This window comes from Medicago truncatula, chromosome 3 (genome assembly GCF_003473485.1).
Source record: "Medicago truncatula cultivar Jemalong A17 chromosome 3, MtrunA17r5.0-ANR, whole genome shotgun sequence".
NCBI lineage: Eukaryota > Viridiplantae > Streptophyta > Magnoliopsida > Fabales > Fabaceae > Medicago > Medicago truncatula.
This window is the reverse complement of record NC_053044.1, coordinates 18,467,235-18,539,323: the sequence shown is the minus strand read 5'-3', so window position 1 is coordinate 18,539,323 and position 72,089 is coordinate 18,467,235. Positions and strand designations below refer to the sequence as shown.

Sequence of the window (72,089 nt, the reverse complement as noted above, 5' to 3'; positions counted from 1 at the left end):
CACATACACCATTAATTAAATGAAGCTAGTCAATTTTACTTATATTTAGAAACGGAGGAAGTATTGGAAATGCGGAAAATCGACCCCATTATAATATATAATAGGTGTTATGCATAAAGTTTCATTCCGCATCTTATATAAACTATTCACAACCCATAATTCAAAGTAATTTATATTCTTTTAGAGATAACCAGGATAATAATATATTGAAAACAATAGGAAAGAATGCAAAGCTCTAAGTTATGTATCATTAATTGAGTTAATTGGTATGAAACCAAAAAAAAAAATTGAGTTAATTGGTATGCGTGTTATATATGCTCATTTAAATAATGTATGGTCAAAAATAGGACTATAGATAATGGGTTGTCGGAAACAGCTCATTCATGAACTACGGTGAACCTCTATAAAAAAAAGTCTATGGTGGGCCTGAGCTTGAAAGGACTAAAATGAGTGGTGGTGGGTCTTGGTCTGCATGGTTGCATGTGAATGGTATTCACAGCATTAACAATTCCCATGTTAGACAGTTTCTTTTGTTGGCCATTATTGTTGTACTCTTTGATTATCAAGTTGAATTTGGACATTGCTTTCTTTTGCTAGTGATTGTACCATGTAAATACGACTCTTGGAATTTAAAATGAGGGTGGACTTGATTTAAAAGATTCTTTGGACTAGAAAGAACTTACATCGTCCCCGTGAGCATAACTCAGTTGACAGGGACATACACTGTTATATATAGCGGTCAGAGTTCGAACCCCGGACACCCCACTTATTTACCTTGAAAAAAGGTAAATTCTATTTTTTTTTATCAAGCAAAGAAATACTATAAAAGACCTGGAGAGGGCCAGAACTCTTAACAACAAAAGTGCTTACATCAAAACAAAAAGAAGGTGCAAAACATTATATCACAGAGATCTATAACAAGGAAGGCTTGTGCAAATTCTGAATGAAATAAACTAACAATGAAACTGCTAAAAGAAGAACAACAGAGAAATGGCAGAAGCTACTAGCTTAACACCCAGGTTCACAGAGATTTGAACCAACTATTCGGTATATGGCAAGGCAGCTTTGGAGGCACCCTTTTGAGCACGGGTCCTCATTCCGGCTGAGTTGAACCTAGTAGGCTTCACTTTGTTCACCTGCTTCTTTTGCTTTTTATCTGCCTTAGTGCTCTCTGACAGACTTGGATAGTGCTGCTCAAAGGTTGATGTGATGGCTTCATCATTGTCCTCTTCCTCAACTTCAGCCCCCCAGAATTTGGAGATAATTTGCACACTCTTAAGGGCTGCAGTAGAATGGAGAGGGTTTGGAGGCATGAACCAAATTTTGGTTTGAAGGGAGCTTGTCACTTGTCAAACTATCATAGTAGGTAGTTACAGGCTGTGGCATAGATGGATGAGAGGTGGTGTTGTCAAGAGTAACTTTGACACTAGCATCAATAGCTGCAATATGAGCACAATCACCTGGCTCTACAGGAAACCTCAGAACAGAACTGCTAGGCAAAGCCAAAGGGGCGAGAACTGGAGAATTAGCCCAACGTAAGAGAGTAACCGGATCCGCAACCTTTGAGGGCCTTTCTTCAATAGAAGTATGTGCCTTGTCACGAGAAAAAGACACTACCTCAACAACCTCTAAGAGAGGATGAGGGAAGGGACTCTAAGTGTAATGGTTGTTGTGTAGTATTGACTAAGGCATCCTTATTGGGCATATTAGATTGCTGAATAGGTTTCTTCTGTTGATTTTTTGGAGCAGCATGATGTTGTATATTGTTAATGCGGTTGCAAAGCTGAATAGAGTGACCTAACAACTTACAGTTATAACAAAATGAAGGCTTACGCTCATACTCCACAGCTACCGGGAAGACAAAACCTTCCCTCTCAACCACCACCGAATCAAACAGCTTACTGGACATATCCACATCCATGAGAATACGCACATAGTGCCCAAAAAGACGGGATCGTATGGCTTCATCTATAGTGAGGGGGTACCAATACCTGATGCGATTTCAAATAGTGTGGTCTTCCTCCAATATTCTTGAGGGAGATTTATGAGCCTTACCCACAACTGCGCGTGTGACTGAATCTGGTTTTGAGGATCAAAGTCTTTAGACCAGCAGAAGAATCTTAATATTCCTGGCTTTAACTGAACAACACCGAATGCCCATACCTTCTTCATCTCTTCAATGGAGTGGAAGTTGAATTTGAAGTAACCTCTGCCAAGCGGAGTGATGGACCAAGGCTTCAGATGTGGCCAAAACCCTTCCAACTTCTGCTTAAGAGCCTTTGATGAAAGAGGGGGATCGCCCTTCTGCAGTGTGACACGGCCATGGAGGTTGCGAAGACATTCCGAGAGCTCTGCTTCATATTCACGCTGATTGATTCTAATGCGAACGGTGTCACCGATGATGACGTTAGGCGGAGGCGAAGGCAAGAAATCTTCCCCAGAAGCAGACACAGCTTGAGCAAACGACTTTGGACCCGACGACGCCGTCTCCGGCGAAGAGAGAAAAGGCGAAGTACAAATCGGTGTAGCCATAGAACTTACAAAAAAAAAAAAACAACTTACTTCAGAATTATAGGTGTACATTTGATGAACCAGACAAATAATTGTAACATATTTTTTGGTTCAAATTAGCAATGTTACAAAAAATAAGCCCAAATAGAATTGTGGAGAAAAATCATAAAACTTGTGAAACTCTAGACAAAAATCCCATATTTGGAATAGGAGGACTAAAATACACTTTCAGTTAACATAGTGAGATAAACATTGTATCTAAGCAATCCACTTGAGTTAGCCTGATAGTATTGGCTTGAGATCTGGAAGTGTGTTTCTCCTCAAGTCTCAGGTTCGATTTTGCCCGATGTCAAGGTAGCTAATTTAGCTTCTTCTTAAAAAAGTATCTAAGCCTAATTTTTGTGTGGATTTAAATGTGATTGGAGGAATTATGTGTTGTGACCTTTGTTTGGTAGTGTAATGTTGATACTTAATCTGAAGTGAATGTTCAAAGTTCAATGGAAATCATCAAAATATCTTTGCTCTTTCTTGTGAATAGTTTGTTGTTTGTCTATAGAAATAGAAACATGCATTATATAAATTTTCAAATGAATGCCAAGTTTTTTCTCCCTTACTCTTTTCTTAATGTTCTTCCTTTCTTCATTCTTTAGAGGTTGAGGAATTGGCCTTTAATTGCACCTTTACCATCTTATGGAAGAGGAAGGGAGCTCCCAGGAGGAAGGTATATAAGTTTTATCCACGGCGATGGAGTTCGCGATGTAATCATCACAGGTAGGTACATATAAATTATTACTCACTTGATTTTCTAGTTCATATCACACCAGTAAGTGTGGTTCTAAGTTACAGATGCAGTCACATGTGAGGAAATGTGGCCGACGCGGTCGCAATAGTGGTTGTGAAACTGTTGTCCAGACCTCCAAAACCTTAATTTTACGGCGGGAATTTAGAACTATGCCTAATAGCATATAAAAAAATTAGTACTTAATACCCAACTATACTAAAATGAATCTAAAATGTTTATTGGGTGTAACCAAAACAAGAAAATTGCATGCTGAAAAAGATCTATACTATATAGCCATAATTGATTCAATGTTCTGTTTTCATTTTTTTATTATTCACTTTTAATTATAGAATGACACTTTATTATTAAGTTAATTCTTTCCATAATTTGTTTAGGAAAAATTAAAACCTAATCTCTCTCCTCCTTCACTCTTATTTTCATAGGTGAGAATGGAACAATTGATGGGCAAGGAGATGTATGGTGGAACATGTGGAGGCAGAGAACTCTTCAATTTACAAGACCAAACCTTGTTGAATTTTTGAATTCAAGAAATATTATTATTTCAAATGTTATTTTCAAGAATTCTCCCTTCTGGAATATACATCCAGTTTACTGCAGGTAAAAATTTGATGCATGAATCAAAAATTTTGACATCATTTTCTTGATAAAAAAAAAACAAAAATGCATCATAGGGATATAGGTCTTTTCCTAAAATGTAATTCAAAACATTTTTCCTTCATTGCAGCAATGTTGTTGTTCGATATGTCACGATTTTGGCTCCTCGCGACTCTCCTAACACTGATGGAATTGACCCAGGTAAATACCGATAGAACTTTCTTCCTTAAATCTAGCTCAAAACTTATTAATGTTGATTCCAAAACTTAGATAAATGATCTTTATATTGGCTCCTTGGTTTACTATATAGATTACGTTCTGTTTGGCTTGACTTATTTTTAACTTATTGTCTCCTTAAAAGAAGAAGTTAGGACAAACAATATTTTTAAGAAAATTTTAATTAAAAAATGTGATTATCTTTTATAAGAAACTCTTCAGAAAGTAGTTAAGAGTTGTTTTCCAAATAAAGTTAACATTTGTAATCAATCATCTGTAAAATATAATTCATTTATGCAGATTCAAGTTCAAATGTCTGCATAGAGGACTCATACATATCAACAGGAGATGATCTTGTGGCTGTGAAGAGTGGATGGGATGCATACGGTATTTCATACGGCCGTCCTAGCAATGACATCACTATCAGACGTATAACCGGATCGTCTCCATTTGCCGGCATTGCCGTAGGCAGTGAAACATCAGGCGGAGTACAGAATGTACTCGCCGAGCACATCAACCTCTTCAACATGGGAGTTGGTATCCACATTAAGACAAACATTGGAAGAGGAGGACTTATCAAGAATATAACAGTGTCTAATGTGTATATAGAAAATTCAAGGCAAGGAATAAAAATTGCTGGTGATGTAGGTGACCATCCAGATGAAAATTTTAACCCTAATGCTCTACCAGTTGTGAAGGGGATTACAATTAAGAGTGTTTGGGGTGTGAAGGTATTGCAAGCTGGTTTGATACATGGTTTGAGAAATTCACCTTTTACTGAGATTTGTTTCTATGATATCAACCTTCATGGTGAGACAGGATCAGGTAGATCTCCACCTTGGAAGTGCTCTGATGTTTTTGGATTTTCAAAGCAGGTTAGTCCTTGGCCATGTTCTCAGCTGAGCAGCCAAGAGCCTGGGTCTTGTACCAATTATTCATGAGCTATGTGTAGCACTGACACTTCAGATTGAAGGCGTGTAAGAGAGTTCGACACCAACATAATACTGACACTTCAACACTTGTGTTGCATACAATCTGTTCTATATTTTCAATCATTAACGATTTCTTCGTGCCGGTGTCCTGTCGTGTTCGGTGTCTGTATCAGCGCTTCATGCTCCTGAGTCCTGAAATTACCGTTTTTACTCTCTTCAAGTGTTTGTATTGTCTAGTGTCAAGAACAAAAATATTTGTATTGTAATAACTAATAATTAAGTGCTTATTTTATTTATTTATTTATTTATTATAATCAATGCCAATGAATCACCTCCTTAGCCTTGTACATGTTGAAGGTCATGTGATGAATACATGCATCAATTATGAGACTCAAATGGTTGATTTAGATTCTTTTAAAAAACATTCAAATCTTAGTTTAATCAAAATGACTATTCAATTGTAAATCTTGTCAAAATTTTACAAACCATAAATATAGTTTCTTAATCAGTAGTCCAAGCTTCAATCTACTAAATTGGTCAATTGTAATTATGTCTTGCTTCTAAAATGTAAACTTCTCTAACAGTATATTGTACTGAAATTTGGTTTCACTGGGTTCTTTCTTTCCACTCCAAGGTTGATATGAATCGGATTGCTCGGTGTTCTTTGGGTTTAGTTTGTTTTTTCAAACGGTATTAATATGCACTCTAATTATTTTGCAGTAATTGAAAACGGCCTTTACAATCAACTTTGCATTAAAATGTTTCCTGAAATATCTTATGTTGTTCATAGCATTGTGGTGGACATCATGATTGAATCTGTAAGCAACATGTTTGACAGTTATACAAATTGGGAGTGTCTTAAAAGAAATCATAAATTTTGTGTTGTCTTAGCTTTTGATCTAACTCCTTATATGAAAAACTGCATCTCAAAAGTCATTGCTGCATCCGACACTAATAATTACCCGAAGGAAGTGTTTTGAATACATTGGAGCCCAGGGATAGAACTGAAAATAGGGCACCGTAATGGTTAAGTGAAGGGAATAGCGCGGCCGAGGTTCCTGAGTCTTTTATTTATAAGTTATGTTCCAAAACATGTCTTATCTCAGAGGGTCATCTCCAACCATTCCTAGGTTAGCCCGTAGATAAATGTGTGAATTTTGTATCTGTTCCGATTGACTTACTTGAGTTTATTTACCGACATGAACACTTGTGAGATGGGGCAACCTAATGATACCTTTTGACTTTTGAGTATAGAAATCATGGATTCTTAATTTTTAACATTTCAAAACCGGAGGTTTTAGAAGATAGTAATGTATTCATGTGCATGAAACTTGATATGTGTCGGTGACACATTGTACAAGTAAACGGTTGCAAGAATTCACTCTACCTTAACCTGCTCTGTGCATTGGAGGTGTGCAGCAAGTGGAGTTGCGTTGGACAGTTCAAAAACGAAGACTCTTCAACTACATCGGGTTTGTCTCTTGCATATTCGCTCATACTCTCACATGCATACACTGACTTGATGTTGTATGACCATTATTGTCAATTAAAATGAAACTGCAATCTCTTTTCCTTTCATCAACATCACCTTTCGGCCGACATTGTCCAATTGCCTGAATGCAGGATTCTGCTGCTGAAAGTTGGGAATCCTGGCTCTATATTTTGCTATTAGATGCGTGGATCTTGTGTCGAATCTCAATGTGACGAGTGACCTAACTTTTGAGAAGTGATAATTGTACTCGATTGTCATTTTGTAAAAGGCGAGGATGGTGCTCAAATGACACATTATTTGTGATGTACCAACTTGTGAGAGGCGATGATGGTACCCACCTACTGTGAAAAAGAGTTCAGGATGGACATACGTGTACTTGACTTTATTTATACGTTACATTCATTTGAGAAAAACAAACAGACGAGCACGACGTCTGCGATCTACACCCTAGTTATTGACAGTTAATATAAATAACTTACATATAAAATTATATCCTCAAGTGTTATAAGAATTTTAAATGTAGTAATACAAGAACATTGAGAGGTTTCAAAATACAAGATAATATATGATTTTATAGTCCAGTGACCCATAATTTTATTTATTGACATCCATGTTCACTAGATGAATAAGATCTTGATTTTGATTAGTGATGCAGTTACATCTGCCATACTAATCCTTGCTTCTGGTGAATCTGCACAACATCTCAATGCTAAATCCAAAACAGATGATACATGTGATACAATTTCATGAGTTTCATTCCCTTGTTGTGAGACTAAATTGTAATCCACAACTTCCATAACTGAATTAGGCATTGACTCACTAATCCATGTTTTTAAGGTTAATTCTTGTACAAACATTTCATTTGTTGGCTTCTTTCCTGTGAAGATTTCCATTAGCATTACTCCATAACTGTACACATCTCCTTTAATAGAAATGACTCCCTTAGATCCATACTCTGTATACATAAAAAAAAAAAAATTGGTCAAGTAGCTGGTGGCTGGAGCTCACACATTTTAAACGTGGAAAAGTGGGGTGTCTGAGGTTTGAATCCCGGCCCCTGTATACAATATGCAATGTCCCTACCAACTGAGCTAAGCTCACAGGACCTGTATACATCAACATTAATCACTAAATATTAAAGATTTGATTTCAAACATAATTAAAATGACCAAATTTTTAGAAAGGAGTTAGTAATCACATTTTCTTTCTTGCTAAGTGTGTGTGTGTATTTTACAAGTAGTTTATTCTCTTCTAGAATATGTAAATCACTATTATTTTTTCAAGTAAGTTTATCAAACTAAACTCATATTCATTTGATCTAATATGACATAGAAGAGAATAAATTTAGTACCTGGTGCAACATAGCCAAGAGTAGCTAAAGTCTCAGTATGGATTTTAGAATGTCCTTCATCCAAGAGCTTAGAAATTCCAAAATCACTGACATGTGCAACCATATTTTCATCTAGTAACACATTACTAGGCTTCAAATCACAATGAACCACTGGTATTGAAGAACCATGATGGAGATACTCCAATGCAGATGCAACATCTATCATTATATTCAACCTTTGCAAGAAATCTAAACAATAGTTATCCGAGTATAACCATTTTTCAACACTTCCATTTGACATAAACTCCATCACCAATGACTTGAAATCTTTATTTGAACAACTTGTAATAACCTCAACAAGATTTCGATGTCGAAGAATGCGCATTGCATTGCATTCTGCGTCAAAACTTCTTGATGTTGCTTCCATATTCAAGTCAAGTACTTTAATTGCTACCATCTTCCCGGTAGAAAGCATTCCCTGATACACAGAGCCGAAGCCCCCCTTTCCAAGTAAGTTACTCTCGCTAAATCCATTAGTTGCTTGCACAAGTTCATAATATGAAATCCTTCTTGGAACCCCTAAATCAGTTGATAAACCCATTTCAAGTGGATTTTCAACTTTTTTCTTTTTATGCATTAGAAGAATTATGCATAGGACAACCAAAATGGCTATCACAATTATAGGCAATAAGATTTTGATTAATAACATCTTTTTCATTGACTTTTTCCTACTTTGTTTATCACATGGAGGCACTTCTAACCTAGCACTTCCACAAAGTGCTTCATTATGCATGAAAGATTGAGCTGTAAATTTGTTGAAAGGTCCTCCATCAGGAATCTCTCCTTGCAATCTATTGTATGACAAATTCATGTACTTAAGATAAGAAAGTGACACTAAGGATTCTGGAATCACACCAGTTATAAAATTTTGAGACAAGTCCAAGAAATTGAGGCTTAACATTTCACCAATTGAAGTTGGGATAGTCCCTATCAATTTGTTAGATTCCAAGGAGAGAATTTCTAAAGTTTTCAAGAAACTGATGGTTGTAGGAATATTGCTTGAAAATTGATTTCTTGATAAATCTAATATTACAATAGCTCTCAAATTCTTGATCTCAAGTGGAAGATTTCCGGTTAAATCATTGGAAGATAAGTACACCTCTAGAATATCTTTGAGATTCCAAAAGGAGGAAGGTATCTCTGAGGTTAACCTATTAGATCCTATGTACAACTTTCTAAGAGAACTCATATTTCCCAAGCATGTTGGTAACACTCCGAAAAGCTTATTGCTTGTTAAGGACAACTCACCTAAACTCCTAAGTTCGCAAACCTCGTTAATGATGGATCCTTGCAGTCCATTATGGTCAAGTTTCAAAGACTGAAGCTTATGTAAACCTTTAATTGTAGTAGGGATTAGTCCATTTAGATCATTGTTCCTCAGAGATAAGCGAATCAGGTTGCTCATATTTCCGATTTCTAGTGGAATATTTCCACTAATTCCACAAGAATTTGCCCAAAAGTTTTCTACAGATAAGTTTCCAATGGACTTGGGAAGATTTGATGGTAAACTATTCTCTGATACTTCAAGATGTGTAAGATATGTGCAACTTGTCAGTGAAGTGAGGAAATTGAATTCAAGAGAATCATCTGTTAATGTCAAATTAGGATTGCCACCTATAATGAGTGATTTGAGGAATCTTAAATTTCCAAAAGTGTTGGGTATAATTCCACTAAATTTATTCCAACTCAAATCAATTATGAAGAGGTTTGAAGCATTGGATATACTATTTGGAATTTTCCCAACAAATTTGTTTTTGTACATGTGCAGCTCTTGTAGATTAGGAAGGCCAAGTCCCATATTGGGTGGAAGCATGCCTGAGAGAGAATTTAGCTCAAGATGCAAATGTTCCAATGTTGAAATGTTGAAGAGTTTAGAAGGAACATGTCCACTCAAGCTGTTATTTCCCATTTGTAGAACCTGAATTTGATTGAGATTGCCAATCTCCATAGGTATCAAACCTATAAGAACACATCATGAGAAACAACAAATAAACAAACCCACAGGTATATGATTAAGCAACATGAAATGCTTAAGCATAATATTAGGCTTAATTAATAAGGAAAAAGTATATCCCAAACACAACCATGTTTGGATTGAGGGTTTAGGAGAGGAAGGGATGATAAGACTCACTTTTATTTTTTAAGTTACGAACAATGTAAAATGTCTTTTTAAAATAAATTAAGTGTTTTTGAAGTATTATATGATCATTTATCATGTTGTTATTCAATTTTTTAAAATTTTTTTTATATATTTGTAAATTAAAAAAGAAATGTAAGCCCTCCCCTTCCTTCCCCACTAAACCCTCTTTCCAAACACACCCTTAGGCTTTGTTTACGAGTTTGCAAGGGAGCGGAAGGGAAGGCTTTAAGGGATGGAAAATATGGGGGAAATGGAGAAATCTTTCAAAATTTAAAATAGTAGTGTTTTAGAGAATGATAAAGTAATAGGCTTAATAGTATTTTTGGCCCCCTAAGTATCAGAAAGTTGCGATTTTGACCCCCTAACAAATTAAAATACAATCCAGCCCCCTAAGTACTGCTCCTTTTGCAGTTTTGGCCTCCGAGATCAATTTTGACCAAGTCAATCCTGACGTGGCCGCCACGTGTGTAATTTTTTTTAATTATAAAATAAAAATAATAATTACACACGTGACGGCCACGTCAGCAATGACTTGGTCAAAATTGGTTTAGGGGGCCAAAACTACAAAAGGGGCAGTAGATAGAGGGCTGAATTATATTTTATTTTGTTAGAGGGTCAAAATCACAACTTCCTGATACTTAGGGGGTCAAAACTGTTATTAAGTCAAAGTAATGCATATGATTACTATATTTTTTATTTTAAAAATAATATAACAACATAGATTAAATTTGAAGAATTCATATAAAATCTTCAATCAAACCCCTCCAATACAATTTTTTTGTTTCCCAAACGAGGAGGATTTGGTATTATGAAGAAAAATTAACCCTCAAAGTCCTCTCACTAGTACAAAAAACACTTATTAACTCAGGGATTTTAAGTGGGCAGTTATTAACCCCCTCCCATTTTCTTCTATTTCTTTCACTTGCTCATTCCTTTTTTCTCAAGCATTCTTTTCCCTTTCCCTGTAAACTCGCAATCAAAGCCTAAGGAGTGCATATACACTTTCTTAAACCCATTTTTGCTATAAAATGAAATTCAAATCAGACCTATTAAGTTATAGTGTTTTTGTTTGCTTGATAAAAAAAATTAAAAACAGTAGGTTCCATATAAATTTTCTTCAACTCAGTACCTCAAAAGAAATTATTAAGTAAGTCCCATAAATATATAATTATTAAATGGGATCTGCGAAATATGAAGAAAGGATGTTTCCATAATCACCATTCTCCATAAGCACTCATAAATTATACTCCATAATGAGAGTGCCTATTTAATATAGTACTAAATAGGTGAAACATCGACCATTGTTTATAATCAAAATAATATAGAAAATATAGAAAACAATTTATTGAGAAAAGTCAGCCATATTGGAACAAAATGTGTTTAACATTACCACCTTTAAGTTTTGATGATAATAAGGTATTAAAAATGTCAATGGGATATGCTAGTATTTGTTCAAGTGAGCGGGACCATAAACAAAAAGTTACAAGTCTTTACTTCAAGTATTGGTCCTGGAAGAACAAATGAGAGCACTGCAATTTGCAAAAAGGAAGCATGTGTTGCAAGATTCAAGACGGAGTCTAAAGACAAAGAGCGTCTAAAGACTATAAGAAGTTGTCTACCAGAAGCTGATGTCATCAGAGAGTCTGAAGAACCATCAGAAGTTAAAATTGATCAGAGTTTGAAGACTGGAAGCTAAAGTTTGTTAAAAGTTGTTATTCTGAATGGATATGATTGCAGAAGGAATGGAAGCCTGCAACAACAGCTATTTCAGAGGAATTAAAAGGCATTGGATGCTTATCCACTGAATAGCGCAGGAAAAAAACATAGTACAATTGTACAACCACTACCTCCATTACTCCACTCCTCTTGTCTGCAGTAGTACAAGACAACAGTTGTGACTACGCTGGTTATTATATATTCAAGGAATGAATTTGAAATTGTTCCCTCTTAGGACAATGACCAAATCAAGCAACAGATCATTGGTGATTATCAAGCTTCAACAACGACTCTTTTGATGTGCTGGCAATCAAACAACGTCTCTTTCACGCCTCTATATAAAAGAGTGAAGACTTAAAGATTGTAAGAGACTCACAACAATTTTACCGGTGCCAAAACTCTGCTGAATTTTTTTTCACATCAAGTTCACTTAGAATTTCTTAACAACTTTCATATCTTAGAAATTCTAGAGTATTAAAGAGTTTGTATATGATTTGTATTGTGAACACCACTGATTGTATATCAAGTGTTCAAATCTCAAACATTTTCTGTGTAATTGTGTCTCTTTAGAAGTCTCTTGTTTTTGTGCTTCAACATAGGAAGTCTCTTGCGTTTGTGCTTGAGCATAGGAGACCTATTGCTTTTGTGCTTGAGTAGTTTGAAGTCTCTTGCTTTGGTGCTTGAGCAATTGTAATCAGATATTTATTTTAGTGAACTCTCCTTAGAAGTGAAATGGGGACAAGACTACTTCCGGATTATGGAAGGAACCTGTATAATTGTTTTGTGTCTTTCTATCCTCTCTCTCTCTCTCTCTCTCTCTCTCTCTCTCTCTCTCTCTCTCTCTCTCTCTCTCTCTCTCTCTCTCTATTATCCGCTGCATAAGACTCTAAACATTGTTCAAGATTCTGAACTCTGTGACATTCTAAACACTGGACTTAGTTTTATAAAGAAGAAAAAGTTAAAACAATTCAACCCCCTTCTTGTGTTTTTCTCACCTTCAGTAGGTATCAAGAGCCTTGGTTTTGTTGTCTTAGCACTTAACAGTGTAACATGTAAAGATCTGAGAAAAACATGTCATCTAGTGAAGTTTTCAGTTATGGTAGCAATGTTGTTCCATATGACTATGGTACTTCTGATGATAAGAAATCTGGCTCCAGCAAAGCTCCACGGTTTAATGGAGATCCTGAAACTTTCTCTTGGTGGAAAACAAAATGTATAGTTTCATTATGGGTCGATATGATGAGCTTTGGGATGTTCTTGAAGATGGTGTTGGTGACCTGGCCTTAGATGAAGAAAGAGCTGCTATTGATAGAAAGAAACACACTACTGCTCAGAAGAAGCTTTACAAGAAACATCACAAGATCATAGGAATTCTTGTTGCTCTTTTGCATCATGTAACAGCCCGATTTTCGTTAGATTTATTTTTAATTATTTTTATTGTGTGTTTATTTGTGCTTGTGTGTGATTAATCATCATTGAGTGCATTTTCATGGGTTTTCGTGTTAGAAGGGTTAGTCATTTTGGACTCAAGGGTATTTTGGTCATTTTAGGTGTAAGAGTAAATTAGTAAATTTTGATGAGAATTATTTTTAGGGTTTGGTGAGAACCGTTATTTTACTAAGTTACTAGAGTAGTAATCAGTATTTTACCGTTAAGTGACCGTTGGTAGTATTTTACCGTTAATAGTAGTTTACAGTTGTAAGTGTAGAAACATTTTAGATTTAAGTTGGAGTGGGTTAAGTCCACTAAGCTTTAGGGTTAGGCCCATTAAGGGGACATCTTATATAAACCTTGTCTTAGAGGAAATTTCCTTCACACTTTCATTTACATAAATATTTTGAGAGAGGTGGAGAGAGAAAGTGGGAGCAAAGAGGAAAAGGGTTAGAGAGAAGAGGAGCTTGAAGATTCAAGAGTTGGAGAGGACCTAGAAGCTAAAGTGAAGCTTGAGCTAGGGAATTGATCTAACTAAGGTAAGGGGGTTAGAATTCATCATAATCATTTTTAGTGTAAATTTTCAATTGTTGTATGAACAAGTGTTTAATTGAGTAATTGATTAATTGTTCATAATTGTTTGAATTCGTGCTCCAATTACGATGATATGTTTGAATGCAAGAAGTTGTTGATAATTGAATTGTTGTTAGTAAAATTTCATGTTCAAAGTATGAGAAAGTGGTATATGTTAGAATATGCTCAATTTGTGAAATTATGCTATGTTGTTGTTGAATTGTGATAAGATTCATGTTCAATTGATGTTATTGTTGCTAAGTGATGTTGTGGATGATAATTCATGGCTTGGGTGTGCATAATTCATGAATTATTGGTGATAAATGAGTATATGAATAGAATATTTCATCCTTATCCACTGAATAGCGCAGGAAAAAACATAGTACAATTGTACAACCACTACCTCCACTACTCCACTCATCATGGCTGCAGCAGTACAAGACAACAGTTATGACTACTTTGGTTATTCCATATTCAAGGAATGAATTTGAAATTATTCCCTCTTAGGACAATGACCAAATCAAGTAACAGATCATTGGTGATTATCAAGTTTCAACAACGACTCTTTGATGTGCTGGCAATCAAACAACGTCTCTTTCACGCCTCTATATAAAAGAGTGAAGACTTGAAGATTGTAAGAGACTCACAACAATTTTACAAAGTGCCAAAACTCTGCTGAAATTTTTTTCACATCAAGTTCACTTAGAATTTCTTAACAACTTTCATATCTTAGAAATTCTAGAGGCTTAAAGAGTCTGTATCTGATTTGTATTGTGAACACCACTGATTTTATATCAAGTGTTCAAACCTCAAACATTTTTTGTGTAATTGTGTTTGTTTAGAAGTCTCTTGCTTTTGTGCTTAAGCATAGGAACTCTCTTGTGTTTGTGCTTGAGTATAGGAAACCTCTTGCTTTTGTGCTTGAGTAGTTTGAAGTATCTTGCTTTGTGTCTTACTCTTCTCCCTCCCTCCCTCTCTCTCTCTCTCTCTCTATTATCCGCTGCATAAGACTCTGAACTTTGTTCAAGATTCTGAACACTGGACTTAATTTTAAAAAGAAGAAAAAACTAACAAAATTCAACCCCCCACCCCCCCTCTTGTGTTTATCTCACCTTCAAGCCCCTTAAATAGATCTCAATTATTTCCAATGAAATAATCTTTACAATTAACCTCGAAAGATATTTATGGCTTAAAAAAAATTAGAAAACAATAAACTATCATTTTCTGTCTTCTCCAGTGTTTTATTGGAGTCAACATAGGACTTGATAGATATATCATATGATTCATATCTATGTATTTAAAACTATATCCTAAGTTATATAAATAAACAATATCTGATAATTTGTGCATGTTAGTTTTGCATTAGGCTTTTTAAATAAAAATAAAAATATAAAATTGTTGAAGAGCTGGTTGATGTTTCCCACCTCCATTGTCCAGGTAATTGGCGAGACATTTGGCGCCTTAAGATCCCCCCGAAGGTTAAACACTTAGTTTGGCGTATGTGTAGGGGATGTTTGCCTACTAGAGAGTGTCTTGTCCGAAGAATTGTGTTAGCTGTAGTTATGAGTATGAGGATCTCAACCACCATCTATTCGAGTGCCCGTTTTCTATTCAAGTTTGGATGTCAGCTGGTATGTGGCAGGATGTGCAAAATGCGGCCATGAATTCGGACTCTGCTGTCAACACAGTTTTCTATTTACTCCAAAACTCGTCTATGGATATTCAACAACGTTTTGCTGCTATTTGTTGGAGTTTACAGAAGCATCAGAATCTCAAAATTTGGGAAGAGGTAACGGAGAATAGAATGCAAGTTGTTGATAGAGCTCGACAGTCAGTGGATGATTGGTAGGAGGCCAATGTTTCGAGGCCAACTGACCTGCAGCAGATAGGCAATCAGCAGCTGCATTCTGCTGCGTCTGTGCAGCAGTCTGCTCAACATTCTGTCGTGTCTGTGTAGCTGGCTGTGCAGCAGTAAAGCCCTCTTATAGGACCTGCTATCCCGCAGTGGCAGCCTCCAAGTAATGGCAGGTTCAAATGCAACGTAGACGCGGCTTTTTCAGACAGGTATAGGGGTTTGTGTTCGAGATGACGCAGGAACCTTTATGCTGGCTAAGGTGCAACAGTTTGATCATATTTATCCAGTCACAATAGGTGAAGCATTGGGCCTTTATCATGCTATCCACTGGATGAAAGATATCTGTTTGATAACATCGATTTTGAGCTTGATTCCAAAATCACGAGAGATGCATTCCATTCCCGCAAGACGGATGTTTCAGAATTTGGTAGTATTATTGATGCGTGTCGAGATTTGTTCTCCACATCTTTTACAAACTCTAGGGTCGAGTTTATCCGGCAACAAGCGAATGCGGCAGCTCATGCCTTAGCAAGAGAAGCCACTTCCTTAGCTAGTCCCCATATTTATTATGAAATCCCTCTTTGTATTGAAACTATTATTATTAATGAAATGCTATAAGCATCTTTTATTCAAAAAAAATAAAAATTGTGGCCTGTATACCTGTAAAAAAGTTTTGTTGTAGACCTAACATTAGTAGTGATGTGCAATTGCCAATTGATCTTGGAATGCTTCCTCCAAAATGATTAAACATTATAGTAAATATTTGAAGTTGAGGAAGTTGTTGACACATCTCTGGTGGGAGGTTTCCATTTAAATTGTTTTTGTCAAAGTTGATATCTCTCAAAGAAGTGATATTGAAGAGGGAGAATGGAATTTCACCTGCGTACATGTAAGTATGTAAAACAAAAATATAAAAGAATTATTTATCAATGCAATATTGGGTCCTAAAAACAATGATTTTTCATTTTTCTGTCTTAATTTTCCAAGTCTTCGACTTCTTTGTTGATGCTTTTCATTTCCTTCACGCGTCTTCAATCTTTAATTTTTTCCACTAGTCTATGTCTTCTTGTATTTGTAAACTTATGAACTCTAAAATCCTTTGCTCATATTTTAATTTAGAATAAATCATCTCTGAACGACATTCTTCTCTCCGATTTAGTCTTGAACTATGGAAATTTACTATGCAGTTAATAAACTATTATTAATCCATGAGCCAACATTTACTCTCTTGTCTTTAAGAGATTTGAAGGATTAATAATAGTTAAAAGACTACTTAATATATTATTATAATTAAGGAACTAAATTAAATAGAAGGTGATAGTTTGAAGACCAAATTGATGGTTTATTCTTTAATTTATATAGCAGTATACTTCTCTACTAATGATTCAAAGGTGAACGCTTAACGTTTTCAAAAAATAATGTATCTTTCTCTCTTAATGTGTATGACCCTTTTGTCTCAATTTGCTATATATACCCCCTTATATACAAATATTTCTATATACACCCTCCCTATAAAAATTTAGTTTTTCCTAATAATGTGCCAAAAAAAATATTATCGAATAAATTTGTGATTTTTTTTTTTGGACCCTTTGTTTCTAATAATGTGTCTTGCTAATATTAAATATATTGGTCATATTTATTATCCAAGAAATTGAGAATTTTATAACAAAACAAATAATATTTTAGTTGAAAATAAGTCAACTAGAGAAATTAATCTTAATGTTGTCTTTAAAATGTTGCAAAAAATTAAATTATATCATTATGCTAAATCATGTGAGACGAATTTAGGATCATGTGGCCCACTCATATTTTTTTGTTCTTTTTTGGTAGTAAAAAGCGGGGGGAAAACGATAAGAAGGCCTAATAAAATCACAACAATGAACTAAAAAAAATTATGATGTATTATGTATGGGGCCCTTTTCTCATATTATGCCTAAGGCCTGTAAAACTAGGAACGACCCTGATGATAAAGTGGGTTAAATATGATTTTAATCCCTACCAAATTACAAGTTTTTAAGTTTAATCCATACAAAAAATTAATTCACTTTTGGTCCTTATTTGTATCAATTTTTTGTAATTTTTTTTAAAATAGGGACTATTCTTACAAACTACAATATTATGGAGGACTAAAATTACAATTAAAATTTGGGTTAATGATGCTTTACCCCCCTATAATATAGGTCATTTTTTGTTTTCCCCCCTGTAAATTTTTATTTTATTTACCCCCCTGTAAAATTTTTTTTTTTTTTGGAATAACCCCCTAATAGGGCATAAAAAAACGAAAAATTCTGCACAAAAAAAAAATAAAGTTGTTTTTTTATGACCTATTAGGGGGGTATTCAAAAAAAAAAAAATTTCCAGGGGGTAAAAAAAAAAAATATTTTACAGGGGGGAAAACCAAAAATGACCTATATATTACAGGGGGTAAAGCACCATTAACCCTTAAAATTTTATAGGGACTAAACTTGAAAAATCGTGATTTTGGGGACTAAAAACATATTTAACCCTTATAAAGATCTATCTTTAGACATCATATTAGATAAATTCTCACATTTCACGATCTTTACGCAATCTAAAACATTTTTTCTTGTCAATGAATATTTTTCTCCTTTGATTTTTTGTTATTTAATTAAATATTTGTTTTTAATGTTTTTCTTTATTGCTTTTTGGGCTCATTGTTTTTTTAAACCTTCGATTTTAGTGAGGAATGGGGTTCGGGTAATCATGAATTCGGTCGAGAAGTAAGTAAAGTGTAACAAAAAATTGTGAATTACTCTAACACATAATTGAAATTATGTTTTCCTAAATAAATCGTCATTGATGAAGCTCATTAACCACATGAGCTCAATTATTTGTTTGGTTTATATATATATATATATTTCTTTTCTTGGTCGTACTTTAACTATACAAATTTTTTTTGACACAAAACCAATGATTGAGATTGATATTGTTGTGAATCATTTATTTAACCATATAACTCGTTGAACTGCACAATTGTTGATTTATCTTTAATAATGGTTGATCATGATAGAAAAAAAAAAAAAAAAAAACTGATAATGAATATATGTTTAATTATTATAATTTTTTATTATTTATTTTGATGAGAAAAAGTTTAAATGAGTCTGGCTTAATAGGCTTAGGGCAGACCTATCATCACATTGAATCCACAACTTTGCAGAACAATCAATTTCTTATCAATTAAGTCAATTTTTTTAACTAATTATTATATTATTTTTGACGCAGTACCTTGATCTCTCAATATACATTCTATTTAAAAATAATGTCTCTCAGATTACTGGATGCATTAATTATATTATTTAAATAAAATACATCTAATTAAATTTACTGCTTTTTGGTGCCATTTTTAATTAAAACAGTAATTCTGGAATATCAACATATAAAATAATATGTTAAGGTAACTAAAAGTAGTAATTTTTTATTGAAAACCAACAATTGTTGATTAAAAGCTACATATTTAATATAAAAAACACAAGTTTCAAGTTAAAGTTACTACTTTAAACTTCTTAACATGTGCAAATTTGCACACGATAGAAAAACCCTTTTTTAAATACATGTGAAAGTGAAGTTGAAAATTTTGGAGCATACAACTTTAAAGAAACAATAAATAATGGAGAAAAGTATCTTACCCTCCAAGTTGTTGCTAGGAAGATACAAATACCGAAGCTTGGTCAAGTTTCCAATCTCAGATGGAATACGTCCTTTATCAAAATTATTGAAGGATAGCTCTAAATCTTCCAACTCTTTGCAATAACGCCAAATATTTGGAATTTTACCAGAAAAATCATTATGATAAAGATAGAGTAATTTAAGATTTGGAAACCCTTGACAAATATTTGATGGAAGAATACCAGTCAGGTTATTAAAACCAAGTGCCAAATATTGCAAAGATGAGCTGTTGAACATTAATGTTGATTTTATGTTGCCGAAGAGTAGATTAAATTGAAGGTTCAACATTGTCAAGTGTGTAAGATCACCAATTCCTTTTGGAATTTCACCTTTTGTTCAACATAGACAGATGAAAGACATTTATCATGATTTTTTTTTTTAATAGCAAATATTATTCTCAACGAGGAAATGTAAGGAACATTTAACTCGCGGTAAAAAGGGAAACATACAATCAAGGTGTCGCATATATACAAAACACCTAGGCACCCCATAAATCCCAAAAGAAGGGATACCTGTCTTGAGGCCGACATATACATGCGAAGGAACCGCGTGCATGCATGATTCATATGTTACTAAATATCATGTAATGCATGATTAATCAAATGTCCCCGTGAGCATAGCTCAGTTGGCAGGGACATGCATTGTTATATGCAGGGGCCGAGGTTCGAACCGCGGACACCCCAAAAGAAGGTGAATTATAGCCACTAGGCTACCTGACCAAAAAATAATCAATAATCCTATTTATATTTTATGTGTTTCTTTTCATCCTTATATTCTAAAAAATCACACTTTCTGCCTACTTTGTAAAGAAATACACCTCTAGATATAGCACAATTTTTTTACATATGTATATATGTAAACGCTAAAGTTATGTTTCTTTCTTGAGGAAATATCTAAAGTCATGTTGGGAGTTGAGGAAAGTTTTATCAAATAATTTTATAGTAAGTGAGATAGATTAATTCTTGTATATGATGTTAGGTTAGTGTGGTAAGAATTTAACCTTAAATGATGATCGTAAAATGGTGATTAATTTTTTTGGTGGTGATCGAGGTTTGAACCCCTAACCTTGCATATATTATGCATTTGTTCCTACCAACTGAGTTAAGCTAACGAAATGCTGCCCTAGAGTATCATATATTCATATGCATACGTGTAAAACCTAAATTAACAAGCAAAGTTAGTCAAACTCAGCTATATATTCACATGCATGTAATTAAGATGTTGTGTAATGGTGTGAGTATAAATACCTGATAAGGAGTTTCTAGCTAAATGGATTTCTTCAAGTGTAGACATGTTGGAAATTGTTGTTGGTATGAATCCTTTGATGAGATTTGATCTTAAATCTAGGTACTCTAACATTGACAAGTTGGAGATTGAGGAATTTCTCCAACAAAATCATTGTAGCTCAAGTCTAATCTCTTCAGTCTCTGCAGATGAAGTAACTCTTGTGGAAACTCACCATGGAAACTATTGCCTTGTAGGTCAAGAATAACAAGGAAAGAGAGATTTCCCAATTGAGAGGAAATTGTACCTTCAACCGGTGGTGAAGTTAGCATGAAATTTACAAGAGGTCAAATATAAAGGATAAAACTATTATTAAATTAATTTTTAAACTTAAGTATTAAGCCAAACAAATTCAATAGTTTTTACATATATAAAATATAGAATAAATCAACAAGAAAGAAATATATTTAGGAAAATTGATATCAATGAGGCTTCAACAAATAAATTTTGTCAATAATATTTGACATAATAAACTGACTAACAATCGTTTTATCAAATCTTTAAAAAAAAAAAAATCTATCTTTCAATGTTCCTCTAAAAAAAACATTTTTTCAATGTGAAAATTAAAAAATTTGCAAGAAATTCACTGTTGATTTTGTTTTTGAATTTTGTCTCGACAATTTTCATTAGTGAAAATCTTTCTTTTAAGTTGTTGTAAAGACTGAAATTGTCAAAGAAAACAAATAATAAATCAAAGGTTAAATATATTTTTAGTCCTTATAAAATTTTCAGACATTGTTTTACATCCCCATATAAAATTGTACTTGTTAGCCTCTACAAAATTATCTTGCTCAACATATTTTTTTTGAGGGGATCGTGCTAACATATTTAGTCTCAATTATTAAATCAATATATTTTTGAATGACTTTTTGCATGTATGTTTAGAACATTATAAAATATATATATATATATATATATATATATATATATATATATATATATATATATATATATTTTATATTTATATGCACAAAAAATTTATTTGATCAGAAAAAAAATGCTAAGCTACCATATTCATAAACAAGGCTACGCCCTACCTTCAAGTCCCATATTACTAAGATTCAATGCCTTTACTCTTCCATGATGCTCATCACAAGTGACACCAACCCAATTACATGATGAGAAAGAAGTAGAAGAGGAGATTGACCAATTATTACTAAGCTTGTGATAAGGGTCTAAGGTAATAGAGGATTTGAATGCAAGAAGTGAAAATTCATCTATGGTGATGTTTTTGTTAGTACTCATAGCTAAGCAAGTGAAGAAGTAATAATGCAGTGAGACATAGAGAACATAGAGACAAGAGTAAGAACATAGTCTTGCCATTTTTGATACGATGTATCACGAGGATATAATATTTATAGGCTTATGTCTTTTTCTTCAAAATTAAAAAATACTTTTTCTAGAACCCGAAAAATAAAAAAAATTCTCATATTTACTACAGGAGTCAAGAAGATTTCACTTTTTAATTATGGGGTGTTTCCGCGTTATTGTAGAAGAAAACTAAGTCAAATGAGGCTGCTATTGTAAATATGTTATGGTTTGACTACACATTGCTTGCATATTCAAGACAATTTTTGTTTGTGCCGACTAGACTAGTTTTACATGTATTATGTATAGAGAAGTGAGAAATTCGAGGTTCAAACCCCAACTTCTATACATAATATTTCTAGTAATTACTAATTGAGGTATGTTTATAGGACTATTCAAGATAAATTTTAATCCTTAAAAAAAAAAAATACTCTCAAATATATTTTGCGTTTGTGACAAATTGCTCCTTTAATTATCTTTTTGTAATAAATTGTTCATTTGAGTCATAAAATGTTTATAATGTTGCCTTTTTCCATCAAGCTTCGTTAATTAACAAGTGCTTAAATGGCTGTTTTATTGCTATTGTGACAAGTTTTTGTTGGTTGAGAAAAATATATTGTGGCAAGTTCAAAGCAATATGTATTTTCTAATTAATTTTTACTAAAAATAAAAAAATAAAATAAAGTTATTTATCTTCTACAACACCTTCATCTCAATATTCGTCAACCTTAATGCATTAATCCAAAAAATTCAGAAAATGAAGGAAATAACTTCAGTACGTCAAGCACAGATCTATATCTGAGAATTACCAAAAAATAAAGGATTAATAGTGTTTTTCACCCTTGTAATATATGTCATTTCTGGTTTTCGCTTCTATAAAATTTTCAGTTTGATTTGCACCCTCGTAAAATTTTTATTTTTCGGAAAACACCCCTAATAGGCCATTCAAAAACCAAAATTTCTTGAAAAAAAAATTCTGAAAACGGCCTATTAGGGATTTTTTCCAGAAAAAAAATAAAATTACGAGGGTGCAAATCAAACAGAAAATTTTATAGGGGCGAAAAACACTACTAACCCAAAAATAAATAAAAACTTCTACTCAAACACAACTAACATAAATCAATAAGGATATGTGTGGAATGATGAAACAAATGTTGGGTAATCAAGTGTGAGTGATTATGTCCCACATCGATTTGGAATGGAGGAAACAAAGAATATATAAGAGAGGGAACCCATAAACTCATTGCCTTAAGGTTTTAGGTAAGAGTGTCGTGTTTAAGTCTCTTATGGTCCTGAAAGAACATTTGGCCCATTGCCCCTCACGGGGTTCCCCTGAATACCTAACAGTGGTATCAGAGCTTCGGTTCCGTAAGAAAAAAAATGTGATATTGTGAAAGTGCTGAAGAAGGGTTGTACTGTGCAGTTGTTGTCTTATTCAAGCACAATGAAGTGGAAAGTACGCTGCTATGTCTTATTTAAGCACAATGAAGTGGAAAGTACGAATTGTGCTGATACAATCAGGATTACACAAGGCGCTTAAATGTGGAATGTTTGTGCATTTAAAGAGTGTCTCCCTTGTTTTGGGAGATGATGGTGATCTTATCTAGAAGATAAAGTGTCTCCTTATGGTATTTTCGATATACCATACAAAAGGACAAGTTATTGCTAGCGGAATCAGAACAACACACGGGCATTAGTTGGCATTGATGCAAGGTGTGTGACGAGTTATGTCGATGGCTGAAGAACTTCCTGAAAGCCAACATGGGAGTAATGTCTCCCTTGTTTTTGGAGATGATGGTGATCTTATCTAAAAGATAAAGTGCTCCTTATGGTATTTCCGCTATACCATGCAAAAGGACAAGTTATTGCTAGAGGATTGAGAACAACACAGGGGCATTGATTGGCATTGATGCAAGGTGTGTGGTGAGCAATGTCGTTGGCTGAAGAACTTCCTGAAAACCAACATGGGAGTAAAGACTCTGAGGCAAGTGCTGGCAATGTCTCCTTTGTTTTGGGAGATGATGGTGATCTTATCTAGAAAATAAAGTACCGTGCAAAAGGACAAGTTATTGCTAGCGGATTCAAAACAACACACGGGCATTAGTTGACATTGATGCAAGGTGTGTGGTGAGCTATGTCGATGGCTGAAGAAATTCCTGAAAGCCAACATGGGAGTTGCACAATAATCTTTCAGCAAGGTTTCGACGTGAAGAAATTATTGGAATGGTTCAGTTTCAAATGAAGTATACTCTTTATGGTGGAGTATGATTTTTGGTATAGACAATGGAAGCGGAATATGAAACTCCTACAATCAAGGTGGAGATTGTTGGGTTTGATTGTTAAGTTTCTTGAATAAAGAAGGGGGTTAAAAATATTAGTTACTGAAGAGGGAACACATAAACTCATTGCCTTAAGGTTTTGAGCAAGAGTGTGGTGTTTAAGTCTCTTAAGGTCGTGGATATTTAGCACATTGCCGCTCCCAGCGCTCCCCGGACTCTCCAAAAAGTGGTATCAAAGTCGTGGTTAGGCTCGGTGGGGAGCAAGATCCTAGTGTGGATCATGCTAGTGATGTGGGTGATTCACACTTGAGGAGGAGAATGTTAGGGTAATCAAGTGTGAGTGATTATGTCCCATGTCGATTAGGAATAGAGGAAACAAAGGATATACTACCTCCGTCCCTTATTATAGGACCCTTTTAGAAAACAAATTTGTCTCTTTTTTATAAGACCCTTTTGATATTTTCAAGTGCATTAATTATTTCTTTACAAAATTACCCCTATTTACTCTACATATTTTTTTGAAAAGCAATAAATTCTTTTTTGTGGGAAAACAAATTAGTAGTAACTGTCATTCATGCACCATTCTTTGAAGCTGCCTTTATAATAAGAAAATTTCTTTTTTGACATAGAAAACGTCCTAATGACACAAGAAAATTACCCAAAAGCCCCCAACAGTAGTTAACTGATGTTCTACAAAGCGGCGACAGTTAACTACTGTTGGACTCAGCGGTAGTTAACTACCGCTGAAAAATTGTCTTTCTTTACACATGCGCACTTATTTGTTTCTGCCACCAACTAACACTTTTTAATTAATTTATTATTATTAATGTTCTCTATTCTCTCTCATCCCTCCCCCAACAAACCTCTGCCTTTATAATAAATTAATTAAAAAGTGTTAATTGGTGCCAGAAACAAACAAATGGGTATGTGTAAAGAAAGACAATTTTCCAGCGGCAGAAACAAACAAATGTCGCCGCTTTGCAGAACGGTAGTTAATTACCGCTGAGGACTTTTGGGTAATTTTCTTGTGTCATTAGAACGTTTTCTATGTCAAAAAAACAATTTTCTTATAATAATGCACCATTCTCTATGTGTTTATATACTCTTGTTTCATGCTCCTTGTTCTTAAAAACATGGCGTCAGAAATTTGAAAATAATTCCTAAAAATTTTAAGTTTGGAGCTTCAAAATTGATATTTTACAAAAAAAAAAAAAAAAAAAAAGAGTGATTCCAAATTTTTGTGGAAAAAAAAAATGGAATGGTTGTTCACGTTTCATTTTTTTTGTGCCATGACTTTTCCAAGTCTACATTCAAGCTTCCTTTCAATTATAGCTACAATGATAAATCAATTAGGTGCATTATTCAATTATTATAGGAAAATAATGAATTGCGATTTCAATTATTAGAAGGGCAAACATGAAAAGGAATATCATTTGTCAACAAATTTAACACAATAATCTACTTTCTTAAAACCGTGTTTTTTCTAAAAGGATCATATAATAAGGGACGGATGTAGTATATGAGAGGAATCCATAAACTCATTGCCTTAAGATTTTGGATAAGAGTGTGATGTTTAAGTCTCTTATAGTTCTGAACGTTTGGCCCATTATTGCTCCCGAAGTTCCCTAGACTACCCAATAACAAATGGATCAGAGCACAAATGGAACATAATGAGCGGAATGGAACCAATAAAAGTTTCATTCTATTTGTTATTTAACTATATAAAGAGTGGACAGAATGAAATGTGTTATCACTTTTTTATTTCATTTTCGCCCTTGTTCAAAAAACATGATGGTTTCGAATTAAAAAAATTAGCCGTAAAAAATATTTTTTTTAAAAGATTAAAATTTAATAGCTTGTATAAACTATTCTGCGTCTTTTCAATTGTTATTCTTACTCACTAATGGTTCGTATAGGTAATTTTGTGAATGGATTATGGCCATTGTCCACTTAGGTATCTATGAAATATGCCTATTGTTTATCACTTGAATTGGCAGTGTAATCACGTTGACAGAGTACAGTAGTAATCATTCTAGTTCAGAGTTTGGAGGGCTTGGAAAATCTTTGGGCATTCATTTTGCACAGTGAATTAAGATTTCTTTGAAACAAAAAAGTGAGACACAACCTAGTGCATATAGAAGAAAAATAGAACTGACTAAGTCAAGACTAGAGTTGAGACGTTGCCCACTGAGAGAGGGGAATGCAAAGGAGACAATGATATAGATATTTCTTATTTAATACTCCCTTCGATCACATTTATAAGCAAAAAACAACTTTTTAGGTACATCCAATAATTGATGTATCTAACCCATAAATATGACCGAATGCATTAGTTATTCAATGTACCTAAAAAGTTGTTTTTTGCTTATAAATGTGACCAGAGGGAGTAGTTGAGAAAATGAGTTAATTGTTCTTGTTAAGGATTACCTCCGGATACTCTTTAAGCATTCCTAAATAAGTAATTATTCTTTAAAAAAAAAATCTAATATTTCAATTTTGAATGAATTCTTTAGATGCATTTTCATAAATACTCACATTTCTAATTAAAAGTAAAATTGACATTTTAGGTTCATTCAATTAATGATGTATGTGGTCTTAATTGAATGAACCTAAAAAATTAATTTTACTTATATTTAGAAACAGAGGGAATACTACTTATGGTTCTTAAAAGTGTCTGGGGCACTTAACATTTCCCTAAGGCTTTGTTTGCGAGATTTGAGGGGAAGGAAAGGAAAGGTTAAGGAGGGGAAGGGAAGGAAAGGGAGGGAAGGGAGAAAGGAGGGAAAATCTTTCCATTGTTTGGGAGTTAAAACACCAACAAGGAAAGAAGATGAAGGACTTATGTTATAATTTTACTATTTTACCCTTTTTTCTCTTAAATTAATACATTGTGTTATACTTTGTAATTTATCTTCTAATTTATTCAAAAGAGCTTATCTCATGAAAAACAAATTATTTATAGAATAAAAAAAACTTATTACAATCACTTTATAAAAACCAACTTATTTATACAAAAACTTATTACGGTCTCTTTTTAAAAAACAGCTTATCTCATGAAAAAGAAATTATTACGATTTTTTTTTATAAAAAAAAACAACTTATTCAAAACAGTTTATTTATGCAAAACAACTTATTACGATATCTTTTTTCAAAAACAGCTTATTTATGCAAAACAGTTTATTAAGACATCTTTTTCAAAAACCGCTTATTCAAAACAACTTATTTATACAAAACAGCTTATTACAACATCTTTTTTCAAAAACAGCTTATTAAGACATCTTTTTCAAAAACAACTTATTCAAAACAGCTTATTTATGCCAAATAGCTTATTACGACCTCATTTTCAAAAACAACTTATTACAACCTCTTTTAAAAAAAAACAACTTATTCAAAAGAGCTTATTTATGCAAAACAACTTATTACGACATCATTTTCAAAAACAGCTTATTCAAAACAACTTATTTATGCAAAACTGCTTATTACGACATCTTTTTCAAAAACAACTTATTTATACAAAACAGCTAATTAGGACCTCTTTTCAAAAAACAGCTTATTCAAAACAACTTATTTATGCAAAGCAGCTTATTACAACATCTTTTTCAAAAACAGCTTATTCAAAACAACTTATTTATACAAAACATCTAATTACGACCTCTTTTCAAAAAACAGCTTATTCACGCAAAACAGCTTATTACTACATCTTTCTCAAAAACAGTTTATTTATACAAAACAACTTATTACAATCTCTTTTTCAAAAACAACTTTTTCAAAACAGCTTATTTATGGAAAAACAGCTTAATACGATTTCTTTTTCAAAAACAACTTATTCAAAACAGCTAATTTATCGAAAACATCTTATTCAAAACACCTTATTTATGCAAAACAACTTATTACGATATGTTTTGAATAAGTTTTTTTTGAAAAGAGGTTGTAATAAGCTGTTTTGCATCAATAAGTTATTTTGAATAAGTTGCTTTTTGAAAAGAGGTCGTAAGAAGCTGTTTTGCATAAATAAGCTGTTTTGAATAAGCTGTTTATTTGAAAATGAGGTCGTAATAAGCTGTTTTGCATGAATAATTTGTTTTAAATAAGTTGTTTTTCGAAAAGAGGTTGTAATAAGCTGTTTTGCATCAACAAGCTGTTTTGAACAAGTTGTTTTTTTTTTCGAAAAGAGGTCGTAATAAGCTGTTTTGCATAAATAAGTTGTTTTGAATAAGTTGTTTTTTAAAAAAGAGGCCGTAATAAGTTATTTTGTATAAATAAGTTGTTTTGAATAAGTGGTTTTTGAAAATGAGGTCGTAATAAACAGTTTTGGATAAATAAGCTGTTTTGAATAAGTTGTTTTTGAAAAAGAGGTCGTAATAAGATGTTTTTTATAAATAAGTTGTTTTGAATAAGTGGTTTTTGAAAATGATGTCGTAATAAGTTGTTTTGAATAAGTTGTTTTTGAAAAAGATTGTAATAATTCAGTAATGTCTAAAATTGGAATTTTGAATTATTATGAGGGCAAAATTGTCAATTTGTGTATGGTTAACCCCAAAACCCCCAATTTGGGGGAACTTTAAAATTGGACAAATGAACCCTTCAAAACCCCCCAAAACCTTTCCCTTGTTTTGTCAAAACTCACAAACAAGGTTTCTCAGAACTAACAGAAAATTCATCACCAGGTATATACTCTTTGAAGCACGCTAACCTCCCAAGTTCTTCAACTTCATCAATTATTAAGTCGAGTTTCATCACCGTTTCCAAAAGCAAAGTGTAACACCCCGTTTTCCCAATATAAAAATTTCTAAACATTTATCAGAGTAAACAGCATAAACGGGATATCACATTTAAACATAATCCAAAATTAGTTAAATAACAAATTAACTCAAATGTTGCAGCGGAAATTAGTTCATAATCCATAAATCATTTCATAATCTCTTAACAATTCATAAAATCTTCACAGTTCATAATCATTATCTTTGATAGGTCACATTAGTACCTAAAGTTCCTTTCCTAACCAATCCAAACATCTCAGGTCTCACAATTCTCTAAAACACTCAATTCTGGAAGTGCTCGCGAGGCAAGAGTGTAACACCCTGTTTTCCCAATATACAAATTTCTTAAATCATTTATCAGAGTAAGCATCATAAACAACGGGATATCACATATAACATAATCCAAAACAGTTAAATAATAATTTAACCAAATATCTTAAACATTGCAGCGGAAATTATATTATAATCATAAAACGTTTTGGCACGCAGGCCCCATCAAAATAATCTCAAAAGAGTTAGTTCAATAAACAAATAGCATATTATTCACGTAATAGAACGAAGCATGCATAACATATAGCCCCATCCCGTTACGTATCAGAGCGACCTAGACGACACAGTGAAGGCAAGGCCACTCACGACGGAAACTGCACACTAAGCACGATCACCTGCAAGTTACCCATACGAAGGGCAACATTTTCAAGCAGAAGGGGTGAGATTTCATAACAAAATAATGTTAATCAAAGTAATTCGAATCATAATTAACATCACATTAATCTTAACAACTTTGCATAGCAGATAAACATTTATCACGTATTCACATATTCAATCGTCATCAACAACATAGCATTATAGACATGACAATGTGACAATGCTCTTAGACTCCTTATATGCATGTGGTACCAATCGTCATCATAAGTATTAATATACTTTAAACGTGCGGAGGACAAAGCTCCTAATAAATCGTGCGGAGGACAAAGCTCCTAATAACCGTGGTGAGGACTAAGCTCAATGAATGCTAATGCATGGACTCTTATGAACAAATCACTGTAATCAACATATCAACATGCATCCAATAATTTGGAGATAAACGTCATCGTTTCATCATATATAGACATTATGCACTTAGTTAAATAACAGCAGCAGCACAGTCAAGTCACACAACAACAGGAAGATATCAATATATCAATTGCAATTCAATAGCATCATAATATTTCATTATATCTTACATAATGTTTAATACATTAACTCATGCTCAATTAATATCAACATATCTTAAACAGCTTTACAGACTGCATTAAACGTCATCATTAGGTCTCATTATCATAAGGGGGTTCACTCTTGATCCAAACGTGCGACACAGATCGCACAAGCACTTATTACACTCCAACCTGGAAGTGCTCGCGAGGCGAGAATTCTTACTCGCCATGGTGAGTACAAGACAAGTTCCAAACTAATGCTGTTCTGGGTTTAATCTTGTCCTACATTCATCCCTAATCATTACTAGGTATATTCAGGCACTCAAGGTCCAACTAAAAAGTCGAAATTACAAAATCCAACATGCTCTCTGCCTTAGCTCGCTATGGCGAGTAAGGTTGCTCGCTATGGCGAGCAATACCAAAAGAACTCGCGAGGCGAAGGGAAAGGCTCGCGTGGCGAGCGATGAACATCATCACTCGCGAGGCGAGGTTCATAGCTCGCCGTGGCGAGCGATGAATGTCGCTACGGCCAGGCTTCCTATTTTCACAAAAATCCGACGATTCACATGGTTCTAAGCCTAGTATTGATTCCAAAGTTTGTCCTAAACATTATCTAAGGTCCAGGAACACTTTCTACACCAATTTAATCAATTCCTACCGTTTAATCATCAATTCTAGGGATTTGACCTAGTTTTCGTTTTCTCTAATTCAATCCTAATTCTTGCTAACTAATCATCAGAATTACATTCAATTAACAATACTGATTTATTAGTCTCACCCTTACCTGGTTATGAAGAAATCGCAGCTCTCTCTTTGATCTTCTCTCTTCTAAGCTTTTTCTCCCTTTTTCAAAAGTTTTCACGTACAATAGTTTTTCTAACAATTAGGTCTTCTCCTATTTATATCTCTTCCTAATAACTTATCTTATCTCACTTTCTCCCCCAAAACTATCTAAAATATCAAAACAGCCCTCAACTAAATATTTTATATTATTTTCAAATCTTTATTTTATTTAACAATAAAATAAATCCCTTAATCTTATCAAATCTTCCAAAACTTTATCACAATATCAACCAAACCATCAATATAGTCGTAAATCATTCAAATCATACCATAGTCATGCATATATTATATAAATATAATATAATCGCCTAAACTCGATTAAATAAACAATTAACGAAAGTGGACGTTATAGAGAGCATCTGCTCGCCATGGCGAGTACAAGCCAAATCCCCAACTAAGGTTGTTCCAGGTTCAATCTCATTCTAAATCATTCTCTAATCATTAGTAGTCACCTAAAGGTACTCAAAGGCATCTAAGGTTCAACTCAAAAGTTAAAAACTCAGAATTCTGCTCTCTGGTCATGCTCGCTATGGCGAGTAAGGTTGCTCGCTGTGGCGAGCTACGACATGTAACTCGCGAGGCGAGGATCATCCCTCGCCAGGGCGAGCGATGAACATAGGCTCGGGCAGAAAACGGTTTTTCTCAAAAATCCATCATCTAACATGGTTCTAAGTCTAATTTCGATTCCAGAATTCATCCTAAACATATTCTAAGGTTATAGGACGGTTTCTACATCAATCTAATCAAGTTTTACCGTTTGATCATCAATTTTTAGGGATTTGACCTAATTCCAAAACTTTTCTAAATCAATCCTAACTTTGTCAATTAATCATCAGAACTACAACAATTAACATTACTGAATTATTAGTCTCACCCTTACCTTATAGTGTAGAAATCGCAGCCCTCCAAGGTCTCTCTTGCTCTTCTCTTGGTTTTCTCCCTTTTCTCCAAAAACAGTCGTACGTACTAATTTTTCTAAAACTAGGTCTATCTCTTTTATATCTCCTCTTAATTACTTATCTTATCTCACTTTCTCCCCCAAAACTATCTAAAATATCAAAACAGCCCTTAACTAAATATTTTTATTTTCTTTTCAAATCTTATTTTATTTAACAATAAAATAAGTCTCATAATCTTATCAAATCATCAAAACACATCAAAACATCCAAATCATCTAAATCATCTTAAATCATCAAAACTCAACAAAACTCACGCATATATTATATAAATATAATATAATTGCCTAAACTCGATTAAATAAATAATTAAACGAAAGTGGGCGTTACACAAAGAAGCAAAAGCAGCAAAAGGCAATGCTTCAGAAAACTCAAGACTAGTGATAGCCATTTTACTCACTTGGCGTCTCACCACTTCCTTTTTTGACGTCTGTCTTGTTGTTCCTGCTTGAGAAGCAGCTATGGTGGCCGCAACAATGTTATTTGATTGGTTGTCATTAGATCCTAAGAAGAGTCGTGGCTGAGATTTTATGGGAGTATCGAGATCTTTCAGTGCATCATGAAGATGATCAGAAAGTATTTCTGGTGAGCAATGGCGTCGACTCTTCTTAGCACTTTTGATATGGTTAGTGGCGCTGTTGCCTACGCTGATGCACAGTTAGGCCAGGAGGAGGTCATGAGCATGACCCCTCAGCAGTGGTTTCAGGCCATGAGCCATCTTAGAGAGCAGATTGCGCTGATCTTGAACAGGAGGCGAGGCCAGAGGCCGAGGAGGAGGCACCAGCAGCATCAGTAGGACCAGGACCAGGACCAGTAGTAGTAGTAGTAGTTTGTTTTTTAGGACTTGTTTTTTAGTTTTGGTATTTTGATGACATTGATTTGTATATTTGTATTTTGATGACATTACTTTTAATTTCATGGGATATTTTACTTTGTTTAATGGTATAAAAATGTTGGTTTAATTAAGTTGTGCATTTGCGCAAATATTTGTTTTGCCATTTGAACCATTATGCATAAAAAAAAAAACAGGTACATATGTTGTGTTTTGTGTTTGAAACACATTACAGGTTCAGGAAATGAAGCTACTGCCTCTATCTTGCTTCAGGACGCTTCGGCAGTTTACTGCCGAGGAAATCCTCGATAGTTAACTACCGAGGAAATCCTCGATAGTTAACTACCGAGGAAATCCTCGGTAGTTAACTGCATCCGGTTTTCTAAAACTTCGACAGTTAACTGTCGAGGGGCATTTAGGTAAATTACTCGTGTGTCTCAGCCAAACCAAATGTGTCAACAGCAATTCTAAAAGAGGAATGCTATCTACCATCGCCCAAACAGTCGCTTTTGACTACTCTCCCAACCATTGGGCCACGTGACTGACTTTTTACAAAAAATTAAATCTGTTAACCGGCTTACTGGCTCTATAGGTTTAGAAACACCAGTTCTTTGTAAAAAAAAAAACAAAAAACTAATGTTCTGCAATCAAATGGGTTCAAGGGCTTTTCTTTGATAAAAAAAAAATAATAATAATAATAATAATTATTTTTTTAAAGAAATTATTTATTTTTATTTTTATTATGTTACACTAATTTTGCAATAAAAAAAGTCTATACCCCTTTACCCCTTTCTATCTCGTACAAACCTAGAGTATATTTTTATAATTTTCTTTTTATTTTATTTTTTGTCATTTAACTTTATTCCACACACACCGGCTCTGTTTGGTAAACCCAAAAAAAGAGCTTTTAGCTTATAGCTTATAGCTTATAAGCTCGTTTGACTAAAAAAGCTCTGTTTGGTAACACTTTTTCACCATGAGCTTATAGCTTATTTCACGAGCTTATAAGCTATTTTTCAGAAGCTATTTCAAGTAGCGTTTGAGCTTATAGCTTATAGCTTCTCACTTTTTCTTCCAATTTTACCCTTATTATTTCATTTAAATTGTATTTTTATCCATTATAATTTTTATAATAAGCTACGTAATAAAGACTACTATTCCTTTATTCTAATTTTTGTATATATATCAGCTGACCTTTTTTTTTTTTTTTGAAAAAATATATACCTTCGTTTTTTTTTTTACGAAACAAAATACTATTATTCTATTAGTGTTACTTTTTATTTTTATTTTTTTGAGGTAAGTGTTATTTTCTTTATTCTCTGTTATTAGTATTACTCTATTAGTGCTACCTTTTTTTTTTTTTTTTGTTTTTGAGGTAAATGTTATTTTCTTTATAAAGTAAAAACATTTAAATGACAATAAATATAAGATAAAATTTTAGTGAATAAAATATAATTTAATTTATAATACATAGGATATATTAAATTAATAAATTTAAAGTATTTTTTTAAAGAAAAATTAGTTTACAAAATTACAAATACTTAAATTAATGATATAATTTTTATTATGAATTAAGAATACCCTTCATGTCATTTTACATTTATCAGCTAGTTGAACCGCTATTTTTACCAAACACTTCAGTTAGCTTATAAGCTAAAAGTTATCAGTTAGCTTATCAGCTAAAAGCTATCAGCTTATCAACTATCCGCTATTTTTACCAAACAGAGACACCATATTTATTTCAAAGTTAATTTTCTCTCTCTTCACCAAAGAAATCTAGAAAACTCTCTCATTCTCAAACAAGCCCTAGCCGCCGCCGCCGCCGCCTCCTTCAGTGTGTCTCCGGCGGTCGTTACATTGCTCCACCATCTTCATCCTCTCCTTTTCATCTGTAATTATACTCTATCAAATTTATTTCAACTCAAAGATGATTTTAAATTTCCCTACGACCATCTTTTCGGCTAGATCTTGACATCCACGCACAAGCTTTTGAAAATCCATCACCATAAAAAGAGTCCCCTCCATCTTCTCTACAAAACCCATTTAAAAAAAAAATCAGGAACGGACAACCTTCGCCGGTGACCACCACGCCGGAGCTTGCAACCACCGCGCCGGGAAAGAGCTTACGTGTTTTCCAGATCTGGGTCAGAATTTTTACACAAACACTTAAACCTGGGCTATTGTCTTCATCAAGGTCAAGTTCTTTACATATTTTGTTTCCATTACATGCAACAACAACAATACAAATATGAAATTGGATGTGATTTTGTTTTATTTCTAGAGATGTAAAAATTTCTTTTGCAGATGAATCTTTTTTAGTTCTGATGCTACTGATAAAAAAGTCTGTTTTTTTTTTTATACTACAGATTGATAACAAAAATCTATAGAACAGCCTTTTTTTTTTTTCTTCAGAATTTAGGATTTTTTTTTTACAGAAGAATAAAATTTTTATTTGTAAATCAAAAGAATTTTTTTTTCACTTTCTGTTATTACTTGTTATGATTTAACAAAAATTTCACTTACATTTTCTTGTAATATGACTCAAATAATATTAATTTCTTTCTAAAGAATTCACTTTATGCTATTACTTTACTTGTTGTGGTTTAACTAAAAACATAGTTTTTTATTTATTTACAAAGCCGAAATAAAAAAATAAAACCAAACTGATACTAAACCATATTCTCAATTCTTTCACTCTGAGAATCAGCTGCTCATCCCTCTATCTCTTATTTATGGGCTCTTTTTTTTTTTTTTTTCCTTATTGCTCGTATGTGATCTGGAATCTTCCTGACAATGAAAGGATAAACATTAGATCAGCTGACAAGTTTGCAAGACAAACAACAAACAAACTAAGAAGGCACAATCATCAGCATTTTCTAATGAATATATTTTGTATATTTGCTTTTTTGTTGTTGATATAATTGTAAAATTGTGTTAGGACTGTTTTTGGATATGTATTCTTTCTTTAACTTCTCATCTTTATACATTTTCTTGTTTTGCCTCATATGTGATGTTGAAGATTCTATAGTTTGTTAAATATGTCATATGAAGCTCAACAATAAAATGAAGATAAAAAATTAAAGAAATAATGAGTTTAATGATCATTTTCATGGTTTTGTAAAGATGAAAAGAAATTATTTTACCTGTCTGTGTTCTTCCTTTTAAAAAGAATTTCCTGCAATAAATAAAAAATGCTATAAATAAAAAATAACCTTAATATGTATTTTATCATAATTAAAACTTCCTGGAATAATCTACAATTCCTTCAAAAAAAAATGTAATAATCTGCAATAACACTAAAATAAAAAATGTAATTAAAATTTAACAAACCCGAATTGCACTTACCTTTAATTGTTTGATTTAAACAATTTTGTATGCAAATGACAAAATGCAGATGAATTGAGACATAATCTGAAAAAAAAAAACGATCTAAACAAATTAAACCAAGTTCTGTCGTGGAACAGAGTTAGAGTCGATTGAGGTTGAGACGGGCTTTGCGACGAAAGTGGACTCTGTAGTGGCGAGCTATTCCAAAGTTTCACTATGTTTTCAGGTTTCTCTTCTTACCAATTTCAATTTCATTTTACTCTTCGTGCATGCTTTCTTACCTGAAATTAGTGCACCCCACTTGTTTGATGAATTTCATAGCTGACATCATTTTGTTATATTCACTATTATTTCAAAAATAACATGTTTAATAGTTGAATCAATTTATCAAGAATTGAGAGAAATTATGTAGTGCTTGCTCTGCTGTTTTCTTGTTTCCTCATTATGCACTTGCTATTAGCTATGAAGCACTCATAATAATTTGAGAAAATGATAGAATGGAATGTACTGACATGTGTTTGTATTGAACACTGACTCGTGTCGATAACGAAATAGCCTTCGATCAGAAATGCCGGTGTTGTATAGATAATCAATTTGTTTGTTCTGTCAGTTTGAGTAATGAAAAACCCTGAGTAATTGTTTATTGTGCTTCTGAATTGTAAACTGGGAATTAGTTTATTTCTTGTGATTTACTTAGATCTGATAGTGATACTACTTAACTTTGTCTCAAAGCTAGATCTGGAACAACTATTGCTTTTATCATGACTATGCCACCATATTTTCTTTCGAGGAAAATGAAATAGCCTGCAGTTGGCCTTCTTTTATCTGCATAAGCCCCAGTCAAATCACAATACGCACCTATTTTCTCCACACCCTTGAGTTTCACTTTCAGCTCCTTGATATTGGCTTTGGGTTAAGAGGCAAGGAATGTTCCTAGCTCCTGCCAAATTTGATACGCATGATCACACCTTACCATGGAAACAGTGAGAGGTTCTGGCATTGAAACAAACCATGATACCAGAAGTTGATCTTGATGATCCCATCCCAGCTGAGCTACACGAAACTAAGATTGCCAATTTGCCATTGAGTTTATGCTTTATACACATAATTATGAGGAACTGCATTTTCACTTGACGAAGAAGGTTGTAGCCTCTTATTGTAAGCTAATGCTTGATTTCCATGCTAAGAAATTGGCTTCACCGAATTTGAACAAGAATGAGCTTAAGGAACGCATAGCTTCAGCCTCTATTGAAGGTCCAAAGCTCTAACACCATAAAGATATCCTAATCAAGAGAAGAAGAGAGAATTTGCGGTAAGCCAATGTGCTTGGTAAACATTACAGATCTGAGTGAGATATATATACAGTGAACTCATTTCTAACTAATTCTTCTAGCTGAAAGCTAACCGACTACTAAATGCATTAACTAATCTCTTTACATATCCACAATTCATGTAGCTACTTAGCATTTTTATGTTATTATTATTGGTGACCATGAATTTTTATGTGCTTCAATTTTCCATGTACATTATTGTTCTTGTGACCTTGCAAGTTATGTTTTCTTTTTGTACAGGTTTAACAACTGGGAGTTACTTGGAACTTAGAGCCACAAACTTCCACAAAAGACCGATTCCAGGTAGTCTAGTCTTTATTTACTGAGTATATGTCTCAATTTTCCGGAAATCTAAGTAGCACTTATTCCTCATGTAGGTTTAGTTTCTTGTTTTTGCTTGTATTGTTTGAAAGCATCATATTCATGGATCTACGTCATAAATCGTAAATGAGCCACTATTTAAATGAAAGCCTAATGAAGGGATGAGAGGAAATAAGCATCAAATTTCGAAGTACCAGGTTCTATCTGAAACATTTAAATATAATTTCTGTAGGTTTGAGAGGAAATAAGCTTCAATTTTCTAGCATAAGATTCGGTCCAAAGTATGAAGTTTCCTGCAAACTTACTGAGTTGGCAAACGTTTCATGTTCATCAAAGGAACCTGAAAAGATTAAGCCTTTGGTTAAGATGTGTGGCATTACATCAGCTAAAGATGCTGCTATGGCGGCCGAAGCTGGAGCAAACTTTATTGGAATGATTGTGTGGCCAAACTCAAAACGTTCTGTTTCACTTTCTGTTGCAAAGGAGATATCAAAAGTTGCAAGAGATTATGGAGCAGAGCCTGTTGGAGTATTTGTGGATGATGATGCAGAAACAATATTAAGAGCTTCTGATGCATCAAATCTTGAGTTTGTGCAGGTACATTTTTACCCGATTTTTATGTATGTTCAACGACAGTTAAATGCTTGGTGACATTCAAATCTTGAGTTTGGACAATGCAGCTTCATGGATCTGGTTCGCGGGCAGCTTTCCCATCTTTGATTCAGGAAAATCGTGTAATATATGTTCTCCATGCAAATGCTGATGGGAGCCTTTTAAACACAATTCCTGATGAAGAATGTCCTCTAGTTGATTGGGTTCTGGTAGATAGTGCAAAGGGTGGCAGGTAAAGACACAGGTCTTGTTGTAAAAGCTTAATTGTTAATTGGTTGTCAAACAATCTGTTTTTTCAGCATAATAATGTTTTAGAACTCATGAGAGGTCTTTGCAGTGGGGAAGCATTTGATTGGGCCCAGTTTAAATTACCAAAAATTAGAAGCAAATATGGCTGGCTCTTGGCAGGAGGGGTCAATCCTGAGAATGTTGGTGAGGCTTTGTCTAGTCTCAAACCTGGAGGAGTGGATGTCAGTAGTGGCATATGTGCATCAGATGGCATTCAGAAGGATCAATCAAGAATAGCTTCCTTCATGGATGCAGTACATTCTGTTCAGTACTGAGTTGCCTTAAATTATTGTGAACCTCAAGAAAGGTGATTTTGTAATTTCGAAATATATCCATTTTGTTTTCAAGTCCACTTGTATTCCCAAAGTTCTTTTTCTCTTTAGACTGCTTTTTAGGCATGAGAATATTGTAATGCTGGCTGATATATCATATATGGACACATACTTCATTTACAAATTTGAATAAAAGAATTTGATGCTGATATAGTGATACTGATATGATTGAACACTGGTGCAATAAAAATAGGACCTACTTTAGTGTTTGTTTTCCTTTCCTTCTGTACCAAAACAAAAAGACATCAAACACAGGTTTGAAAATTAGAAATGAGTCAAGCTTTGATTCCTTGTTTATATTTATGTTCAATAAGATTGACTGGTCACTTTTATGGTTGGAAATTCATTTTCATTTTTCAGATCAGTCGTGTTTTGTTTTTATAACACTGAAGTTGTCAATATAGCTTCTTCGGTGTATACTTCAGTTTTGAGTATACATCACAATGTTGATCAGATGGTTAAAAGAGACTAAAAGAGTAACTTGTTTGGATCCCTGCAGTTTTCACTCAGTGTAGTAGCTGCAGGGATGTTGGATCTAACTTCTAAGATAGAGAAACTTGTGACAATGAAAGTGAGGGGAAAGATTTTTGGAGAATCCGACTTTGATGCTTTTATCGGTTTGCCTTTGAAATTAAAAAGAGCTCCTTATGGGTATGCTTTAATGTATAGATTATCTCTTGAAGCTTGCCATTTTCTTTAACTTTATCTTGTATATGTACCTTGATTTGGAAAGAAAAAAAAGAGATGTCCCCACCATCAAACTAACACCCAATGGAAGTGAAGTTGGAAAGTATAATAATAAACAGAAGCTGGTGTACTGAATACACTTAAAAAACCACAAGCTATACCTTAGCTTTTACTTTTCTCGAACATATAAAGATGGGATAGGATCAAATGACATCATGGTGTCAAAATTAGTTTGACACCAAATCTCATCCATTCATCACATTTAATCCAAAGGTTTAAAACTATCTACAAAATAATTATCCTACACCAATTTCTCCCTTTAACATCTAATTAGGAAAAAAATGAAAACATTTATTGTCATAAATTCATTATCAATCATTTTTTCTCTCATTTTTTTTATTATTACTTTGTTTTTTCATTGAGCATTGTCATATTGAACAAAGAGATTGACAAAAGAAAAGTAAGAATATAACATGTGCAGTTTTTAAAAAATAAATATATTTCTACACTAAATAATAAATATATTTCTACACTAGATAATATAATATAATATAATATAATATATTTCTACACCAAATAACATATATATTATACTAACAAATACCAACATGTAACATAACAAAATATCACACATCACCATAAATCAAATAAATTATTCAAAAAGACTCTAAACTCAATCAAATAATTAAATAAAACAAATAATTCAAAGAGGGCGTTACAATCGGCACCGATCGGTAAGTGAAAACTGCCTCGATATTCTTAATGTGCTCGTCCGGGTCGGTTGTCCCGTCGTATGAGTCCATCTGCGGAGGCTTTTCCAGTCCGCGTGGAATAGGAGCTTCTCGGATACGCCGTGTGAACGGACCGTAAGTGTTACGGTCAGTTCGGGTATCACGAGTGTCCTCGGAGCTGGAGGATGACCAAGAGCGCTCGTTATACCTGGGCGGAGATCTCCCCGGGGGAGTCCGGCGTGGAGGGGATCTCCTAAGGGGAGTCCGCCTTGGAGGAGATCGTCTGGGTGGAGACCGTCGAGGTGATCTCCTTCTTGTCCATCTCCTGGTGTAGCTTGGAGATTTGATGCTCAACGAGTGTCGCGGGGATCTGAAATGTGATTGGCGAGGGCTCCTCCCTCTTCTGCTACATACTGGGGAAGGAGTCCATTTGGTTCGGATTAGTGGGCGTGTTTGCTCCAGATCCATCAGGCGTCGGTTCTGTTCCTCGATTAAAAACGTCTGTCGTTGAACCGTGCGGATCAGGTTACCGATGAGTACACTAGTTGATGTTGCATCTTCAGGTCTCTCTGTAGGTCGTAGGGGACCCTACAGAGGTCTTTGTTGGAGCGGAACTATCTGTGTTGGTTCCTCTCTAGGTGTGTCCACCGGTGAAGGTGAGGATGTCATACCATCCCGTTGAGGGATGCATATCTCAATTCGTATCTGGGAGCTGGCACCGTTGGCAGCCATGGTATGTTTTTTTTGGAAAGCTTTGGTTTTTAGGAGTACAAAAACGGGGAGAGCTTATATATTTCCCGCAGACGGCGACACTGATCGTACCTGATCAGGAGGTGACTGTCGGTGCTTTGAATGCGGTGGCAGTGACGGTGGTGGAATGCATTAGAATGCTTCTTGGAGCGGATGAGGGGTGTGTACCTGTAGGCACTCGGACGCTCAAGTTAGTAGAGATCAGAGAGCGAGGGTTTAGAGGGAAGAAAAGATTCTCCCTTGGGGACTGCATTGAGTCCCCTATTTATAGAGGTGGAGGGCTGCAAATATGTTGTAATGGCACACCTGGCTCTGGCGGTTACGAAATCGTGGGAAGTGTAACCGCCAGAGAGTTTATTGCGGTAACGTGCAGAGAGACGTTGTGGCTTGTTTGAACCGGTGTCACTCGCTCCGTGTACCTCCCTCGCAGAGAGGTGGTGCGTCGCAAGTGATGTTACCAAACGTGGAATTTGAGCTTTGGATTGTATTGGGCCTAAGTAATGGTCCAAAAACCCTTTTGGCCGGTCCAGAACATTTATATTTTAGGTAGATGTTAGCAGTTTAATTAATAAATGTGGGTTATACGAGTAGTCTTTTTTTAATACTTCTGAGATAGGAAATATACAATTCTGAAAAGATATTACTACTATAGCTTTAATGGTACATATACAATTCAAAATAAAATATAAAAAATCATGGAAATATACAATATAATATCTTGAAAAAGTCTAGTTTTGGGAATAAACAGATACACCATGGAGAGAATAGGATGAGAAAAAGTAATAATAATCTTATTATAAACTGGATTAATTAAGTAAATGGTCCCTATAAATATTCAAAATTTTGTTTTTAGTCCCTATAAAATAAAATTACACTTTTTAGTCCTTATAAAATTTTCCATCAGCATTTTTCGTCTCTAAAAATTTTCCATAGAATATTTAGTTCCCATCAAAAAGTTCCATCAACATTTTTTATTCTTAAAATGATTAAGGAAAATGTCACAAGAACTAAAATATATGATTTATTTTGTGGGGACTAAAAACAAAATTGTGAATTTTTATAGAGACTAAAAAACTTAATTAACCGTTATAAATTTTTTATTTATTAAAAGACTCTTAATTAATAAGACATTAAGTCGGAGAAATACAAAGAGGTGACATTGGATGGTACATCTTCCATCCAAACCTTCAGGACAAGTGTTCGCTAATTGGGCTACCAATACATTTCCACTTCTTCTAACGTGTAAGAGAGAATTGTTGTTCCCACTTTTGGTTTGGCTGTGCCACACGATTACTCAAATACCCTTCGGCAGTTAACTGCCGAGGAAAACTTCGGCAGTAAACTACCGAGGAAAAAAAAAACTTCAGCAGTTAACTGCCGAGGAAACCTCAAACCTTTTTTTTTTTTGACAAAATCCATAAATTGTCATTAATAACAAAACTTTTTTTTTTTGACAAAAACCATAAATTGTCTTTAATAATATTTATTGATTTTGAATGTTTCAATCATTATTTTGGTACGTTTTAAACAATTGCAGTATTATACTTATGTATATATCTTAATAAGAATAACATTTAAATCAGTGTAAAAATTAAGTATTTGAATATTGTTTTGCACATTACTTAAATACAAATAACAATAAAAAAATCGTTAAAATAATTGTGCACAATGATTTTTTTTAAGGTATAATATGTTGTTATATTTTCTACATTAAAATAATTGTGTACAAAGATTTTTTTTTATTTAAGTAATTTGCAAAACAATATTCAAATACTTAATTTTTACACTTATTGAAATGTTTTTTGAGGACTTAAATGTTAAGCCTAAAACAAAGAAAAAGGAAATAAAAGAAGAAAATTTCGTTAAAGTTCTTTGGAAATAAAATAGGCAAAAAGAGAAGAAGATCAAATGAGTAATACAATTAAAATAATTGTGAATATTTCCGTAAAAAGGAAATAAAAGAAGAAAATTCCGTGAAAGTTCTTTGGAAATAAAATATTCACTATTGTTGAAGATCAAAGCAGTTATAACAAAAAAAAAGATTTAAAGGAGTAATACAATTAAAATAAATAAGGAAGGCAAATCAATAAAATTAAAAACGAATTATTAAGAAAAATCAATCAAAAATGATAAAGACCGCAGAATATTCTCAAAGAATAAAAAAAAAAAAAAAACAGATTTGAGGTTTCTTAACTGCCGAAGTTTTCAGTTTTCCTCGGTAGTTTACTACCGAAGTTTTCCTCGGCAGTTAACTACAGCCGATTTCATAATTCGGCAGTTAACTGCCGAGGGGCATTTGAGTAAATTACTCGTGTGGCATAGCCAAACTAAATGTGGGAACAACAATTCTCCATGTAAGAACCTACATTGGCTAAAGTTGGATCTAAGAGAGATAATACTATCAACTATAGATCCTAGATAACAGCTATTTTCCTCTCCAGATCCATTAAGCATCTTAATAAATTCCCATTGTCACTCTCAAATTCAAATTTTGAGAAGCCACAATCACCTGCAAACACCATTGCTTGATAAATTCCCCAAGCTTCAGCTGTAGTTGCGCAAGGGATTCCATGTCGGAGCCACGTTCCAGATGCCATCGCCAATCCTTCGCAGTTACGGGCTACAACACCGATTCCCCACAGGTCAGTTTTAGCTAAGCTAACATCACTATTTAACTTGATGATGTCTTTCTCAGGCTTTCTCCATTTAACTGTGTTAGGAATTCGCGCGCTCTGTAGGCTATAGGATGGGATAGCGTTGCTGGGAAGGACAGAATCAGAGACTTGAGCCATTTTGAAGCTGTGAAGACTAGAGCTTGCACGTTGAATCACAACATCTCCAGGTACATCTATGTTTTCAAACACCTTTTGGTTTCGCGCATGCCAGATACTGTAGAGCAAGGCTGTTAGGGCAATGATGGTTTCTTCATCATTTTTAAGGATAAAATTGGTAATCCAATCATGAAAATGTAATACTCCAGATGAGTGAAAATTGATCCCTAGTTGGGATCCAAACCACTCCTTCTGAGTGACCTCACAATTGAGAAAAAGATGTTGAACCGTTTCTATTTTGGACTCACATCTGGGACAGAGCAGAGAACACCTAATGCCTCGTTTGTGGAGTTCATCCTTGACAGGAAGAGCATTATGTAAGAGTCTCCAGAGAAAACTTTTGTGTCTGGGGATAGTCTTAATCCCCCAAACTTTCTCCCTTATAAATTAGATGGGCTTACTTTAGAAGAAGCCCAATTATGTTGTAAACCCTAAAATTAGATATAAAAACAACAGTAGCATTCAACAGCCGCAGCCGCCGCATTCTATTCGCTTGCTTTCGTATTCCTTTTCACACTGATTCTAGATTTTTCCTAAAGATTTTCCCATCATCATCATGATTTACCAAACAGTTGTATCAGCTGTTCACACTTGCTACAACATCGATTTCATGCTGAGAAACATGGTTGTTAAAATGACATCTGATAGAGAGATAGTAAAAGAGTGGATTGAAACCGTGACTGTCGATGTCGGAACGTGGACGGAACTTTTAGACGCAGAGCTCAGAAACGAATTAGTTATCGGGTATACAGCTGCTGGAAGTGAGGTTGAAGGAAGTGCTGTTGCAATAATTTTGTCTTATGGTTCTAGCGTGCTTATCTACAAGGTACCACCAACACACGATATTCCAACAGAACTCACTCCGCCAATTCATGTGTAACCCAAGGGTCCAGTTTGTTGGATTCAATACTTATTTATATTCTGTTCTACTTGAAAACACTGGCATTCAGATGACAAGTCCAGTTGTCGACCTGATGATGAACGTCCCCGCCCATCAACGGATGTATTCCTTGAGAGATATCATTCACAGACAGATCGATTTATTGATTGAAATTCCGAGGACCAAATTAATATGGTATCTCTGTTTGCTTTGGAAGAGTTGTATGTTGCGTTTCCGGACGGATTAACTTAATCTCGGTCACTAGATCACATGGAACACACGAAAGCTGCTTTATCAAAGCCGAAGACATCGGAAGAATTGCTCTTGAGATTACTTACTTCTGATGTTGGGTATGTGCAGCAATGGTTGCAAGAGAGGTAATAATGGGTGCAGGGGAAAAGGTTGATTTGGGATTCTTCGTTGCTAAGACCTTTTTCGATGAACTTAGTTGCTTTAATTGCTGCTATATGGGTTGAAAATGTAACATGCTAACTGACCCCAAGACTGAGCTGCCAATGGATGAAATGGTCCGATCTATATCCGAGATATTTGATCGGAGGCTTGAAATTTCTTATCCTTTTTTTTTTTTTTTATGATTGTGACAGTTCATGGGAAGATGATCCATACGGATGGGTCTCATCTGGTGACAGTGGAGCTTCACTGAACAGATAGGTTGCAAAGCACAGGTTATCAGATGATTTCGCTGTAATGGACATCTCCCCATGAACTGTCACAATCATAAAAAAAAGGATAATAAATTTCAAGCCTCCGATCAAATAGATCGGATATAGATCGGATCATTTCATCCATTGGCAGCTCAGTCTTGGGGTCAGTTAGCTTGCATGTTACATTTTCAACCCCTATAGCAGCAATTAAAGCAACTTTGTGAGCTTCAGCAGTCATACCCACAAGATTATATCGAGGGTTGCTCAAAATCACCCTTAGATTTTCAGGAGGAACCCCACCTGCCAGTCTGTAAGCCAAAACTTGGTTACCATGTAACAAGCTTAAAAGACAACCTTTAAGTTCATCGAAACTGGTCTTAGCAACGAAGAAGTTCATCCAGTGACCGAGATTAAGTTAATCCGTCCGAAAACCAACGCAACATACAACTCTTCCAAAGCAACAGAGATACCATATTAATTTGGTCCTCGAACAAGTCATCACCACCCTCAAAATCTATCACTCCATTTGGCAGAAATTCAATCAATAAAATTTGGATGTTGGAGTTTTTTTTCTTTAATTACAATTGAATAAATTCCAATCTCTAGTATTTTTGTCAAGTACTTTAATGGCTAGAACTAAAATTCACTTTTTAAGTTGTCCGAGGTTGCATTGATGTATGAATTCACTATGATATTAAATTGGCCTTTATTTTGTTTCAAATTATCTTCAGTTTTAATTTTACATTTTTGTCTTGCACTTGTCTAGTTTTGTAGCCTAGGTGAAGGATCTCACTACAAAACCTATAATCAATCCTCTCCAAATAACTGAAATGAAATCAAGATTTGAAAAATATTTGAGAGTTGTCTCTTCCAATTCTATCCAAAGCACATTCACAAAATGGCATAAAACATATTAGGTTTTCACAAAAGTTACAAGCATTTTTTTCAGACCTAAAAAACTTTTAAAAGGCATAAAACATATTAGCACTTCACAAAATGTATCTTAAAATACTTGTTAGAAACATTTTTTATAACTATAAACCATAATTTGACGTCTACAACAAAAGACAAAGTTTCTTACATGCATTACAAATAAAATTTACGTTGAGCTGCATTCACACATCTAACTGCTTAATCCACTAAAGTTGTAAAGATAACAAAACAATTTTTTAATTTTACCACTACACTACAAACGATCTATAGCACCTAGAACACGCGGAACCATGGCAGTGCTCCACCACCGACAAAATAAGCAAGGGCTAACATAATACAGCTCTATAAGCAGCTCTCTTGGACATATGTGCTGGAATATACAATCATGCCCTAAATAATTTGCATTTTCAAGAGAAATTGCACTGCAAGTAACCATAACATATGGTGTCAAAGAGCGTCGCTGCAATCATTTACGATGATAGCCAAACATAAATTATCAACAGAGGAGCCATTGAAACAAGGCCATAGCAAACAAAAGCATCAACGCTTTCAAAAGTATTCACTTTGCTGAGAATAGTTTTTCATAGTTGTCCAACACCATGGACACTTTCTTGTGTGGTAAATCCAGTTTCCATGAGTTACACTTTACGTGAAATTGCGTAAACTAATTTTGTTGGGGAATATGTTCAACTTACCTCTGTACTTAATTTATTAGGCCACTCCTCATAGTTCGAGTTTCTCAAAATTCTTCTGTCATTGTCGGATATTGATTGATCCAAAGGCATTTTAATTTCAGGTCCCCCAAAAATTTTATTCGACTGAGACCTGTAGGCTGGGTCAATGTGTATTGTTTCAAGAACAGAGCCAAAAAAGTTTGTCACAGATAGAACATCCAAGTGGCAAATATTACATGAATGATCAATCAAAATAAATAATTCAATTAAAATAAAATTTGAGCTAAAGTTGCACATGCAAGGTTACACCATCTATATTATAACAACTATCAGGCACTTGGCCAATCAATGTTGGGCCCTAAAGATATCCACAAGCGCAAAAATAACTATACAATTCTGATTTTATTTACATTCTCTATTAATCAATTATAATTTTATATTATAAGTATTCTTTCAATATTTTGATAGAATCCAACGAACGTTATTACAATGCCATTATTTACAATCTTGGGACCTTCACGGTTTTGAGTATGATCTAAATTCCGATTACCTTCTCGTTTATAATTCAGCACAAAAATAATATATAGATACTTCCGAAAACTTGTTAAATGGCAGTTAAAAGACCTAGTGCTAAGATTCCATCCGAGTGAGTAGTGAGATCCTAGTAAGGGTGAATCCCATTGTGGGTCTTATTTTTGGTAACCATACATCTGCAAGAGGTTGATTTCAAGACTTGAGAATCTATGATCTCTTGGTCACATGACTGCATCTACAACTACTGCCCCCAAGGTGGCTGACTTCCCTTTGAAATGAATCAAATGATATGAAAGCAGAAAAAATAACACTGGGGCATAACACAGTAGAACAACCAGACTGTGCTTGTTCAAAGACTCTTATCTTTATTAACACAGTAGAACAACCAGACTGTGCTTGTTCAACCACTGGGGCATGAATGTCGTTGATACAGGTCCATTCTGTAATATGCCATTGACATTAACAAATTTGAATTATATGAGTTGAAAAGACAGCAAAGAAAGGTCAGAAATCCCAGATTAAACAACATAGCCTTCAAAAGAATATGATACTCCATTACTTGACATACTGCAGATGGAATTTTATTAATGTGTACTTCAGCTTCTCTTGACTATCAACTTTCTTAGCAAATAAGTGTAATGGTTTTGTGCATATACAAATGACCGAAAATATGAACAAATGATAGGCCTGTTACATGCAAAGAAAAAGAACTCCAAGAACATGTTTGGAAATAAAATTCAACATGAAAAATATGCAGAAAGACGGACATACAATACAGACAGTTAATAGTAAGGATGAAATACTTAGCCTGAAACAGCTTATAATATTTACCTGCTCAATAAAGCATTGTCATATATATTCAGCCTCTCAAAGAAGGCAAGAGTGTAGAATGTAAAACGATCTACAACTGAAACACCCACCTGCATGATATTCAAAAGAAGTACAATAGACAATTTTAGTTGTTCATATGACTATTTAAAAATTGGAGAGAAAATGAGAGATACCTCAAAAGACAATTTTAGTTGTTCATATTATTTAACTTTACTCCTAATAGCACTAACCATGGATGTTTTACAGCTAAGGAATATTAACATTTTCTAATACTCCTTAAACTGGAGCAAACAAGTCTTATATACCAAACTTGGGTTCAGTCGCATTTATGAGAGCTGCAGGTTTTGTACCTAGTCTCATCTTTTACCATGAAAATCAAAGCATGGTGTCTTTAAGTCAAAACCCTGTCCTCCCTCTTGGACTGAACACATGGAGGACATCTCTTTGTGAAGGTCTGTTTGGGAGGGATTTTTTAGGGGAGGAGAGAGCTTGTTTTTCTTTTCGATTTTTAAACAAGATATAAATGTTTTTAAAAATGAATGAAGTGTGATTGAATTTTTATAGGATCATATGTCATGGCATTCTTTTCGTTTTATTAAAATCTCAAATATATAATAAAATATAGATCTAGCCCTCCAAAACCATACCCTAAATCCGTAAATCGGCCACCCAAACAGACCCTACGGGAAAAAGTGCTGAACAAGTCCCTGGTTGTCAGTTAAGCGGCTTTCCAAGAACAATCGACCATATACTAACTAAGCCTCTGTCCAAGACTCACGTTTTCTGATCTCAGAGCCAAACTCATTGTGCACAGAAGCTCCCGGATAATCTTGACACTGAGTTTGTGGGGGACTGATAGAGTATGGTGTGGTATCAGAGTACTATACACTCACATTATAGGATTAATATCTCTTGCGAAGTATATGACAGCTGTGACATTTTGTTATAATGAGTTTTGTAACAGTAAGAAAGTGCTCCTGTTCTCTACATCTATAAATACAGAGCCTTGTATCATTTTCTCAATAATGAAGAGTAACAATTAAAATTCCTCATTTCTCTCTATATACTATCTCTCTATCATGAATCTCTCACTATGTTTCAACAACCATAGCAACGATTAAGTTCATGCATACATCTGGGTCCAAATGATGCGAGTATGAGTTCTGTCCTTTCATGCTACTTCCAATTGCCAAAACACCTGGTGAATGAAGCTGTTGAGATCAGGAAAGAGGAAAACCACATAAGCGACAAAACATAGGGAAGAATAATAAGTCAGAAAAAAATATCTCATTATTGCATATTAAGCAATTCTAAGTTTCAAGAGGACAGTTATGAAACTGCATGGCTAGTGAAAGCAGAAAATATGTTATATAATTAGCCATGCATGTATATATTTGTATCACGATAAAGCCAAAACCATAACACTGTATAGGATATTTGTAAATCTTGCTATAGGGATATCCATAACTAAGCATAAGGTAACCATCATTAATGCAGAAAGAAAAATCTTTCAGAATGGACTTCCTTATGCCCTAAAAAAAATTGTATAACAACCCCAAAGGATGTCGATCAATAAAATACCATCTAATGACGAGAAGATCGGAAGAGCTTGAGTTAAATAAAATACCTGAGTGAACAAAGAAATAAACATTAACGAAAAATGGTAGAAAAGGAAAGAACAAGAAGTGGGAAGCAATTAAATAAAGAGATGAACGAAAATGAAACTTGAATTTTGATGAAAAAGATAATTAAGTCACAAATGACCATAACAAAAAATCTATTTTCCTACAACAAAAGCAATGTGAGCTATAGATGTTAAAAGACTTCAAAAATATCAGAATCAACAAAGGTGTATCTACAACAGAGAAACATTGATATTGAACAACTTTAAACAAATGGAAATGGATGTTATAAGGTAACAATAGCAGCAAACAACAACAACAACAAAATCTTATCCCACAAGGTGGGGTCGGCTACATGGATTGAATTACGCATAAGGTTCTACTTATGTGCACATAGAAGTTTAACTTTAGGGATATTCAGAGTCCATGTAGCTAGTTACTCAGACATGTCAGCCTTTTGAGCTTGAAACTGTCACTGTTATTTCTAAAAATCACCTCCTACAATAACAGGAGCTTTATGAGACAATTATCTTCGGACAGCTGCAGTAAAATGTAGCGAGACTGCTTGAATCAGTATTATGCTCATGTAGTGAGTGAGAAAACACAGCATCATACTTTTACAGCGTAACTAATTTCAAATATCTTATACAGCCATTTCTTCAAAAAACCAAGGCCTCGAGTCCTCAACTCAAATTAAGAATTTACGATCACCAAATTATAAGTTCTACAGTGACAAGTAACAGATCTAGAAAGCAAATAAAGAAATGAACTTCCTCTGCAACAACACATAATATAGTGTTTATTTTCTTATATCTAAGAATATACAGAAATATTTCACAAAGGAAGCAAACGGTCAGTGACTATAATCAAGGAGGACTTTAGGGTCAAGCTATTTTTCAAAATAAACAGGGTTAGAAAATCCAAGACCATTTACAAAATGTCATAGGTTTATGATATTCATAATTTTATCTGCTTTGTCCATAGTGACCATTTAACAGCTTCTAAGAACTTATCGTTTCGCTTCAGTGCATTGATAAGATTAGTGTAGGTTGTCTCGTCAAGTTCTATTCCATTTTTTCTCATTTCCTTGATCAATTCTACAGCCTCTTCATCCACTCCAGCAATCCCATATGCCTTAATCAATGTGTTATAGCTGCAAAAATCAGGTCGGAGTCCACATTCATTCAACTCCGCGAGCACATCAGACACTTCTTCGATCCAACTTTGTTCACTGTAGATATTGATCACGGTGTTGTACGTGTAGAGATCAGAAGCATAATTTGATTCCTTCATCATTTTCAGTACAGATCTAAACGCGTCCATTTGGCTATCTTTTCCATAAGCATCCAGCATTGAATTGTAGGCTTCAAGGGAAACTGAGAATACATCAAATTGCATCTTGTGAACAGTTCTTGACATGTCGCTGAAGTCCTTCCTTTTCCCATAAGCATCTATAATAGTATTGTAGGTAATGACATCAACCAAGCCTTGTTTCTTAGGCATAAAATACAACCTCCGCACAACAATGCTATATGCAATCACATCCAACGAATTTGGTGAAGAAGACATCTTCAACTTTAGATGTAACATCTCTGCATCTTTGAAGCGTCCCATAACACTATAAATATCGATCCTTGTACAAACAATGTGCTTGTTCAGCTTCTTCTCGTCAGCATCACTTTTCATCATCTGGTTATATATTCCAACAGCATCCTCGAGCAAACCTGCCTCTTTACAAGAACAAATCATCTACCAACTTATTCTTCACATAAGCCATAACCACAGTGGAACAACAACTCCGATTAACCAAAATATACAGATAAAACAAACCTTTAAGAAAACACGGCAACTCATAAACTTTCCCAGCCCTCTCAAACACTCACAAGAGTACCAATTATCGAAGAATAATGACATCCACATCTCACCATATCATCAAGTAAACCAACCAAACCATCCAAATCATCCTCACTCGCTTGCAACTTAATCATCGTAAACAAATTAGACGAACTCTGCTTAAACCGTTATCTCTTCAACTCCTCATAATACCACCTAGCCTTTTCATAATTCCCAGCTCTACCCCAACCCTCAATCATTGATCGATAACTAGTTTCATCCGGCTCAATCCTCCCACCTAAAGTCAAAAACACACCCTCAGCACCATCCATATTCGATGCCTTACCATAGCCCGTAATCATCGTATTATAAACAACAATACACATTCAAAATCACCAACCAATTTTCAACATTCAAAACCATCACTTCCCTCTCCATCAACTCAACCACACTTTCAGCCTTTTCAAATAACCTTAACCTCGTATAAATCGTGATCATCGACGAATAAACAGATTCACAAACCACACCAAATATTTTCATATAAATTCCGCTTCTTCAACATTCCAATTCTTCTGGTAAAGCCTCATTAACATCCTGAACGTCGCCGCGTTTTGAAGCCAATTTAGAAGCCAGTTTTACTAACCCGCGTTTTGAACAAGCGTAGATGAGTGTGCTGAAAATTTGGTAAGTTAATTGTGGTTCGTATGAATCCGAAGCTAAGATGATTTTACAAAGGAGATTTTCAGCAGGTTTCCCAGTCTTGTTTTTTGGTTAATGCACGAATGGAGGCGTGGGTGATTTTGATTGGTTGGTTTGGGTTTTGATGAATGGTTGAGGGGTTTGAATTGAAAGGGTCGATGGAAATTGAGAGGAGACGTATGCATGACAATTGGGCAGGGTGGGGACATGTTTTACATTTCCCGTCCCAATACCCGATTCTCATATACTTACCTGTTACTCCACCCATATCCAACGGGGATGAGAAATTGAATATTATCCCCGTCTCCCATTGAATAATTTTTTTTTAATAAAAACTATAATTTTTTTTTTTAATAAAAACTATAAGTTTTTTTTGCATCCCCTAAAGAAATGTTGTAATGCATTATCCAACAATATGTATTCGTTAGACCGATTGATTTAATTGCACCTTTGAATATCAATGATACTTGATCAGAAGGTGGTTGTCGGCGCTGGATTGAATGCGGTGGTTCACAGTGGTTGTTTGTACTTTCGGTGAGCGTTGGACCGAATGGGAGGTGTGTACCTACAGACACTCCGACGCTCAAGTCAGTAGAGTTCAGAATGGGGGTTTGAGAGTGTGTGAGATTCTACCTTGGAGGCTGCGATGAGCCTTCTATTTATAGAGGAGGGTGAATGCAGAGCCGTTGTAAGGCACACGTGTTGTAACAACCCAATTTTTGCTAGATTTATTTTATTATTTATTTATATGTGTTTTTATGTGCTTCTCTGTGAATAATTGCTTATGTGTGTATTTTGGTTGAGATTAGTAGAATTTGGTGTTAATAATTAGTTTAGACCGGTAATTATTTAATAACTTTCAACCGTATGAGGATAGAAACTTTAAGAGTTAGATTTTAAGAAGTTTTGAGCCCATTAGAGTTTTAAGGGTTAAGCCTATTTGTAACACTCCGTTTTCCCAACTTAAAAATTTCATAAATTAATCAGAGTAAAACACCTTAAACGGAATGTTACACTTCTTTTCTTAAAAATCATAAATGGAATAATTAAATAATTATCCTTCAAATTTCAACAACGTAGTAATCAAAACTTTGCAACGGAATTAGTTCAACGAAAATAAAAGTTCCAACAACATGTTCCAAAATTGATACATGAATGAATGATAAACATAGCAACAATTTCCCATCCCGTTACGTATTAGAGCCCTAGGACACTTGAGCCACCACTCCTACTAATCTTCAATTACCTGCAAGTTACCCATACGAAGGGTAACATTTTCAAGCAGAAGGGGTGAGATTTCTCAAACAATAATAATAAGCATATAATTCATCAATTACAGTTAACAACATAGACATCCCCTTAGTACTCATCAAATCCATAACAATAATAATAATAATTCATATAATTCATCAAATCCACTCAATAATAATTCTTCTTAACATCCCCTTAGTACTCATCAAATCCATAACAATAATAATAATAATTCATATAATTCATCAAATCCACTCAATAATAATTCTTCTTAACATCCCCTTAGTACTCATGAATAGAAGACAACTTAACAACTATACATCAACGTTATCAATTCATAACAATAATTATTCAGCAAGAATCTCATTAGCAATACATGAATAAGGAACAACTTATCAACTTAACATAACCATCATCAAATACATTTAACAACTCATAGATAAAATCATGTAACATCATAACAACCTCACATTCAACACTATAAACAATCATCATAACATCATCATAATCATCAACATAAACAACGTAAGAGTACACCACCTCTTATAAAACATCAAGGTAAGAGTACACCACCTCTTATAAAAACGACAAGGTAATAGTACACCACCTCTTATAAAGACGACAAAGTAAGAGTACACCACCTCTTATAAAAACGACAAGTAAGAGTACACCACCTCTTATAAAAACGACAAGTAAGTACACCACCTCTTATAAAAACGACAAGTAAGAGTACACCACCTCTTATAAAACACCTGACATAAACTATCACCAACAACAGCTACAACTACGACTTCAACAACAACACCAACGATGATGACAACATCGACAATTTGCATAACATACTTATGACTTATTCGACAACGTACAACCCAACAACGCTTACAACTTAGACCAACATTTACATCTTAATTAAGATTCAGCAGCAACACTAGTAGCACATAGACATCTCAAACAATGACAATACCAAATGATAATCAACATTACTTAAACATCATACATAATCCACATAATGCATTTGCAAATTTACCAAAATATTAACAACCTCAACCATCTTATATCAGACTCACTGAACATCAACAGTATTTTAATAAATCTTTATCTTAACCCAAGGATCATCTCATAACATCTCGTGCGACAAAGATCGCAAAACCCTAAACAAGGTTGTCTATCACTCAAAGGCTCGCGAGGCGAGCGCCTCTACTCGCTATGGCGAGTTCACAAAAGTTGGCTGTTCGCCTTGGCAAACAAGCAACTCGCCTTGGCGAATAAAATCAGGATGCTATCGAAAACTTGACATTTTTCACACAAAAATCTCATTTTTAACTTCCTCGTAATGAATTTCATTCTAAAAACTTGCCTAATCATTCTTGTAACACCCCGTTTTCCCAAACAATTAAATAATAACAATAATACAACATCAGAGTAAAACCCAAACGGGCATGTCACACCACAATTTCAAATTTCTTAAATAAAATATATAAAAAAAAATCTATTTGATAAAGCATCCTACAAAATCATCATTAAACTTGCAGCGGAATAATTCAACTTGAATAACAATCATCCCCAATGTAATTAATCTCCAACAAATATTCATGGCATAGAAGCCTCAACAAGCAAAACCAATCATCAAAAGGGCTACAACAACAATATTCAAAATTTGATACATAGGAAAAGAAATTAAGAAATAAATTCCCATCCCACGTATCAAAGCCCTAGACACTTTGAGCCACCACCAAACTACTCAGGATCACCCGCAAGTTACCCATAGGAAGGGCAACATTTTCAAGCAGAAGGGGTGAGATTCACAACAATAATATAGATAAAGAATGCATCAATTGAATCTAACACCCTATCATATAATCCATCAACAATATAAAAATATCATCATTTTCGAATATCATCAACAACGGTAATTAATAACCCACTCAACAACTCATGCAACTCATCACCTCTCCACTAAGACTCCTCTAACAACACCCATGCATGTGGTACCATAATCAGGACCGTAGCCTCACCGCTGTAGAATGGTTAAAGCATTCATTTCCAGGACATAAGTCCTCACCACTAACACCACTTTGAGCAACTAGTGCTCCACCACTTTGAGCAACTAGTGCTCCACCACTTTGAACGACAAGGCGTTCCAGAGCCGAAGCTCTCCCACTGTTATGCTTATGCAACTGACCCACTTGAGTATATCTACATACAATCCAACCTATGCATATATTTATGTATACGACTCACCACTCCAATTTACAATGTTCATGTATAACTTAATTAAATAAAGCATACATCCAGCCAACACCCATTCATTACAACCAATTTAGAACATCCAGAAAAATACATCAACATAAAAGCCATGCTTATTCAACCAGATAAATCAACCATCAACAACAGAAATCAATCCAACAAAATTCTGGGCAGCTCACCTCACGAGCACATCTGCTCGTTATGGCAAGCTCAAGAAACAGGGCACTCGCCATGGCGAGTTCGAGCCGAACTCGAGGCGAACAGAAATATGGTGCTCTCGGGAGTTTTGACATTTTTCTCACTAAATCATCAATTCTAAGCTCCCTATTCATCCTTTTAATCTACAACTTGCTCCAGTCCTCTCTAAAATCATCTAGGTACATAAAACTACCCAAAATACGGCTTATAACAACACTTTAAAAAATCCGGATTTTCACTCACTAACTCGCCTTGGCGAGTGGTTCTGCTCGCGAGGCGAGCCATGAAGTTGCTCACTCGCCTTGGCGAGCAAAGGCTACTCGCGAGGCGAGCGATGAACTTCTGTACGGGCAGAATGCATTTTTTTTCCCAAAAATCCCATTTTCCTTCAATTCACTCCCCAAATTAGTTTACAGATATGCAATGAAAAGTTATATGCACCCATAACCCATTCCTAACACAAATTCAGTGGTTCCTACTCTCAAAACTCATTAATTTAACAAAACCTAACTTCTCCCAATTCTCACATAAACCTGTTAAAAACAAAATCAGAATTCAGAACCTATACAATTGCGGTAAACCTCACCCTTACCTTAGTTTTGCAGAAGAAAAATGCACAGCAAAAGATCCTTGGCTCTACTTGCTCTTCTCTCCCCTTTTTTTTCTTCCCAAAAGTCTTGTTTTTACGTAAAACTGTTTTCTCTGGTTTTCCTTTTCTTTAACTCCAAAATGTAACTCCCTTAATTTTAATTACTCCCCCTTAATTCTATTAAATATTACTTAACTCCCCACATTCCAAAATAATACTAATTCTCAATTATTCTAATTATTATTAAAATAAACTATATAATAAAATAAGCACACCACATAAATCACCAAAAATCATATATAAGACTCCACATAATCCAAAATAATAAAATAACGATTAGAGCGTTACAACTCTCCCCAAATTATAGAATTTCGTCCTCGAAATCTTACCTCAAACAAACAACTCAGGATATGAATCCCGCATCTTACTTTCCAGCTCCCAAGTCAAGCTTTCACCAATCGCTCCGCCCCAAACGACTCTCACAAGGGGTATTTCCTTACCCCTTAACGTCTTCACCTTCCGATCGTCAATCCTCACCGGTAAAGTCTCAACAGTGAGATTGTCTCTAACCTGCACATCATCTCTCGGAATAAGATGCGAAGGATCCGCTACATACTTCCGAAGCTGTGACACATGAAACACATCATGCAAGTGGTGTGGTGGCAAACCAACTCTATATGTCACCGTTCCAATCCTCTCTGAAATCTGATACGGACCAATGAACTTCGGAGTCAACTTCCTCGATTTCAAAGCACGTCCTACACCCGTCATCGGAGTAACTCTCAAAAATACATGATCACCCTCCTGAAACTCAAGGGCCTTCCTCCGCTTATCATGGTAACTTTTCTGTCGACTCTGTGACGCTTTCATCTTTTCCCTTATCATCTTGACCTTCTCAGTCGTCTCATGAACCAAATCTGGTCCCAACACAACACTCTCTCCTGACTCAAACCAGCATAACGGAGTCCTGCACCTCCGACCATACAAAGCTTCGAACGGTGCCATACCTATACTCGAATGGTAACTGTTGTTGTAGGTGAACTCTACCAATGGTAGGTGACTATCCCAAGCTCCACCTTGTTCAAGCACACGCACTCTCAACAAATCCTCCAAGGATTGGATCGTCCTCTCCGACTGACCATCTGTCTGAGGATGATAAGCCGAACTCAACCTCAACTTCGAACCCAAAGCGTCCTGCAAACTCTTCCAGAATCTAGATGTGAACCTCGGATCTCTATCCGATGCAATACTCGACGGAACTCCATGAAGCTTCACAACATTATGAATGTAAATCTCAGCCAACTGAGCTACTGGATAACTGATGTTGATAGGAATGAAGTGCGCCGACTTTGTCAACTTGTCGACCACAACCCAAATAGAATCATGTCCTCTTGGAGTGTTTGGTAAACTCGTCACAAAATCCATAGAAATGCTATCCCATTTCCACTCCGGCACATCTAACGGTGTCAACAACCCTGCAGGCTTCTGATGCTCAACCTTAGACTTCTGACAAGTGAAGCACGCATACACAAAATGAGCGACATCACGCTTCAAACCGGACCACCAAAACAACTTTTTCAACTCATGATACATCTTCGTAGCTCCGGGATGAATACTCAAGCTACTCTTGTGACTTTCCTCTAAAATTAACTTTTTTGATTCTTCATTGTCAGGAATACAAATTCTACCTCTGAATCTTAATACTCCCTGATCATCAACTTTGAAGTCACTATCTTCAGTGCCATTACCAGCAACAATCAGATCAACCAACTTGACATCCACCTGCTGTGCTTCTCGGATACTACTCAAGAAATCACTGTTAATTTTCAACATACCCAACTGAACACTCTTCGGTGTCAACTCACACACAAGACTCATGTCTCTAAACTGTTCCAGCAAATCAAATTCTCTTACCATTAATGCAGACATGTGCAAAGTCTTTCTGCTCAACGCATCCGCAACTACATTGGCTTTATCAGGATGGTAATTCAAACCAAAATCATAATCTTTTAACAACTCAAGCCATCTCCTCTGCCTCATATTCAATTCCTTCTGATCAAATAAATATTTCAAGCTCTTGTGATCACTGAACACTTCAAATCTGGAACCATACAAGTAGTGCCTCTAAATCTTCAAAACAAAAACCACTGCAGCTAACTCCAAATCGTGAGTGGGATAATTCTTTTCATGTACCCTCAGCTGCCTAGAAGCATACGCTACCACCTTACCATCTTGCATCAAAACACCTCCTAAACCCAACTTAGACGCATCACAATAAACAACGAATGGCTCTTCCGGCTTAGGCAAAATCAGAATAGGAGCAGTTGTCAATCTTCTCTTCAACTGACTAAAGCTACTCTCGCACTGAGCATCCCAAACAAAGGACTTACCCTTACAGGTCAACTGAGTCAATGGAAGTGAGAACTTCGAAAATCCCTCAATGAATTTGCGGTAGTAACCAGCCAAACCCAAGAAGCTTCTGATCTCAGTCACCGACTTCGAAGTCTCCCATTGTGATACCGCATCAACCTTTGATGGATCAACTGCTATACCATCACCAGAAATAATATGGCCAAGGAAACTCACTTCACTTAGCCAAAACTCACATTTTGACAATTTGGCATACAACTTCTTTTCTTTCAATACTTGCAATACAATCCTCAGATGTTCTGCATGCTCCTCGTCAGTCTTAGAATAAATTAGGATGTCATCAATAAATACAACCACAAACTTATCCAGAAATGCATGAAAAATTCGGTTCATATACTCCATGAACACACCAGGCGCATTAGTAACACCGAAAGGCATCACCTTGTATACGTAATGACCATAACGTGTCCTAAAGGCCGTCTTCTGCATATCTCCATCCTTCACCTTAATTTGATGGTAACCAGACCTCAAGTCAATCTTACTGAAAATCTTTGCACCAACCAACTGATCCATCAAGTCATCTCGGAAGCGGATACCTGTTCTTTATTGTAACTTTGTTCAACTGACGGTAATCTATACACAACCTCAGGCTACCATCCTTCTTCTTTACCAATAACACAGGCGCTCCCCATGGTGAAACACTGGGTCGAACAAACTTCTTATTGTAACGCCCTAGTCGATATATTTATTTATTTTGATTTAATTAGAGTCTTATATGTGATTTTAAATAAATTTGGTGATTTATGTGATGTGTGGTATTTTATTATATAGTTTATTTTAATAATGATTAGAATAAGTGAGAAATAATAATTATTTTGGAGTTTGGGGAGTTATTTAATATTTAATAGAATTAAAGGGAGTTAAATGAAAATAAAGGGGGTTAAGTAATGGGAAGTTAAGAAAAATAGATGTCAGAAGCTTGTACGTGAAAAACTGTCAGTTGGGAGAAAAAGGAGAGAAGAGCAAGTAGAGTCAAGATAATCAATTGCCGTGCATTTCTTTATGCAAAACTAAGGTAAGGGTGAGGTTTGCTTCAGTAGTATAATTATTAATTTCTGATTTTGTGTTTAACAGAGTTTTGGTGAGAATTGGGAATTATGGGTTTTGTGAGAAAATGACGATTTTGGATTGGAGATTGTTGTTCTGATGTTAGAATTAGGTTCCGGTTGTAGACAGTACTTAGTTTTACATCTGTAAACTGATTTCGGGAGTGAATTGAAAAAAAATGGGATTTTGGGGAAAAACCAGTTTTCTGCGCGTACAGAAGTTCATCGCTCGCCTCGCGAGTAGCTTGTGCTCGCCTCGCGAGTGAGCAACTTCATAGCTCGCCTCGCGAGCAGACCAACTCGCCATGGCGAGCAAGCCAGTTCAAAACTTGATTTTCAAAATTGTTGTTATAAGATGTTTTGGGGATGGTTTAATGCCTAAATGATTTTAATGATGACTGAAGCAAGTTTTAGGTTAAAAAGATGAATAGGGAGCTTAGAATTGAGGTTTGAGTGAGAAAAATGTCAAATTCCCGAGAGTACCTTATTTTCACTCGCCTCGAGTTCGCCTTGAACTCGCCATGGCGAGTAGCCTGTTTTGTGAGCTCGCCATAGCGAGCAGATGTGCTCGCGAGGCGAGTTCCTAAATGCTGCATGTTGATTGTTGTTGTGTGTATGGTGATGATTGTTGTTGTTGTTTTGAGCATAGTTATACTTAATTGTGCATTATTCTGGATTGTTAGATCTCTAATTGATGTTGTTGCTGATGACTGTATTGTATGCTAAAATTATTGAATCATACATGTTGTATAAGTGGAGTCATATGGAGTATGTATGCATGGTCAAGTTGTATGTAGATATACACAAGTAGGTCCATTGCATATGCATAAACAGCGGAGAGGACTCATGTCCTGGAGCACTAGTTGTTCACAGCGGTGAGGGCTTCGGTCCTGATGAATGCTTTAACCATTCAAAAACGGTGAGGGCTTCGGTCCTGTTTGGCACCACATGCATAATTGCATATTTGAGGAGTCTTAGTGGTGTCGTCATGTCATGCATGAGTCTTTGTTGTTGGTTGTAATTACATATAATTATATACATATTATGATGGATTGATTGATGAGATGTTGTTGATGCTTGTGAATTATATATTTACATTTGCAAGATGATAAATTGATCTTTATAGGGTGTTAGATTCAATTGAAGATTTTAATATCTATATTTTATTGTTGTGAATCTCACCCCTTCTGCTTGAAAATGTTGCCCTTCCTATGGGTAACTTGCAGGTGATACTGAGTAGTTGGTGGTGGCTCAAGTGTCGTGTCTAGGGCTCTGATACGTGGGATGAGAATTATTATTATTATTATCATTATTGTTTTTCCTTCCTATGTATCAAATTTTGGAACTTGATGATGTGACCCTTTGTTGGTTGATTTTTTGTTGTTTAGGCTTAATGCCAAGATATTATTGGAGGTTTAAATAATTGTTGATGTGGAAACAAATATCCCGCTGCAAGATTATTGATGTTTGTCAGTTGTTCATTTAAATAGTTATATATGCTATTTAAGAAATTTTGAAATGTAGTGTAGCATGCCCGTTTGGTGCTTAACTCTGATGATTATGTTATATTTAATTACTTTTGGGTAACGGGGTGTTACAATTATCAAGCAAGTCTTCCAACCGTTTCTTCAATTCAGCTAACTCAGAAGCTGACATACGGTATGGTGCCATCGACACCGGCTTTGTTCCCGGAACAAGGTCAATCGAAAACTCAACCTCCCTCTCTGGTGGCACGTATGGAATCTCATCCGGAAAAATTTCAGGAAATTCATTCACCACTGGTAACCTGACAATCACAGCTTGATTTTCTAATGACAGATATGCCATTAAAGAATACATCAAAACTCCATCACGTTCTAACTGCTTCATCTGCTTCGTAGTCAAGAACTCAACTCCACCCTCTTCTTCAGCAGAAGAAAAATGTACCGTCTTACTAAAGCAATTGATATGAACTCGGTTATACTCTAACCAATTCATTCCAAAAATAACGTCCATTCCCGTCAACGGCAAACAAACTAAGTCTACCTCAAAATCTCTACCAAACATAGATATAGGACACCTCAAACAAACAAGAGAAGTAGTTACTGAACCCTTAGCTGGAGTTTCAACAACCATTTCTTCTTTCATATCAGATACAATCAAACCCAACTTATATGCACTTTCTAAAGCAATGAAACAATGAGTAGCACCAGTGTCTATAATAGCAATTAAAGGAGTACTATTAAAGAAACAAGTACCTCTGATAAGACGGTCCTCATTAGTAGTCTGCGTACCAGTCAAAGCAAACACCTTTCCACCAGTTCTAACCTTCTTCGGCTGTGTGCACTGTGTACTGATATGGCCCTCTTCGTTGCAGTTATAACATACAACATCACCACGCTTGCAGTCCGCTAACACGTGACCCTTCTGACCACACCTGAAGCACTTCTTCTCATCCTTGGTACAAACATTACTCTTGTGGCCTTTCTCGCCACACTTAAAACAAACTATCTCAGCAGGAGCATCTCTCCTATTCGGCCTCCTCTCATCATTAAGTCTCTGCTTACCCTTATCAGCAGGGGCACTATACGGCTTAGGATGACTCTGCTGTCCCTTACCTCTTCGCTCACTCATCACCTTATAATGAGCTTTGGTGTCCTCCTCATAGATCCTGCAACGACTTACCAAATCAGAGAAAATTCTTATCTGTTGGTACCCTATGGCTCTCTTGATGTCAGCTCTCAAGCCATTGTCAAACTTTATACATTTGGAGAATTCAGCTGTCTCCGCAGTATAGTGGGGGTAGAACTTTGCAAGTTCCACAAACTTTGCAGCATACTCAACAACAGACATATCACCCTGCTTCAACTCCAGAAATTCGATCTCTTTCCTACCTCGGACATCTTCCGGGAAGTACCTGTTCAGAAATTCCCTCCTGAACACCGCCCAGGTCACTACAGCTCCATCCTGTTCCAACACAGGCAGCAAACTTACCCACCAATCATCTGCCTCCTCAGCCAACATGTGCGTCCCGAACCGCACCTTTTGCCCTTCAGAGCACTACATGACCCTGAAAATCCTCTCCACTTCCTTTAACCATGACTGGGCACCATCTGGATCATACCTTCCCTTGAATGCTGGGGGAGTATTTCTCAGAAAAGTCTCCAGCATCCTCACTTCTCCATTACCAGCTCCAGCTTGAGGTTGCTGTTGAACAGCTTGAGCTACATCCTCAAGTGCAGCAGCAACTACAACATCGTTTCTACCAGCCATCTTAAGATTCTACATAAGAAACAACAATTCAGAACGACAACAACAACAACGTTAGAGTTGACACTCTATCCTAGGTGGCTCAACACGACTCTACTACTTGGCCGGACGGACCAACCTGCTCTGATACCAATTGTAACACCCCATTTTCCAAAACAATTAAATAATAACAATAATACAACATCAGAGTAAAACCCAAACGGGCATGTCACACCACAATTTCAAATTTCTTAAATAGAATATATAAAAAAATCTATTTAATAAAGCATCCTACAAAATCATCATTAAACTTGCAGCGGAATAATTCAACTTGAATAACAATCATCCCCAATGTAATTAATCTCCAACAAATATTCATGGCATAGAAGCCTCAACAAGCAAAACCAATCATCAAAAGGGCTACAACAACAATATTCAAAATTTGATACATAGGAAAAGAAATTAAGAAATAAATTCCCATCCCACGTATCAAAGCCCTAGACACTTTGAGCCACCACCAAACTACTCAGGATCACCTGCAAGTTACCCATAGGAAGGGCAACATTTTCAAGCAGAAGGGGTGAGATTCACAACAATAATATAGATAAAGAATGCATCAATTGAATCTAACACCCTATCATATAATCCATCAACAATATAAAAATATCATCATTTTCGAATATCATCAACAACGGTAATTAATAACCCACTCAACAACTCATGCAACTCATCACCTCTCCACTAAGACTCCTCTAACAACACCCATGCATGTGGTACCATAATCAGGACCGTAGCCTCACCGCTGTAGAATGGTTAAAGCATTCATTTCCAGGACATAAGTCCTCACCACTAACACCACTTTGAGCAACTAGTGCTCCACCACTTTGAACGACAAGGCGTTCCAGAGCCGAAGCTCTCCCACTGTTATGCTTATGCAACTGACCCACTTGAGTATATCTACATACAATCCAACCTATGCATATATTTATGTATACGACTCACCACTCCAATTTACAATGTTCATGTATAACTTAATTAAATAAAGCATACATCCAGCCAACACCCATTCATTACAACCAATTTAGAACATCCAGAAAAATACATCAACATAAAAGCCATGCTTATTCAACCAGATAAATCAACCATCAACAACAGAAATCAATCCAACAAAATTCTGGGCAGCTCACCTCACGAGCACATCTGCTCGTTATGGCAAGCTCAAGAAACAGGGCACTCGCCATGGCGAGTTCGAGCCGAACTCGAGGCGAACAGAAATATGGTGCTCTCGGGAGTTTTGACATTTTTCTCACTAAATCATCAATTCTAAGCTCCCTATTCATCCTTTTAATCTACAACTTGCTCCAGTCCTCTCTAAAATCATCTAGGTACATAAAACTACCCAAAATACGGCTTATAACAACACTTTAAAAAATCCGGATTTTCACTCACTAACTCGCCTTGGCGAGTGGTTCTGCTCGCGAGGCGAGCCATGAAGTTGCTCACTCGCCTTGGCGAGCAAAGGCTACTCGCGAGGCGAGCGATGAACTTCTGTACGGGCAGAATGCATTTTTTTCCCAAAAATCCCATTTTCCTTCAATTCACTCCCCAAATTAGTTTACAGATATGCAATGAAAAGTTATATGCACCCATAACCCATTCCTAACACAAATTCAGTGGTTCCTACTCTCAAAACTCATTAATTTAACAAAACCTAACTTCTCCCAATTCTCACATAAACCTATTAAAAACAAAATCAGAATTCAGAACCTATACAATTGCGGTAAACCTCACCCTTACCTTAGTTTTGCAGAAGAAAAATGCACAGCAAAAGATCCTTGGCTCTACTTGCTCTTCTCTCCCCTTTTCTCCCAAAAATCTTGTTTTTACGTAAAACTGTTTTCTCTGGTTTTCCTTTTCTTTAACTCCCAAAATGTAACTCCCTTAATTTTAATTACTCCCCCTTATTTCTATTAAATATTACTTAACTCCCCACATTCCAAAATAATACTAATTCTCAATTAATCTAATTATTATTAAAATAAAGTATATAATAAAATAAACACACCACATAAATCACCAAAAATCATATATAAGACTCCACATAATCCAAAATAATAAAATAACGATTAGAGCGTTACAATTCTTATACACATTCCGGCACTGAAAACCATCTAAGACTTGATCAACAACGTTATTTAACAAAATCATGATGATCTCACTGGTCAACTCGCTATGGCGAGTGTCATGCTCGCAGTGGCGAGCAACATCTGGGTTCACTCGCGAGGCGAGGGAAAACTGCTCGCGAAGCGAGCGATAAAGTTCATCACTCGTGAGGCAAGGCTTACTGCTCGCGAGGGCGAGCGATGAATCTCAGCTCGGGCAGAATTGCAGATTTTCATAAACATCACTCAATCTCATGGTTCTAACCTTAAAACTGATTCTAATCATCATCCTATGCATTATCTAAGGTTTGTACATAGTTACTACATTAATTCAACACGTTTTCACCATCTAATCATCAAATTATCACTTTTAACCCTAATTCTCAAATTCTCCAAAAACTAAAACCTAACATGTTAAATCCAATTTCAGAATCATAGACTTAAGATCACTGAATGATAGTCCCACCCTTACCTTAGATTGATGAACAAAGCTCTACACGATCTTCTCTTGGATACTCTTGGCTTCCTCTTGGATTGGATCGTCCTCTCCGACTGACCATCTGTCTACGGATGATAAGCCGAACTCAACCTCAACTTCGAACCCAATGCATCTTGCAAATTCTTCCAAAATCTAGAAGTGAACCTCGGATCTCTATCCGACACAATACTCGACGGAACTCCATGCAACTTCACAATATTATGAATATAAATCTCCGCCAACTGAGCTACCGGATAACTAATATTGATCGGAATAAAGTGTGCCGACTTCGTCAACCTATCCACACAACCCAAATGGCATCATGCCCTCTCAGAGTGTTCGGTAAACTCGTCACAAAATCCATGGAAATGTTGTCCCACTTCCACTCTGGCACATCTAACGGTGTCAACAACCCTGCAGGCTTCTGATGCTCAACCTTGGACTTCTGACAAGTCAAACATGCATAAACAAACTGAGCAACATCACGTTTCAACCCAGACCACCAAAACAATTTCTTCAAATCATGATACATTTTTGTAGCTCCCTGATGAATACTTAAGCTACTTTTGTGGGTTTCCTCTAAAATCAACTTTTTCAAATCATCATTATCATGAATACAAATTTTTCCTCTGAACCTCAACACACCTTGATCATCAACCTTGAAGTCATTATCTTCAGTTTCATTACTAGCAACCATCAAATCAACAAACTTGACATCAACTTGATGTGCTTCTCTGATACTGTTCAAGAAATCACTATTAATCTTCAGCATACCCAACTGTACACCCTGAGGTGACAACTCACAGATAAGACTCAAGTCTCTAAAATGGTCTAGCAACTCAAACTCTTTTACCATCATAGCAGACATGTGCAACGTCTTCCTGCTCAAAGCATCTGCAAACACATTAGCTTTACCCGGATGGTAATTCAAACTAAAATCATAATCCTTCAACAAGTCAAGCCATCTTCTCTGCCTCATATTCAACTCTTTCTGATCAAATAAATATTTCAAACTTTTGTGATCACTAAACACTTCAAATCTGGAACCGTACAAATAATGCCTCCAAATTTTCAAAACAAAAACCACCGCAACCAACTCCAAATCATGTGTAGGATAATTCTTTTCATGAATCTTCAACTGCCTAGAAGCATAAGCTACCACTTTACCATCTTGCATCAAAACACCACCTAAGCCCAACTTGGACGCATCACAATAAACAACAAAAGGTTCTTCTGGCTTCGGTAAAATCAAAATAGGAGCAGTCGTCAACCTTTGCTTCAATTCATTGAAACTATTCTCACACTGAGCATCCCACACAAAAGACTTACCCTTACAGGTCAACTGAGTCAACGGAAGTGCTAACTTTGAAAATCCTTCTATGAACCTACGGTAATAACCAGCCAAACCCAAGAAACTTCTAATCTCAATCACTGACTTCGGAGTCTCCCATTGTGATACTACATCAACTTTGGATGGATCAACTGCAATACCACTACTAGAAATAATGTGGCCAAGAAAACTTACTTCAGATGCTCTGCATGCTCTTCTTCAGTCTCAGAATAAATCAAGATGTCATCAATAAACACAACCACAAATTTATCCAGCATGGAAAATTCGGTTCATATACTCCATAAACACACCAGACGCATTAGTAACACCGAAAGGCATCACCTTATATTCATAGTGACCAAAACGTGTCCTAAAGGTCGTCTTCTGCATATCCTCATCCTTCACCTTAATCTGATGGTAACCTGACCTCAAATCAATTTTACTAAACACACGTGCACCCACTAACTGATCCATTAAATCGTCAATCCTCGGAAGTGGATACCTATTCTTTATCGTCACTTTATTCAGCTGACGGTAATCTATACACAACTTCATGCTACCATCCTTCTTCTTAACCAACAACACCGGCGCTCCCCACGGTGAAACACTTGGTTTCACAAATTTCTTATCAAGCAAGTCCTCCAACTGTTTCTTCAACTCAGCTAACTCGGACGCCGACATACGGTAAGGTGCCATCGACACCGGCTTCGTTCCTGGAACAAGGTTAATTGAAAATTCAACCTCCCTCTCTGGTGGCACATCTGGAATCTCATCAGGAAAAACTTCTGAAAATTCATTCACAACCGGCAATCTGTTAATCACAGCTTGATTCTCCAATGACAAGTATGCCATCAAAGAAAACATTAAAATTCCATCACATTCTAACCGCTTCAACTGTTTAGTAGTTAGGAACTCAGCTCCACTCTCTTCTTCAGCAGAAGAAAAATGCATCGTCTTACTAAAGCAATTGATATGAACTCGGTTATACTCTAACCAGTTCATCCCAAAAATCACATCCATACCCGTCAACGGTAAACAAACAAGATCGACTTCAAAGTCTCTACCAATTATAGACAACGGACAACTTAGACAAACAAGAGAAGTAGTTACTGAACCCTTAGCTGGAGTTTCAACAACCATTTATCCTTTCATATCAGATACAACCAGACCCAACTTATATGCACAATCAACAGCAATGAAACAATGAGTAGCACTAGTATCTATAATAGCAATTAAAGGAGTACTATATTAAAGAAACAAGTACCTCTGATAAGTCAGTCCTCATTCACCGTTTGCGTACCAGTCAAAGCAAACACCTTGCCACCTGTCCTAACCTTCTTAGGCTGCGTACACTGCAAACTGATATGACCTTCCTCATTGAAGTTGTAGCAAACAATGTCCCCACGCTTACAATCAGCTAAAGTGTGTCCTTTTTTACCACACCTGAAGCACTTCTTCTCATCACGGTCACAAACATTACTCTTGTGGCCTTTTTCACCACACTTGAAACAAACAATATCAGTAGGAGCATCTCTCATCTTGGGCCTCCTCTCATCTTTCAATCTCTACTTACCCTTGTCAGGAGGGGCACTATACGGCTTCGGACGACTCAGCTGTCCCTTGCCTCTGCGCTCACTCATCACCTTGTAATGAGCTTTCGTATCTTCTTCATAGATCCTACAGCTGCTTACCAACTCAGAAAAGTTTCTTATCTTCTGATAACCAATAGCCCTCTTGATATCAGCTCTCAGGCCATTCTCAATCTTTATACACTTGGAGAACTCAGCAGTCTCCGCAGTATAATGAGGATAAAACTTTGCAAGCTCCACAAACTTAGCTGCATACTCTGTTACAGACATATCCCCCTGTTTCAACTCCAAAAACTCAATCTCCTTTTTGCCTCGGACATCCTCCGGAAAGTACCTATTCAGGAATTCTCTCCTAAACACAGCCCATGTCACCACAGCACCATCCTGTTCAAGCACGGGTAAAAGACTTACCCACCAGTTATCAGCTTCTTCAGCTAACATGTGCGTACCAAACCGCACCTTCTGTACCTCACTGCACTACATGACTCTGAAAATCCTCTCAACCTCCTTGAGCCACTTCTGAGCTCCGTTAGGGTCATACCTCCCTTTAAAAGTTGGTGAATGGTTCCTCAGAAAGGTCTCCAACATCCTTACACCATCGTTACCAACAACAGCGTTCGGTTGCTGTCCTACAGCTTGAGCAACAGCCTCAAGTGCAGCAGCAATAGCAACGTCGTTTCTACCAACCATCTCAAAATTCTACATAAGAAACAACAATTCAGAACAACAAAGACAACATTAAAGTTGACACACTATCCTATGTGGCTCAACACGACTCTACTACTTGGCCGGACGGACCAACCTGCTCTGATACCAATTGTAACACCCCGTTATCCCAAACAATTAAATAATAAATAATACATCAGAGTATATCACCAAACGGGCATGTCACATTGCTTTTCAAAATTTCTTAAATAGAATATAAAACTATTTAATAAACAACATCCTTTATGAAACATAAATAAATTCCAACGGAAATATTTTTCAACATTAAACTTCATCATCAACATTAAATCCTGGCACAAAGGCCTCAACATAATAATCATCAAACATTGTTCAATTAACAATAAAAGGGCTACATCAGCATGTTCCAAAATTTGATACATAAGGAATGAAAACTATAACAATTATTCCCATCTCGTTACGTATCAGAGCCCTAGACACTTGAGCCACCACCTATTACTCAGGATCACCTGCAAGTTACCCATAGGAAGGGCAACATTTCCAAGCAGAAGGGGTGAGATTCACAACAATAATAATATATATATAATTCATCACTTGAATCTAACACCCTAACATAATAATAATTTCCAACATACATATATATATTTCATAATTAACAACATCAAAAATAATGGTAATTACAACCAACAACAACAACTCATGCAAATACTCGACAACACCGCTAAGACTCCTCGACAATGCGACAATGCAAATGCATCGTACCAATTTACAGGGTAGAAGCCCTCACCGAGTTTTGAATGGTTAAAGCATTCATCAGGGCATAAGCCCTCACCAATTTCAACAACAAGGTGTTCTAGGGCATGAGCCCTCCCGCTTTGAACGACAAGGCGTTCCAGGGCATGAGCCCTCACCGCTTTATGTTTATGCAATGGACTCCACAATTTAACAACATGTATGATTTAATTAAATGTAAACATACATCACAGTCATCAATAAGTGAGCATAATTAATCCAACAATTCCAGAAAATGCACAATTGATCATAATCATGTTCATACATTTCATCCATTTCAATTCAATTAAAGAACAAACAACTCAGATACTGGGCAACTCGCCTCGTGAGTGCATCTGCTCGCTATGGCGAGCTCAGGAAAGAGGTTACTCGCCGTGGCGAGTACGAGGCGAATGAGAAAAAGGGTGCTCTCGGGAGTTTTGACATTTTTCTCACTAAATCTTCATTTTTAAGCTCCCTATTCATCTTTTTAATCTAAAAATTGTCCCAATCCTCTCTAAAATCATCTAGGCACTCAAAACTAACCATCTTACACCTTATAATAACAATCTAAAAATCATGATCTCTCACTCACTAACTCGCCATGGCGAGGAGTTCTGCTCGCGAGGCGAGCCATGAAGTTGCTCACTCGCGAGGCAAGACAGGCTACTCGCCGGGCGAGCAATGAACATCAGTATGGGCAGAATGCAGGTTTTTTTCCAAAAATCTCAATTTCCTCAATTTCACTCCTCAAATCAGTTTACAGATGTATAATTAAATGTTGTATGCCCTCATAACCTATTTCTAACATCAAAATAGTGATTCCTACACACAATTCACCCAAAAACCAAGGAATTCAACTTAAACCCAAAATCCCCAATTTCTACCATAAACCTGTTAAATCAAAATCAGAATAAAAAATGTATACTATTGAAGCAAACCTCACCATTACCTTAATTCAGATGAACAATTGCACAAAAATCTGGTTCACTTGGCTCTACTTGGCTCTTCTCCCTTTTCTCCCAAAACTTGTCTATTGTACGTGAAACTGCTTTCTGACTATTTCTTTTCCCAATACATAACTCCCCTTTATTTCATTTAACTCTCCCTTAATTCTATTGTTTTCTAATTAAATCCCCAACCTCCAAAATAATAATAATTCCCACTTTCTAATTAATATTAAAATAAACCATATAATAAAATATACCACACCACATAATCAACAATAATTATTTAAAATCATATAAAAGACTCTAAATAAATCATAAATAAATAAAATAACGACTAGGGCGTTACAAAACCCACAAGGGCGACCTATGCAAAAGTTAAGGATTGTGACAAAGTAACTGTATCTGGTCGGACATGACTCACTTGAGGCATTTTAGCCTTCAAAAGACCTCCGACTCAT

At 35.4% G+C, this 72,089-nt stretch overlaps 4 protein-coding genes, 1 long non-coding RNA gene and 1 pseudogene across 13 annotated transcripts in view; 3 read left to right on the top strand and 3 right to left on the bottom strand.

Moving 5' to 3' along the window:
- Positions 1 to 5,445, top strand: part of LOC25490549 (probable polygalacturonase) — a 7,096-nt gene extending 1,651 nt beyond the window's left edge. Inside the window, exons 2-5 of the mRNA XM_013604150.3 lie at positions 3,162 to 3,282; positions 3,736 to 3,910; positions 4,038 to 4,108; positions 4,424 to 5,445. Of these exons, the coding sequence (XP_013459604.1) occupies positions 3,162 to 3,282; positions 3,736 to 3,910; positions 4,038 to 4,108; positions 4,424 to 5,064 (1,008 nt within the window). The 3' untranslated portion in view covers positions 5,065 to 5,445. The remainder of the gene's footprint in view (positions 1 to 3,161; positions 3,283 to 3,735; positions 3,911 to 4,037; positions 4,109 to 4,423) is intronic.
- Positions 5,446 to 6,963: 1,518 nt separating this feature from the next.
- LOC120579393 (receptor kinase-like protein Xa21) lies at positions 6,964 to 10,005 on the bottom strand. The gene is made up of 2 exons (XM_039831450.1): positions 7,899 to 10,005; positions 6,964 to 7,502 (listed from the first exon to the last, which is right to left on the bottom strand). The coding sequence occupies exons 1-2, from the start codon at positions 9,883 to 9,885 to the stop codon at positions 7,165 to 7,167; spliced, it is 2,325 nt and encodes a 774-aa protein (XP_039687384.1). The 5' UTR covers positions 9,886 to 10,005; the 3' UTR covers positions 6,964 to 7,164.
- A 5,079-nt stretch (positions 10,006 to 15,084) lies between these two features.
- Positions 15,085 to 21,931, bottom strand: LOC25490548 (LRR receptor-like serine/threonine-protein kinase GSO1). The gene is made up of 4 exons (XM_024777656.2): positions 21,661 to 21,931; positions 20,587 to 20,870; positions 19,300 to 19,668; positions 15,085 to 16,531 (listed from the first exon to the last, which is right to left on the bottom strand). Exons 2-4 carry the CDS (start codon positions 20,696 to 20,698, stop codon positions 16,278 to 16,280), a joined length of 735 nt encoding a protein of 244 aa, XP_024633424.2. The 5' UTR covers positions 20,699 to 20,870; positions 21,661 to 21,931; the 3' UTR covers positions 15,085 to 16,277.
- A 12,595-nt stretch (positions 21,932 to 34,526) lies between these two features.
- On the top strand, positions 34,527 to 39,181 carry LOC112420131 (N-(5'-phosphoribosyl)anthranilate isomerase 1, chloroplastic). 8 transcript variants are annotated; one of them, XM_039832371.1, is made up of 7 exons: positions 34,527 to 34,991; positions 36,262 to 36,350; positions 37,017 to 37,436; positions 37,696 to 37,758; positions 38,009 to 38,373; positions 38,457 to 38,620; positions 38,726 to 39,181. In XM_039832371.1, the coding sequence occupies exons 5-7, from the start codon at positions 38,143 to 38,145 to the stop codon at positions 38,949 to 38,951; spliced, it is 621 nt and encodes a 206-aa protein (XP_039688305.1). In that variant the 5' UTR covers positions 34,527 to 34,991; positions 36,262 to 36,350; positions 37,017 to 37,436; positions 37,696 to 37,758; positions 38,009 to 38,142; the 3' UTR covers positions 38,952 to 39,181. The 8 variants fall into 8 exon arrangements, with proteins under 8 accessions (XP_039688305.1, XP_039688303.1, XP_039688304.1 ...); XM_039832369.1 differs by having other exon boundaries at positions 36,861 to 37,436; XM_039832370.1 differs by having other exon boundaries at positions 36,857 to 37,436.
- A 4,356-nt stretch (positions 39,182 to 43,537) lies between these two features.
- Positions 43,538 to 46,273, top strand: LOC112420435 (uncharacterized). Of its 2 annotated transcripts, XR_003010506.2 has the most exons (3): positions 43,538 to 43,818; positions 43,896 to 44,018; positions 44,580 to 46,273. It is a non-coding gene; the product is annotated as an uncharacterized lncRNA (long non-coding RNA). The 2 variants fall into 2 exon arrangements; XR_003010505.2 differs by having other exon boundaries at positions 43,896 to 46,273.
- A 4,527-nt stretch (positions 46,274 to 50,800) lies between these two features.
- Positions 50,801 to 58,880, bottom strand: LOC11445316 (pentatricopeptide repeat-containing protein At4g30825, chloroplastic-like; annotated as a pseudogene).
- Positions 58,881 to 72,089: the final 13,209 nt, after the last annotated feature.

What these genes read in the sequence shown, in the direction of transcription:
- LOC25490548 (XM_024777656.2), bottom strand. Translation starts at nt 20,698, where the DNA reads ATGTTAGAGTACCTAGATTTAAGATCAAATCTCATCAAAGGATTCATA. An exon ending in AGCTAGAAACTCCTTATCAG is followed by an intron (nt 19,669 to 20,586) that starts GTATTTATACTC and finishes GTTGAACAAAAG; the next exon opens with GTGAAATTCCAAAAGGAATT. An exon ending in TCCTAGCAACAACTTGGAGG is followed by an intron (nt 16,532 to 19,299) that starts GTAAGATACTTT and finishes ACATGTACGCAG; the next exon opens with GTGAAATTCCATTCTCCCTC.
- LOC120579393 (XM_039831450.1), bottom strand. Translation starts at nt 9,885, where the DNA reads ATGGAGATTGGCAATCTCAATCAAATTCAGGTTCTACAAATGGGAAAT. An exon ending in TCTTGGCTATGTTGCACCAG is followed by an intron (nt 7,503 to 7,898) that starts GTACTAAATTTA and finishes TTATGTATACAG; the next exon opens with AGTATGGATCTAAGGGAGTC.
- LOC112420131 (XM_039832365.1), top strand. An exon ending in CAAATCTTGAGTTTGTGCAG is followed by an intron (nt 38,374 to 38,456) that starts GTACATTTTTAC and finishes TGGACAATGCAG; the next exon opens with CTTCATGGATCTGGTTCGCG. An exon ending in GATAGTGCAAAGGGTGGCAG is followed by an intron (nt 38,621 to 38,725) that starts GTAAAGACACAG and finishes AGGTCTTTGCAG; the next exon opens with TGGGGAAGCATTTGATTGGG.